This window comes from Neltuma alba, unplaced genomic scaffold (assembly GCF_004799145.2).
Source record: "Neltuma alba isolate B1F8T4 unplaced genomic scaffold, ASM479914v2 tig00007550_pilon, whole genome shotgun sequence".
NCBI classification, from domain to species: domain Eukaryota; kingdom Viridiplantae; phylum Streptophyta; class Magnoliopsida; order Fabales; family Fabaceae; genus Neltuma; species Neltuma alba.
In genome coordinates this window covers 16,099-80,361 of record NW_021634811.1, presented here as the reverse complement: position 1 = coordinate 80,361, position 64,263 = coordinate 16,099, and the positions used below count along the sequence as shown (strand labels likewise).

General features: G+C 32.7%; 3 protein-coding genes and 1 pseudogene across 3 annotated transcripts; all 4 read left to right on the top strand.

Annotated features, from left to right (window-relative positions):
- Nucleotides 1-5,505: 5,505 nt before the first annotated feature.
- Nucleotides 5,506-7,353, top strand: LOC114752793 (receptor-like protein 9DC3). The gene has a single exon (XM_028941495.1). The coding sequence runs from the start codon at nt 5,506-5,508 to the stop codon at nt 7,351-7,353; it is 1,848 nt and encodes a 615-aa protein (XP_028797328.1).
- A 9,010-nt stretch (nt 7,354-16,363) lies between these two features.
- On the top strand, nt 16,364-18,318 carry LOC114752792 (receptor-like protein 18). Its single transcript, XM_028941494.1, has 2 exons — nt 16,364-16,407; nt 17,676-18,318. The coding sequence occupies exons 1-2, from the start codon at nt 16,364-16,366 to the stop codon at nt 18,316-18,318; spliced, it is 687 nt and encodes a 228-aa protein (XP_028797327.1).
- A 22,251-nt stretch (nt 18,319-40,569) lies between these two features.
- Nucleotides 40,570-42,899, top strand: LOC114752791 (E3 ubiquitin-protein ligase At3g02290-like; annotated as a pseudogene).
- Nucleotides 42,900-53,384: 10,485 nt separating this feature from the next.
- Nucleotides 53,385-57,078, top strand: LOC114752795 (pyruvate decarboxylase 1). Its single transcript, XM_028941497.1, has 7 exons — nt 53,385-54,059; nt 54,152-54,315; nt 54,544-55,105; nt 55,881-55,969; nt 56,071-56,188; nt 56,377-56,565; nt 56,693-57,078. The coding sequence occupies exons 1-7, from the start codon at nt 53,577-53,579 to the stop codon at nt 56,861-56,863; spliced, it is 1,776 nt and encodes a 591-aa protein (XP_028797330.1). The 5' UTR covers nt 53,385-53,576; the 3' UTR covers nt 56,864-57,078.
- The last annotated feature ends 7,185 nt before the right edge of the window (nt 57,079-64,263 follow it).

The following is a 64,263-nucleotide window of genomic DNA, read 5'->3' as shown; positions in this document are numbered from 1 at the left end:
GGGAAGCGAAGTCTGGATTGGTCTCAATTTTTTCGGGCTGGCAATCAATTTGTTTGATTGCCTACTTGGGCTTTTGCGTTTAATGGGCCTCATTGGAGTCCGTTAGCCTTCATCTCTATATATACGGGGAGAATTATAATAAGATTCAAGTAAAGAAAATAATTATCAAAAATCTTAACCAATAAGTGAGTAGTTGTTGTTTTTTATATTAAAATTTGTTGCAAGCTGCTTTGTTGTTGATAAAATTTTTTAATAATTATATTCATCTCTTAAGACCTTATTAGCAAATTTTCATTTATTATACCGAAGTTCACAATAATCAATTATGCGATCATGAATTCCATTTTAAAATTAGACATGATAGATTGGCAAGGATAATCATGATTCTCCATTGCTTTAAAACCTCATTAATTCCTATTCCATCGTAAATACCTCTATAAGATGGTACTTTTGAACACTAATTTTTTTTTTTGGGTAACTTTTTTTCCAATGAATAATTCGAAAGGCTAAATTAGCCCATACAGAGCACATCCTTCCTCAGCGTGTCTGTGACACATGGAGGAGGAGTGGAAAAATAAAAGAAGCCACGTGAAACTGAAAGAGCCTCTTTAGCGATGAGTATCTGCGACAAGCATTTCCTTCTCTAGCACACCACAATACATGGATATCCCATTCTCGGTTCAATATGCTGATGATCTCCTGCATGGCCACAATCCTCATCGTCCTCCGCAAGCCCACAAGTATTGATTCTCTCTCCTAACTCAAGACATCACTCTCCACAAATAGCAATGATTTTGGGCTGACTTTGATGAACCTCTAGACAACGAATTTGGATCCCTTCAGTTCAACTTTCACAATCGAGAATCAATTAAAAATATTAGCCATTCAATTGTGAGTGACCCAACTGTTTTGAGATAATTTTCTTTATTATTTATTTTTAAATAAGTCACCATTATATGACAACCTAATAATTAATATCCTTTAATGGAGAATTAATTGAGATCGCCTCAAGTGAAGGGATCCAAATCTTAAGCAACTCTCTAAGATTTTCTTATAAAACAAATGATAAGATCACAAAATATTGAGGTACAGAGAGTAGAGACTAACCCTGGCGAGCATCAACATAATTCACCATATTTTTTTGGGGGAAAAAACACAACAAAAATCACAATAATTCCCTATCTCAATGGAAATGAGTTTTTTGCTTTTGCCAATAATACTGAATTAGTGAATTTCTTCATGACGTGTATCGTTCCTATTTTATTGAATGGCCCCTAGGGACATTTTCTTCTCAATCTGCAAAATGAATATTATTATTAACAGTTAACGAAGAGAGCAATAATCTTTCGATTTTATTCCCCGAAAGAGACAGAATGATCTTACCATGTAATGGGTGGAGTGACACAACAAAACGAGTCAACTTTTTGAATTTTTATAAGAGCATCATTAAAAAAAATAGATTATTTGAATTTAAATCTACAGTTACTAGGAAAACTATTTAAAGTTAGCTTTTTACAACAAGTCAAAAAGCTTCTCAAAACTTGATCTCTTATCAAACTCATAATATGGCCTGAATTGGGATCCCTTGTCACATAAGTAGATGTGTAGAATAAGCAATAATCATACAAAAAAAAAACAATAATTTTTTAATTTAGTGTTGCTGATGATAAGCATGCCATTGCCATCCTCTTTCAATGCCAGATCATTTATACCCATTTGAACCACCGGGGAAGTTCCTCTAATGCGTCTTGCAATACCCTGAGCTTTTAAACATGTTTTCTCCTTTTTCTTACCGGTATGAATGACATAATTTTATATATTTTTTATATCTTTTAAATTAAAATAATTAAAAATGCGCTTGTCATTTTCCCTAGTTCTTACCGTTTTAAAGATATTTATTAAATTATTATAAATACTCAAATTTGTAAATTCAAGTAGAGAAAAATATCTTGCAAATTAAATGCGTGGCATAGGTGCGGGTAAACTACGCGTATGGACTGTTGAAAACTATGAAAGACAACTACGTAGAATGGATATACATGATGGAGACTATTTATTATCTAATTAGGCTAATTAGATGATATAACCCACACAAAAAAAAAAAGAAGCACGGCAGTCAAAGTCTTTGAGTGAGTATTTATAAACATACTCGCCCCACAAAAGGGGTGTTCTAAACGCTCAGTAGTTCTTTCTTTTTAGTGTACATAGGTGTCTTTTATTAGAAAACATTTTGTTTGAGGTGTGGTTACTGGTTAGTTACTAGATATACCAAGAAACAAAAATCATGCTGAACCAGCCAATTTAAACAGAAAACCAGTTTTATTTGGGCAATTAATTGTCGGGAGTTGAACCGGTATTGAATGGTATGAATCAGTGATGAAACCGAATCAAATAATTATGTTGCTATGTCTTATTTTTTTTCTCATTCAATTTTTAATATCTTAGTCACTATAGATTTGAATGAATTTAGTATGATTTTGGTATCAATGATTATTAATTTTTTTTGCTATAAAAAAGTTTAGGTGAGTTGGATCTTGGGGGTCATTAGGGCCAGATATGCTTTCCAGGTTAAAAAACAGCACTTACAAAATACTTATAGATTGCTCACCAATAGAGTCTTTATATCAGAGCAGCGGGATTCAAACTCATGACTTTGTGGGTTTATGAGCCAACTCCTTACTAACTGGACAACTCTTGTTAGTTAATGCATCTTGTAATGCCCTAAGCTTTTAAGCATTTTTTTTCTTTTTCTTAACCACTACGAAATGACATAATTTTATATATTTTTATATTTTCCAATAAAAATATTTTAAAAATGCGCTTGTATTTTTTCCTAGTTCTTAACATTTTAAAGATATTTATTAAATTACATATAAATACTCAAATTTGTAATATTCAGTTATAGAAAAATATCTCGCCAATTAAATGAGTGGCATAGGTGTGGGTAAACTACGCGTATAGACTGTTGAAAACTTTGAAAGCAACTACGTAGAATGGATATACATGATAGTGACTATTTATCATCTAATTTAGGCTAATGAGGAAGCCGTTTTTTATAAACCACAAAAAAAAAAAAAAGGAGCATGGCAAGTCGTTTTTGTATAATAACTTTTGCATGTGAACAGTTCACTAGCCGCTTTTGTTGATTATTTTATAAATAAGACTGCCCCACAAAAGGGTCATTCTGACTCGGATGGACAGGAAAAGGTCTTTCTTTGGACCCCATCCTGTGGACCCCATCCAGTACCGGATTGATATCGTGGTGCTACAACAAGCTCTCTGTCTTCAATTTGTTCCCAAAAAAAAAAAAAGAAAGGGGAAAAGATGAGGGCCTAATTTGAAAGATAGTTCTTCATAATCCTCAAATAGAAGAGGGATATATATTGTCATTTTGATATTAAGATAAAATTATAAGATGTCCTTTATTAAAAAAATTAAAGAAAAAACTAATCCCTTGTCAGAGACCTGCCGGTGCCAGAGCCATCGGTGAAGTGGCTTCCGATGGGATTTTTTCTCATTGAGAGGGAATTTTTTAAGGAAAAAAAAGGAGGTGGGATTTGATCCCATCCCGTTGATGGTTTTGGCCAAAAATTATGACCATTATGTTAGCAATACTTTATTAACAAATTTGGAATAAAATTAACAAATCACAATTTTAACTTGAATAATAATTATTATGTCTTTTATTATGTATTTTTTTTAGTTCAACCTCAATCTTTATTTATATTTTACCTTACTTTTATAAATTTGCGTTAACTTCAAACAACACATTAAAATGATTTATATGCAAGGCAATGATCATAAGTGTTTGATCTCACGGAAAGATCATTATGCGCCATTCCAATTAGTTTTAATCTATGTGTGATATTTATTAAGCACTTTAGCATCTGCGGGCAAAAAAATTACTTAAGGGCAGGATTTTTAGCACAAAAATGAATCATATTATGATAATTCATCTAGTGCTACTATAAAGATGACACAAAAGAATTTAGAGCCCGTACATATATTTCGACTAAGAAACGCATAATAATTATTATCTAGGTTGAAATTGCAACTTGTTAATTTCCCTTTCAAAGTTGTTAATACATATTAAAATGTAATCAATACTTGTACATTGATGTGATTTGAAATACTCAAATTTGTAATATTAAGTTATAGGGAAAAAAAATATTCCGCATGTACATGGCATGCTTTAATAATTCTTGGCAAACTACGCGTATGGTAATATTGGAAACTCTGAAAACAACTACTTGACAGTGAAAGGATAAGGAGAAGAGAAAGTAAGTTCCTTTTTTTTTTTTTGGGATAATGACTTTGCAAGTCTACATATGTGAATAGACTCGTGAACTATACATCAATACTCTTTGCAAGTCTTTCCGTGGATAAACGAAGCTAAAGGACAAGGAAGGGATAAGGGGAAGAAAAATCAAACTCAAATTCTTGTGTATAATAAATGTGTGGGTCAATTAATGTTTGGTTCACATGCTTCTTGGGATTAGAAGGATATGGGAAAATTCGCGTTGATTGGCCCCTATGGTTTAGTAATTTATTTAAGTCGAATATATAATTTTTATGCCATAAAATTCAATGATAATTAAGTTTCAGTTTTAGCATTTTCCTCTTCAGTTGGCTTGCACAGATACAAATGTACTCATTCTCCCTTGAGCTATTTTTTGTAGATAATTATTACAATTTTTTAATCTGTATTAGAAAATCGAAACAACAAGATATTGAAAGTAACTAGGAGAAGAAACAATCAAACCAATAAAAGGCATTTTTTATAAATTTTTTGCAGGGACAGGAACAAATGTAAGATTTTTCCTTTAGTTTTTTCTTGTCATTTTCTGTTCGCTTATAAATAGAGCTATTCCTCTTCAGTTCTTGCAGCAAGCAAAGAGGAATTAGCACTCACAAATGAGGAGTCTATCACTGTGCTCCGTTCTTTGTCTGCAACTGTTTCTCTTTCTCTCTCTTTCTTATTATTCCTTTGCTTTCCCATCATGTCATCCTAAACAAAGCTCAGCTTTGCTAGACTTTAAAAACTCATTATTTTCTTTCACTTCTGATGATATTTGTGCTGGTTTTGATGTACCCCTATCAACATGGAGAAATGGTACGAATTGCTGCTTATGGAATGGCGTCACATGCAATCCATTGGGTCATGTCATTGGCCTTGATCTTTTTTGTGCTCCACTTCATGGTAAACTCCTTCCCAACAGTTCTCTCTTCCAGCTTACCTATCTTCAAGAGCTCGAGCTTGATTTCATTGACTTTCAGGGGTCTCAAATACCACCTAATATTTCCCAACTTGTAAGTTTAACACATCTATCCTTGACTTTTTGTAATTTTAGTGGTGAAGTTCCGTCTCAGATTTCTCATCTTCACAAATTGGTTTCACTTCTTATCAATGAGGATTTGAATAATCTCATTCTTAAAGAAAAGACTTGGGAGAGACTCAAAAGAAATGTCACTCATATTAATGATCTTGATTTGTATGGCGTGGACATGTCATCAATACCTTCGGGTCATCTATTTAAGAATCTTTCCTCATCTTTGGTCTTTCTTGAACTTACTGAAGCTGGATTACAAGGAAATTTGGATGAAAATATATTTTCATTTCCCCACCTTCAGATCATAGATTTGAGTTCTAACTCAGATCTCACAGGCTATCTTCCAAAGTCTAATTGGAGCAATTCCATTAGTACTTTGAATCTTGATCATACGAGTCTCACAGGAAAGTTGCCGCATTCCATTGGGCATATGAAATCATTAAATTCCTTGCTTCTCACATCTTGCCAATTCTTTGGAGAAATTCCACCATCCCTTTGGAACCTTACACAACTTGATCATTTGGGCCTCTCAAACAATAATTTTTCTGGTCAAATCTCATCATCACTTTCTAATCTTCAAGATCTCAGTTTCCTTCAATTGTCTTCAAATAATTTTAGTGGTCAATTTCCACATTCAATTTCAGATCTTAAACATCTCGTGATTCTAGATTTGTCAAATAATAAGTTGCACGGCCCAATTCCAAGGTCAATTTTTCAGCTTCAAAACCTTACATACTTAAACTTTTCGCACAATTGTCTTACAGAAAATGTGTTGTGGCACAACTTGTCATGGGAAAACATGCATGTTCTTGACTTAAGTTCCAACTCCCTTCAAGGAGAGCTCCTTCCTTCTATTTGCAATGCTAGCAAACTTTATATTCTTAACTTGTCCCACAATAACTTCACCGGCACCATTCCAAACTGTATTGTCAGCTCTAACCTTACTCTTTCTGTGCTGGATATACAAAATAATAGTTTCTCTGGCATTGTACCTAAATCATTTGAAGTGGGGAATAATTTAATAACCCTAAATCTGAATGGCAACTTTCTAGAAGGGTCATTGCCTCGATCTTTGATCAATTGCATGAGGCTAAGAGTCTTGGATCTTGGCAACAACAACATAGAAGATGTATTTCCCCATTGGTTGGACGCTCTTGAAAAATTGCAAGTACTTGTTGTTAGAGGGAATAAATTGCATGGTTTTATCCCCAGTTTTAAGGGCAGTAGCAGCCATGCCTTCCATATGTTAAGAGTACTTGACCTGTCCAGCAACAATTTGAAAGGTCCTTTACCTGCATCATTCTTCAAATCTTTCAAAGGCATGAGAAGATTAGATGGAAAAACTCGCTTGCAGTACTTGAATTATGAAAAACCTACCTTTTATGGTGGCTTTGATTATGAGGACTCCATTGAGGTGACCTTGAAAGGATTTGAAATTTATCTACAAAAGATATTGACAGTTTTTACAAGCATTGATTTGTCCAATAACATGTTTGAGGGAGAGATTCCTCAAGTTATTGGAGAGTTCAATGCATTGAAGGGGCTCAATTTCTCACATAATAGACTCACCGGTGCAATTCCTATCTCAATAGGAAATTTGAGGAATTTGGAATGGTTGGATTTGTCATCAAACAACTTTACGGGAAGAATTCCTACTGAGTTGACTAATCTCAATTTTCTTGAAGTCTTGAACCTTTCAAAGAATGAACTTGAAGGTTGCATTCCTAGGGGCCAACAATTTGAGACCTTCTCAAGTGATTCTTTTAATGGAAACAAAGACTTGCGTGGTTTTCAACTCATGCTTCCATGCAATGCCCACGAGGAAAGACAAGAACCACTTCAAAGTTCTGGAGATGGATTTGAATTTGGTTGGAAACCTGTGGTGTTGGGATATGTATGTGGAGCAGCATTTGGAGCAATATTGTTTCAGGTTATGATGTTCACAGGCAAACCGCAATGGGTTGTAAGTCTAGTGAATGATTCGCCAAAGAAGAGGAAGAGAAGGGTTAGAAACCGTACATAGTAGTGATGTCAGATTTCCTCTTTCTTTCTTGCTTTTGTTTGTTTGTTTTTTTTTACTGAAATATTTCCTTCTTGAGTTATTTTGGTTTTTGCTTAATATTTTAGCATATTTAATTTTGGGAGATCACATTAATCTTTTTTCTATTTTGTTTATCATAAGTTTAAAATCAGTAATTGTCTTTCTTAGTAAAAAAATTATGATAAAATATACCTATTTCTTTATTCATTTTGGCTGAGCACACGTAATAAACAAATAAATCTTAAAAAATTTCAAAATATATGAATTTTAGTTTCATCTACAACCAATGAATAATAATAAAGACCATGAGAGGGAGAGAAGAGGAAAAATCAAAATAATAAAGACGCACCAAAAAGCTTGTTGACAAAACAACAAGACAATAACAGGATTAGCAGAAGAAGAAAAAAATTCAAAACTGTTAAAAAGACTTTGAAGTGAATGTTTATTTGCGGATAACCTTTTGAGTTGGAAATGACGTTACGAGAAGGTTAGAAAATTTGATGGAATTGGCCTGTACGTGCTTAAATTATGATGTGTGCACGTGTGCGAGGAAAATACATAATTAATTTTTTTTAAGCCTCAGAACAATAGATTGTGATCCCTCAATGGAGTCTCAATTAAGAAATACTACCTCCCGTCCTAATTACAAAATTTAGTTGACTAATTTGAGGAGATTAAGAAAAAAATTAAGTTAGTTATTTTTAATAAATATGTGTTATCTTTCCTAAAATATCTTTACTAATTATGTGTATTGGCTAGAACTATTATTGTTAGAAGGAATATCTTGGAAAAACAAAGTATAAATATGAGAGATATGATCTTATATTTAGGACCAAAACAAAAGTCAAACAAGGTCTTATATTAAGAATCGGAGGTAGTATTAATTATTAGATGGTAATCTAATTATGTTGAGATGAATATCTTTATTTTTTAAGAAAATAAATATGATAGTGAGGTCTGGAGACTAACCTAGCGATCATCAAGATAATTGAATTCAGCATAACTTTTTTTTTCCCCATAAAAGAAAACAAAAACGAACTTCTCATGACTTCCTATCTCACAGTGGAAACGAGTTTATTTTGGCTTTGCTAATAATACTGAATTTCTTATTAATCTGCGAAACGAATACTAGCAATTTTTTTTTGGGTAGGTATAGGTATCTTTTTACTGGAAACAATCCTGCTCAAATACTATCAGACATTAAATATGAACACATCTTCTAATAAAAAATTAAATATTGATTTATTATATTATGATAAACTAATTCCTTCTGGAATACCTAACTCCTGATAATAGTATACTTTTTTTCTGTACAAGGTGGCATACATTTTGTATTGTTTCATGCCCAATATAAATGCGTCTTCGACAAGACCCAAAATAAGTATTCGCCTGACCCAATATTGTTGTTCATCTATTTCGGCCAGCAGACTACTAACAGTCAAGGAAGAATAAGCTTCCTTTTTTTTTCATATAGAATAATCTTATATGTGTGAAGTGACAAAAAAAAAGTTTTTTTTCTTTAAAATTTTGAATTACTCATTAAAAATGGATTTTTTAATTAAAAATTAAATTGAAAAGAAAACTATTTAAAATTTTCAGCTTCCTAATAAGTCAAAGCTTCTCAAATGTAATCTATTATCAACTTATATATATTCTCAATCTGGATCCTTTTACCCCCTATGTAGATATATATATTCTCAATCTGGATCCTTTTACCCCCTATGTAGATATGTTTATATCTTAAAAAAAATCAAATTCTTATAATGACAATCGTCAGCATGTTTCATCATATGACATACGCTTTAATTTCTCTAAAATATTAATTTTTTTCTGCATAATAGTCCTAACTAATTACAAAAATTTTAACTAAATTACCAAAGTTCTTTAGCTAATGAAATTATTGAGAATAACTTTGATATTTTGCAAGAAATAACTAATTTTGATTAATTTTATTAATCTATGTAAAGTTGTTATAAAGCGTTTATAATATTCACTAAAGAGAATAATAACTTAATATATATTTCTCCCACCGGACGGTTCTTCCGTGGCCCAAGCCTTTTCCTTGTATTTGACTTGAGCAGAATCCGAAGGCCCAATATAAGATTACAACTTCAAAAACCTTTGAAATAATAAATGAGAAACAAAAGACGAGGACAACGTGGGATTCTGTGATTGGTTTCCTATCGACCAGCTTCGCTCTTGGCACAGGATTAGGCTGCTAGCTTATTATTTTATGCGTACAGTGTCTCACCAATAATTCTAATGTTCATACGCATAATTATTTGATCAATATATTTTGTGCTCTCCGTCAATATCGTAGTTTATATTCTCCTTGACCTCTCCAAAGCAAGAAACCGCCATTAAACACAGAGAAGAAGGCGAAGGAAGAAGAAGAAGAAGTCCATCGTGTGCTGCTCTGAAAACTGTAAATGCAGGCCTCTGGGGTTTCTGCTACGGCTTCCCTTTGCCTTCTTGTCTTTGCTCCTCTCTCTTATAGGTGTTATCATCTAGATTGTTGGGTAAGCCTGTTTCGAAGAATCCTAATTAAGAATCGTTGGGATTAATATTTTAGAAAAATATCATTGGTAAGATGCAATTTTTTTTTCCTTTTTGTGTTTTGCGGGTTGATATTAACATGTGTATGCCCATGTTGTCTTTGTGTGACCATTATTGTTGAGTTTGCTTTGTCTCCAACTGTTTCTCTTTCTCTCTCCTTCTTATTATTCCTTTGCTTTCCCATCATGTCGTCCTGAACAAAAGCTCAGCTTTGCTAGACTTTAAAAACTCATTTTCCATTCAAAAATCCCATCCTTCTTCTTTCCTTTCTGATGAGATTTGTTATGAAATCATGTCATACCCCAAGAGATCAACTTGGAAAAATGGTACGAATTGCTGCTTATGGGATAGGGTCACATGCAATCCATTGGGTGACGTCATTGGCCTTGATCTTTTTTATGCTCGACTCCAGGGTAAACTCCTTCCCAACAGTTCTCTCTTCCAGCTTACCCATCTCCAAAGGCTTGATCTTGGTTTAAATGACTTTCAGGGGTCTCAAATACCATCTAATTTTTCCCAACTTGTTAGTTTAACAGACCTATCCTTGCTTTCTTGTAATTTTACTAATGAAGTTCCGTCTCAAATTTCTCATCTTCACAAATTGGTTTCACTTCTTATCAATGAGGATTTGAATAAGAAAAGACTTGGGAGAGACTCAAAAGAAATGTCACTCATATAAATGATCTTCATTTGTATGACGTGGATATGTCATCAATACCTTCGGGTCATCTATTTAAGAATCTTTCCTCATCTTTGGTATTTCTTGAACTTATTGAAGTTGGATTACAAGGAAATTTGGATGAAAATATATTTTCATTTCCCCACCTTCAAATCATAGATTTAAATTCTAACTCAGATCTCACAGGCTATCTTTTAAAGTCTAATTGGAGCAATTCTATTAGTACTTTGGATCTTCATAACACGAGTTTCATAGGAAAGTTGCCGCATTCTATTGGGCATATGAAATCATTAAATTTCTTGGTTCTCTCATCATGCCAATTCTTTGGAGAAATTCCACCCTCCTGATGGAACCTTACACAACTTTCTTTGTTGTGTAGAGGAAACTGGAAACAATCAACAATCTGGTTCGAGTCGTGCCGGTAGACACTGTCCTTAAGAGTTATTCCGCCACCGTAAGTAAATATGAATGCGACACTCCCCAGGATTAAACAAACCCTTCTTGTAAGAGTAGGGTAACAGAATAGCAGAAACCAACAATAACCCAGCAAACAGAAAAGAGGAGTAGGCAGTAGAAGAGCAAAGGATGGGAGAGAGCTCAATAACTCAAGCAGTGCACTGAACACTCTGCCTCAACCTCCTTTATATAGGTCACATATTTTTGAACATTGGGCACCATGATTACGGTAATAAAATTTCAGTTTCAGACATTACGGCCATAAACACTGTTTATTCCTTCGGTTATGAACGTTGGTACGTTTAAGAGATAAATTCCAGACGTTACCGGTCATTAATCCATGGAAAATGGTTTAAAGATTAATGGAGGATAAATCACAGTTTGAAAACTCCCAACGTTCAGTAACCTTCGGCTGTTACAAAAATAAATGGTCAAAACAAGGATTTTCTGATAAGCTCTCTTAATACCATTTCATAATTTAATTTTGCAAAAGTGATTTACAAAAAGTGCCCGGTACTGTTCTAATTCACGCGCAGGGGGGAATCGTCAGTTTTCAACTGTGTTTCCCTCCTGGTGGGCTACTGTTATGTGCGCGAGACCCTCCTCCTCTAGCCCATTCATTAGCCCAATAATGTGTGATAGTATTTATACACTTGAGCTTCATCTCTCTTGGGCAATATGGGACTTTACTTTTGACACACCCACTCATATACACAACAATCCCCCCCATGTGTCAAAAGGGAACACTAATGGCTGAGTTACACATGGATATAACCATTTCGAGTCTGGTGTCTTTCGGACTATGAACCAAACCTAGACCAATAATACTTAGCACACAGAGATGTCAGTGAAGCTTGCTTCTATGAACCAACAACTCTTGATGTGTACCAGAGATATTAAGAGTCAGATTATACCCCTATAATTTCCATTGTTAATGGCGGTTTTGCGCATTATAACGGCTGTGGCGTACCCAGTTCTTAACGAATGCTCTATAGATTTTGCCATGATCTCATAGGAACGGCCCCACTCCACATCCGTAGAGGTGATTTGATCAAGTGTACATGCAATGAGCACACCATCTCGTAGGATTATGAAATTATTAAGAGTTTTCACTCAACCTTTACTAAATGCATTCTAAGACTTTCTCACATCATAGGAAGGGACTATGGGTTTATAATAGTGCTAGCAGAACTAACATATGACTTGTTTTTACCATTGGAACCTTCTTCAGGGGGTCTCCAATCACAAAGGTTGGGTTTCCGTCGTTGTTAATTTCATGTTGGTTTGAGTCCCATTTCCCTCGATGTTTTGATAATCTGTTTCTTCCCCAGGGGTTTTGTGAAAGGATCTGCGAGATTCACTTCTGATCTCACAAAATCGATTGAGACTACTCCATCTTTGAGCAGTTGCCTTAGAATATTATGTCTCAATCGTATGTGTCTACTTTTATCATTAAAGGTTTTATTTTTCACTGTAGCTATTGCGGCTTGGTTATCGCAATGTAAAGACATTGATGGTGGTGGTTTTTCTCCTAATGGGATATTAGCTAAGAAGTTTTTCAACCACTCAGCCTCTATACCAGCCAATTCTATAGCAATTAACTCTGAATCCCTCGAGGATTTAGTTAGAATAGTTTGTTTAGCTGACCTCCATGATATTGCACCACCGCCAAGAGTGAATATATAACCACTAGTGGATTTGGTCTCCTCTGAATCTAAGATCCTGTTAGCATCACTGTATCCTTCTAATACAGTGGGAAATCCACTATAGAGAATACCATAACTTATGGTTCCTTTCAAGTATCTCAATACTCTTACCAAGGCCACCCAATGTTCACTGTTTGGGCAGTGAGTATACCTACTCAATCTACACACAGCATATGCTATGTCTGGCCTAGTAAAGTTCGCTAAATACAATAGACTCCCAATAATCTGTGCATATTTAGATTGAACAACTGGTTTCCCTTTATTTTTAAATAAATTCACACTAGAATTATAAGGAGTACTTAACGGATTATCATCACATCCAAATTTTCTAAGAATTTTTTTCCACATAGTGCTCTTGAGATAATAAAATGCCATTTTTATTTTTTATTATCTTAACACCCAAAATAACTTTTGCTTCACCCAAATCTTTCATATCAAAATTAGAAGCAAGGAAACGTTTAATTTCAAACACAACATCTAGTCAAGTACCAAAGATCAGCATGTCATCCACATACAAGCAGATAATCACACAGTCATTATTCACAAGTTTGGTATATACACACCTTTCTACCTCATTAGTAGTGAAACCACTATTAGTTAAGACTTGATCTAATTTTTCATGCCATTGTTTAGGCGCTTGTTTTAGGCCATATAAAGATTTCACAAGTTTACAGACTTTGTTTTCTTGCCCAGGAGCAATACAGCCTTCAGGTTGTGCCATGTAAATCTCTTCTTCTAAATCACCATTTAGAAAAACTGTTTTAACATCCATTTGATGAATAAAGAGTTTATGAATTGAAGCCAAAGCAATGAGAATTCTTATAGAAGAAATTCTGGTCACTGGAGAAAAAGTATCGAAGTAATCAATGTTTTCCTTTTGTGTAAAACCTTTGGCTACTAGCCTCGCTTTATATTTATCGATAGAACCATCAGGAAAATATTTTTTCTAAAAACCCATTTACAACCAATTGGTTTTGCTCCTGGAGGCAAGTCAACTAAAACCCAAGTTTTGTTTTGTTTTAAAGAATCAATCTCAGCCTGAATTGCTTCTTTCCAAAAAGGTGCGTTCGGAGAAGAGGTCGCTTCATAAAAAATTCTAGGTTCATCTTGTACTAAATAGTATAGAAATCATCTCCAAAAGAGGTTTCCTTTCTTTGCCTTTTACTTCTCTGTAAACTTTCTACTACATTTTCATTTGAGTTTTGCTCAGAAGAATTTTCAACAACTCTAGGGATACACCCAGCTTTCAAAGGAAAAATATGTTCAAAAAATTCTGCATCTTTAGTTTCAATAATAGTATTTTGACCCAAAATGTCACTATTTAAAACCATAAAATGATAAGCGGTACTTTGTTGAGCATACCCAATAAATAAACAATCAGCAGTTTTAAAACCTATCTTCCTCTTCTTAGGGTTAGGTAATAAAACTTTTGCAAGGCACCCCCACTCTAGGTGCAAAGCCTTTCCACAGTTCATAAAGAGTTTTATTTATTTTCTTATGGGGTATTCTATTTTGCAAGAAACAAGCAGACAGAATGGCTTCCCCCCAAAGATTATCTGGTGCCACAGAACTAACCAGTAAAGCATTCATCATTTCTTTTAATGTTCTATTTTTTCTTTCCGCGACGCTATTAGACTCTGATGAATACGGAGGAGTTACTTTGTGAATAATTCTTTCTTTTTCACAGAAGTCATTTAATTGTAAACATTCTCCTCTTCTATTAGATCTAACTCATTTAATTTTTCTATCTAATTGATTTTCTACTTCAGCTTTATATGAGAGGAATTTTTCAAAAACCTCATCTTTATTTCTTAACAGATATAGTTTTGTATACCTTAAAAAAATCATCGATAAAAGTTACATAATATCTTTTGTCACCTTGAGTCTCAATTTGTTTTAAATCACCTATATCAGTGTGTATTAAGGATAACAACTCGGTTTCTCTTTGAGTAGGAAAATGTGATTTTTTAGTTTGTTTTGTTTCCGCACACACTTCACATTTATTGAGAATATTATTTTTAATCCCTGATATTAGCCCTAAATGATAAAGCCTTTTTATATAAGATTTACTTATGTGTCCTAATCTAGCATGCCACATGTCAAAAGAATCAATATGAAATACAGGCAAGTAAGTAGAAGAAGCATTTTTATTCATTTCAGTAATGTTCAATACAAACAATCCTTGATTACAATAGCCCTTCCCAACAAGAACATTATTCTTTGTCATTACAATCTTGTCAGATTCGAATGACACCTTAACCCCGGCTTTCCCTAACAGAGCTATAGAAATCAGATTAGCTCTCACATCAGGCACGTACAAAACTTCATTCAGTACTAAGGTCTCTCCAGATGTGAGTTTCAGGACAACTTTTCCTTTTCCCAGAACTTTCGTGGTTCGGGAATCAGGCAGGTAAATATGGTCTTCTCCTTCTTTAAAGGAGGTGAACATATCCTTATTCGTACAGATATGCCTGGTAGCACCTGAGTCTACCACTCATTTCCTCACATCGGAGATTACAAGGGCTTGTGAGACAACAGCAATGATCTCATCATCATCTCCTTTCACCAAATTTACATTTGGCTTAGGAGGATTTCTACCTTTACGGTTGTTGGTTTTTCCAGGCCTTTTCTTGCACTGAGCTGCGTGGTGACCTAGCTTTCTGTACACAAAGCAATCTCCTTTCTTCTTGAATTTGGGGTTAGAATCATTGGGCTTGTAATCCAAGTTTTTATTTCTAGGTTTAGTGTTATACCTCTTGTCATGTGGCTTTGCTTCTACCAAATTTGCCTTAGTTGCCAACTCCTTTCCTCTAGCTGTCTGGATTGCCTTTCGGTTTGTGTCCTTGATGATGATGTGTGTGATAAGGTCTGACAGTGAAAGTTGCTTCTGCTTATGCTTCAGCTGTTGCTTATAGTCATTCCATGAGTTTGGCAACTTCTCGATCAGAACCCCAGCCACGAACTCATCTGGTAAGTTTATCTTCTCAGCTCGGAGCTCCTCCAGTAGCTTGTGATATTCGTTGATTTGAAGCTTTATATCCTTATCATCATCCATCTCCCATTTGTAAAAGTTTCCAACCACAAACTTTTGCTTCCCAGCATCCTCAGCAGTGTACTTCACGATCAGTGACTCCTATATTTTATGTGCCTCCTTATATACATAGTAGACATCAAACAAATCATTAGATAAAGTGTTAATGAGTGTATGTTGGCAAACCTTGTTTGCATTTGCCCAAGCATTCTTCTGGGCTTGGCTAGCATCAGCAGGGGGCTCAGCTTGGGTGAGAGCAGCAGCAACTCCATGCATGTCAAGGAGAGTGTACACACGTTCCTGCCACCGTCTGAAGTGCTTTCCATCAAACGCATTGATCTTGGAGACATTCGGAAATGGTTTGGGAAGTGGCACTGCAGTGAAAACAGGAGCATGAACCATGTTGACGGCAGGATCAATATTTCTAGCAGCAGCATCATTATAGGACTCCATTATAACTCTTAAAATTGTAGAGGAAACTGGAAACAATCAATAATCTGGTTCGAGTCGTGCCGGTAGACACGGTCCTTAAGAGTTATTCCGCCACTGTAAGTAAATATGAATATGGCACTCCCTAGGATTAAACGAACCCTTCCTGTAAGAGCAAGGTGACAGAACAGCAGAAACCAACAATAACCCAGCAAACAGAAAAGAGGAGAAGGCAGCAGAAGAGCAGAGGATGGGAGAGAGCTCGATAACTCAAGCGGTGCACCGAACACTCTGCCTCGACCTCCTTTATATAGGCCACAGATTTTTGAACGTTGGGCACCATGATTACGGTAATAAAATTTCACTTTTAGACATTATGGCCATAAATGCTGTTATTCCTTCGGTTATGAATGTTGGTACATTTAAGAGATAAATTCCAGACGTTACCAGTCATTAATCCATGGAAAACGGTTTAAGGATTAATGGAGGATAAATCACAGTTTGAAAACTCCCAACGTTCAGTAATCTTCGGCTGTTACAAAAATAAATGGTCAAAACAAGGATTTTCTGATAGGCTCTCTTAATACCATTTCATAATTTAATTTTGCAAAAGTGCCCGGTACTATTCTAATTCGCGCGCAGGGGGGAATCACCAGTTTTCAATTGCGTTTCCCTCCTGGTGGGCTGTTGTTGTGTGTGTGAGACCCTCCTTCTCCTCTAGCCCATTCACTACCCCAATAATGTGTGATAGTATTTATACACTTGAGCTCCCTCTCTCTTAGGCAATGTGGGACTTTACTTTTGATACACCCACTCATATACACAACATGTTGTACCTCTCAAACAATAATTTTTCTGGTCAAATCTCATCATCAATTTCCAATCTTCAAAATCTCCTCACTCTTGATTTGTCTTCAAATAATTTTATTGGTCAATTTCCATATTCAATTTCAAATCTTAGACATCTCAAAGATCTAGGTTTGTCAAACAATGGCTTCCATGAAAAAAATTCCTTCTTCACTTTTTACTCTACCATCTTTGAGTCATTTGATTATTTCTTCTAACCAATTCACTGGTCATATTGGTGAAATATCCGCTTATTCACTATGAGTGCTTGATGTGTCTAACAGTAACTTGCATGGCCCAATTCCAAGGTCAATTTTCTAGCTTCAAAACCTTACAATTTTGAGCTTCTCTCAAAACTATCTCACCGGAAATGTTTTGTGGCACCACTTGTCATGGAACTACATGCAGTTTCTTGACTTCAGTTCCAAGTCCCTTTAAGGAGAGCTCCTTCCTTCTGTTTGCAATTTTGATATTCTTAATTTGTCCCATAATAACTTCATAGGTGCCATTCCACACTGTATTGTCAGCTCTAATCTTACTCTTTTTGTGTTGGATTTACAAAATAATAGTTTCTCTGGCATTGTACCTGAATCATTTGAAGTGGGGAACAATTTGAGAACCCTAAATCTGAATGGCAATGTTCTAGAAGGGTCATTGCCTCAATCTTTGGTCAATTGCACAGGCTAAGAGTCTTGGATCTTGGCAACAACAACATAGAAGATAGATTTCCCCATTGGCTAGACGCTCTTGAAAAATTGCAAGTACTTGTTCTTAGAGGCAATAAATTGCAAGGTTTTATTCCCTGCAGAAGCCATGCCTTCCATATGTTAAGAGTACTTGACCTGTCCAGCAACAATTTGAAAGGTCCTTTACCTGTATCATTCTTCAAATCTTTCAAAGCTATGAGAAGATTAGATGGAAAAATTGGCTTACAATACTTGAATTATGCAAATTATAGCTATGATGGTGGGTTTTATGAGGACTCCATTGAGGTGACCTTTAAAGGATATGAAATTCATCGACAAAAGATATTGACTGTTTTCACAAGTATTGATTTATCCAATAAAATGTTTGAGGGAGAGATTCCTCAAACTATTGAAGAGTTTCATGCATTGAAGGGGCTCAATTTCTCACATAATGGGCTCACTGGTCTAATTCCTGTCTCAATAGGAAATTTGAGGAATTTGGAATGGTTGGATTTGTCATCAAATAACTTCACTGGAAGAATTCCTAGAGTTGACTAATATCAATTTTCTCGAAGCCTTGAAGCTTTCAAAGAATGAACTTGAAGGTTGCATTCCTTAGGGCCAACAATTTGAGACCTTCTCAAGTGATTCTTTTAAAGGAAACAAAGAGTTGTGTGGTTTTCAACTCATGATTCCATGCATAACCCATGACCAAAGACAAGAACCACTTCTAAGTTCTGGAGTTGGATTTGAATTTGGATGGAAACCTGTGGTGTTGGGATATGTATGTGGAGCAGCATTTGGAGCAATGTTGTTTCAGGTTGTCATGTTCAGGGCAAACCTCAATGGGTTGTAAGTCTGGTGCATGATCCACCAAAGAAGAGGAAGAGAAGGGTTAGAAACCGTGCATAGTAGTTATGTCAGATTTCCTGTTTCTTTTTTGCTTTTGTTTTTTTGCTTTTTCACTGAAATATTTCCTTCTTAAGTTATTGCACTTTTTGCTTGATATTTTGGCATATTTAATTTTGGGAGATCACATTAATCTTTTCTATTTGTTTATCTTATAATAAGTTTAAAATCAATAATTGTTTTTCTTAGTTAAAAAAATGATAAAATATACCTATTTCTTTATTCATGTTGGGCTAGAACACATCATAAACAAATCCTAAAAAGTTTCGAAATATATTAGTTTTAGTTTCATCCGTGAAAAAAAAAGGAAGACAAATTAAAACAAGATCATGAGATGGAGAGGAGAAGAAAAACCAAACTAATAAAGATGCATCAAAAAGCTTGTTAACAAAACAACAAGACAACAAAAGGATTAGCAGAAGAAGAAAAAAATTCAAACCAGCGAAAATGCATTACCACGTCTTTTATGTTAAAAAGACTTTGAAGTGAATGTTTATTTGCGAATAACTTTTTGAGTTCGAAATGACGTTATGAGAGGGTTAGAAACTTTAATGGGATTGGCCTGCGCTTAAACTATGATGTGTGTGCGTATGCGAAGAAAATACATAATTAATTTTTTTAAGCCTCAGAACAATAGACTGTGATCCCTCAATGGAGTCTCAACTAAGAAATATTAATTATTAGATCGTAATCTAACAATGTTGAGATAAATACCTTTATTTTTTTTTTTAAGAAAATAAATATGATAGTGATCAGGTGGGGAGACTAACCTAGGGTCCGTCTAATATAAAAAAAAAATGAACGGAGGATAGGGGAGGAAAAATTTTAATGAGCTTAATTTAAAAAAATTGAAAAAGTGGGGTTACAAAATTTTAATTAATTTTTATTACTCTTTTACATTACTTCTTCTCTCTATTAAAATTTCAAAACCTCACTTTTCAATTTTTTATATAGAGCTCATTAAAATTTTCCTTTCCCTCCCCTTCGTCCATTTCCCTCATACCAAACAATGCCCTAGTGATCATCAAGATAATTCAGAATTTTTCTTCCATAAAAGAAAACAAAAACGAAGTTCACATGACTTCCTATCTCACAATGGAAACGAGTTTATTTTGCTTTTGCCAATAATACTGAATTTCTTATTAATCTGCAAAATGAATACTAGCATAGTTTTTTTTTTTTAAGCATAGGTATTTTTTTGATTGAAAAGCAATCATGTTCAAAGCACTATTAGACACTAAATATGAACACCTCTTTTGATAAAAATCTAAATAGAAACTAATTCCTTCTGATATACCAACTCTGATAGCACAAGCAGAATAGTTTTTTTTTTTCGGGTACAAGGTTGTGTACATTTTGCCTTGTTTCATGTCCAATATAAATGCGCCGTAGATAAGACCCAAAACAAGTATCAGCCTGACCCAATGTTGTAGTTCATCTATTTCAGCCCAATAGACTACTAGCAGTCAAGGAAGGATAATCTTCCTTTTTTTCATATAGAATAATCTTATATTTGTGGAGTGACCAAACAAAAAGTTTTTTTCTGTAAAATTTTTTAAGTACTCATTAAAAAACTATTTAAAATTTTCAGCTTCCTAGTAAGTCAAAGTTTCTCAAATGTAATCTATTATCAACTTATATATAGTCTCAATCTGGATCCTCACCGTATGTAGATATGTTTATATGCTATAATGATATTAAAAAAAAAGATCAAATTTTATAATAACAACTTTTAACATGTTTCATCATATGACATATGCTTTAATTTCTCTAAAATATTAATTTTTTGTACATAATATTCATTTTAACTAAATTACCAAACTTCTTTAGCTAATGAATTCTATTGAGAATAATTTTAATATTTTGCAAGAAATAACTGATCTTAATTAATTTTATTAATCTATGTAAAGTTGTTATTAGGCATTGATAATATTCACTAAAGGGAATAATAACTTAGGAGGTGTTTGGATAAAAACCATACAATGGTTTTAAAATTAAGTTTACATTATAATTTCGTGGTATACAAAATAAATATATAGAAGAGTTTATCTTGATTTACGAAAAAATAGACACCATACCCCGTGCGCTGCATGGATTATACGATCTATGAAGATGCTGTACATTAGAAGTTCCAACGGTTTGTGCTCAGGTATCAAGCCGAAAGTATGTTATGGAAAACCTCATCATAGACAACATTTATGGTTCAATTGGTGGGTTTCTTTTCTGTGTCTAGTGCTAGTATCTTCAAGCCGTTAATGCTTTTCACCCTTGACTGTGCCACGTATAGTTGTCCATGTGAGAATACTGGTGTCGGCAGATAGAGCCCCACCCTTTCCATTGATTGCCCCTGGCTCTTGTTAATTGTCATTGCAAATGATACCATTACCGGGAATTGTCTTTTAGTCATTGAGAACGAAAGCCTAGATTACGACGAGTTAAGGTCCATTCTGTGAATGAGCACTTCTTCATCCTTGATTGTCCCATTTAATGCCACTGCTTTTATGAAGTGCCTCCCAAGCAATATAATTCGTAGTCTCGTTCCATTACACAATCCTACAGACTGATCAATGTTTCTTAGAAGCATTATCGGTACACCAATCTTTAATCTTAACACGTATAGTGGAATGCCTGAGCAAGTGATTGTGTTTAAAAATTCTGTTGTCTATATGTCATGCTGTGGAGCATCCTCTTTCTTTGTTTTATTTATGGAATCTGAGCTGTAATACTCAACCATTTCTCCCTGTACCTAGGACAAAACATAGTCATTCAAAAGTCTCAACAATTTCCACTTGGCCGCTAGAATTGCTCGGCTTGAAAGATATTTTGAGTAAAAAATATTGTCCATTAAATCTGGATATGTAGCATCAACAATTGCTTTGATGGGATCTGTGACTTCCTGAAGGATTAGTTTTTCAATATTTATATGAGCTTGAAACATTCTTAACAAAATTGGGTTGTATGGTATTATGTATCTGTTGTCTAATGGAATCCCTTTCTTGTTGATTGATCTTCCATCATTTTTTCTTCGATATGTTGGATACCCATCATCGTCCATTATTGTACTTTCTTTGAATCTCTTGGGAAAATGCTTAGAACACTTGCCATTTTTCATACACGGAGATCTAATTAACGAATTACCACAAGGACCATGTGTCATTAAATTGGCGACGAAGTTGTATAAGATTGGGTCCCCGTCCTTGTCTGGGTTTCTGTCGAAATTACTCTATCAATGTCCTCTAGGCTTTTTGGTTTGGCTGAAGGATGCAAAAATAGGATTATGTGAGCGTGTGGCAATCCTCTCTTATGAAATTCAATGGTGTATATTTTTGCATAACATGGAAGGGTACAATGTTATTTGTAAATGTACATGTTGGTGAATCTAAAATTTGGAGAAACCTTAAACATAGCTGTTTATTTGTTGAATATTTATGGACCTGCTTTGATCTTTCCAAATATGTTGCTGCTTCGCAGAACCTTTATTAGCGCCTCAAATTTTAGCTGGAAAATTCTGGCTAATATTTCTGGTCAGTCTGATGGGTTTAGTTTTTTCTTCTCACAATATCGCCTTATTTCTGGCCATGCTGGATTACATGTGAAAGTGAGGAATAGGTCTGGATAGCAAGCCCATGCACATAATGCCATAGCATCTCGATAGTTTTGGTACATGTACCTTGCACCTCTAGTAAATGATGATGGGAGTATTATTCTCCTCCCTATTGAGGATGGATCTGTTTCTCCCCTTAATACTGCATTAGCAAGACCCTTGTGCAAGTCTACTCTCAACTCATTTTGATGATTTCTGATGAATCGTAACCTCTCACTCTTCGTCATAGAATATCTGTCAATAATAAATTGCTGTAGTAATCTTTTGGAATATAGCAATGTTGAGATCTCTACTCATTAGTCTGAATGCAAGGTACTCTCTAATGGTTAGCTGTTTTTCTTTTTCTTGTACTTGCTAGGGAATATCCAGCATGTGCTATTGTAGGGTTGTACCCATTATCTTCATAGTGGAATATAATTGGGTACTGAAGTGGTAGATAAGCTCTGTGAAGTTCATCAATTCTCTACAACTGGCCTTCTCGCCTTTCGAAAATTATGTCTCTTTTATAATAAGATCTATCAAAATCACCTACTATTAATGCAGCAATCTCAGAGGATGAGGGCAAATTATACATTGGGTTGCTTGTATTACTTCTGATGAGACGTGTCCTTACATCTGCCTGGCTATTCTGCAGCCATTTGATAATGCTTAACTAATGTTTTGTGATTGTTGAGAGAATTCTTAATTTGCTCTGCTATATCAACATTTATATATGAACTTCTTGCATTTCTCCTGCATTACAACAAAGATGGAATTTTTATTATTTAGGGGAAATGAGTATATTATGATAGCTCTTGTAGTTGTCTAATGTCTAGTGAACCATTAAGGAAAAAGATACTTCCAATACAGCTACAATTCTATTTGCCATGTCGTTGGCAGTGTCATATATGTAGAGTTGAGAATAAATAGGTGGGCTCCCTTCTGCCGGAAGTAAACTTCCTATATGATGATAATTTTGACCAGAAAGTATAAATATGTAAGGCCCTTGCCATGCAAATTGGCAGAGCAATTTATTTTTCAGCCCATTGATGTAAAACAAAACATATTGTTATATGTTCTTATATGGGCCAGGAAATTTTTGGATGCTTGGTTTTCCTTGTCAAAAAATAATTTCCTGAATGGCTCTGGTGGTGTTTGAAGGTACAGAACAATAATTTTTCCCTGTGAGCGACAAATAGAAAATGTAACATGTAACATCCCGATTTTTGGGTCTAGAAGTACTAGAATGAACCTAAAATGGATAGACTACTAGATTCCTTATAGCAAGAGTCCTAGTGGTTTCCCTGGAAGGATAGAGGGATTCCCAGGGACTTAATCGCAAAAGAAAAAATTTTCAAAACTAAGGAAAGAGAAAGTTAGAGATTTGGATAAAGTTTCAAGGCTCAGGAATGAGAGGTTAAGATAAATATAGGTCAAAAGTTATATTGGAGGTCTCAATGAGGTAAATTATGGGGTAAAGTTGAATCAAGGGCAAAATCATAATTTTGTAAAGTTTCGGACTAGTAAGGACAAAAGGAAAATTATACCCAAAAATTCCAGAAAAATCCCAGAAAATGAGAAATGGCATGTTAAGGCCTGTATATGAAGAAAAATAACAAAAATACCCTTGGATTGACTTTAAATGAATTTTTAAGATTATGGCTTGTTTTGAGGTGTAAAGCTAGATTTAATTATTTGGGCTATCAAGAGGCCTTAGAAATGTAAGTAAAAATAGGGATTCGAGAGCTAAGAGACTATAGAAAATTATAAAATTAGTCTCGTCCCCAAAAAGGGCAGCGGAATGGTTTTAAAAATACTTAAAAGCCAGTTATGCAGAAAAAGAGCATTTTAAAGAATGATTTTTAAGTGGAGCTATAGGTTGAGTTATGATCTGAGAAAATTCACAGATTTTCTCTAGAATATGAGGAATTTTATGATATTTTTAGATAAATTTGTGGAGTTCAGGATTAAATAAAATGCCCCAGTCAAATGTTAAATAATTAATGTCTCTTAATTAGGAGACAAAGTTAGAAAATATCTCAGATATTTTGAGAAAGACAAGTTCAACTTGAATTCTCTTCTTCTTTCCCATATGCTTCAATTACGAGGGTGATGAGTCATCATATGAGTCACTAGAAGATATTTTATGGGCAGTAGAAAAATTACAATGCAATACAGGTAAGTGTTAGACAGTTTCTTATCTACCCAGTAGAGCAAAATTTCTACTATGTGACTCAATAAGGTTGACTAATTGGTCAATGGTGTTGACTATTTTTCCCTCTGCTCCTCTAAGGTGGTGCCATATATGTTTCTTTTATTGGCTAGAATTTTAAGAAGAAAATGTCCTGGTGGTAGAGGGTAAGTCAGGACCCAAAAAGTATTCGATATGGTGCAAGATTGGCTTGATAGGTGGAGAAATAATTAAGGAAATATTTTTGCACGAATTTTCCAATTATTTTCTCCCTATTTTAATGCCAAAAATGATGAAGGGACATGAAAGTGACAAGTGTACGGTTAGATGGGAAAAAAATATTATGTGTACGGCTAGATGCAAGACACATGTACGGTCAGACGCAAGACACTTGTGCGGTTAGATTAAAGACATGTGGCTTGATGATGTAAGCATGATGTCATCAAGATGACATAAGCCCTAATGACTCATCATCCAAGTGTCAACACATTAAGCCACATAGTCTAAGATTTGTACATGTGGCAAGAGGTAAAAATTGGAGGGCTAAGATTTAATCTTGTGCAAGAAGGGCATGTGTGGAATTATGGAAAGTATGAAGCCTATAAATACCCCACCTTGGAAGAGCATTTGGAAGCCATTTGTAGAGGGAAAACTCTACCAAAATTTAGAGAGAAAAACGTGGGGGTGAAGGCCAAGAAAAAGGAATAAGATTCAAGCTTCAAGATCAAGGTATGTGATGGTTGTAGCATCTGATTTGATGCCTATTTTGAATAAGTTACTCTTTGTATTTGATTTTGAAACTTGCGATGATTAAAGTACACTCTGTGAGCTTTAAATCCATGGGTAGAACACTTCATTTGGATATGTGTACGATTTATGGTGATTTTTCAAAGTTAGGGTTTGAAATCTGGAAACAGTGTTTAACTTTTGGAAGAGTGTCAAATTCCGTACAATTCTGGTACTGTTCAGAATACAATTGGTTCCTGAAACTATTTTTCTTCTAAATTTAACTTAAGGAGCTTTCAGTGAGACTTGGAAGCACTCATTTTTTATTTTTCTAGAATTAATTGTGAATTTTCAAAGTTGAGTAAAAATTCTGGAATTTCTGCGTGAACAGTACCCACGAAGCAAAATTTTCAGGTTTGATCTTCTTGAATCTAAGGCCATCTAAAGCGGTCTTAATTGACAAGAAATAGATCTTAAGGATGGGAAATGATGAGATTTATGTTAGAAAAGCTAGAAAGAAAACCCTAAAAGCAAGAGAAAGTGTTGAGGTTCAAGAGAGCTAGTCTTGAACTTTATGTAATCTAGTGGTCCTAATAGATTGTATGATCATTATGATTATGTTTAGGACCTTGAAACATCCAATATGATGTTTGGTGATGTTAACCGAATGCCCACATGGTTGGAAAGTTAAGGGAGTCAAAGGAAAAGTAAGAGGAAAGCTTGAGGTGCAAGGTAGTGAACTTACCTATTATCATTGCTTGATGTTGTATGCTTGTGTGTTGCTGTACATGATGTTTGAATGTTGTTGTGACATGTATTGGCTACTGTAAATGCTATTCATAATGAGTAGATTATGTCTCCATGGCCATGCATCAAGAAGGTAGCTTTAAGCATGTTAATATGTCACTAACTAACAAGAGAACAAGCAAGTTGCATGTAGTGCATTAGCATCTATCTAGCATGATTAATATGGTATTGTTTGCTACTAAGATTCCCCCGAATCTCACCCCTCTCTAACCAACCATTTAGGTCAATCAATGATGGGCAATAATGGCATGAGAAGCAAGGAAAAGAAAGTGGAGAATTGTTCATGTTAATGAATCATATTATTATTTAATGTGTAATTCTTCTATTATGTAATTTATGTTATGGATGCCTATGATGCCATGTATTTAATTATAATACTTATGGCATGAATGAAAGTGTATGAGCATAAACGGGAAAGAGTAAGCCCATATTATGTATGCCAAAGAAATAAAAAGAATTAAAGTAAAGAGATGTTAAGGGATAAAACGTAGGTCCTAAAGTAATGAGTTTGTAGCTCCAGTTTGACCTATCAAATGAGTGAGTTAGGTCATGAGATTTGGCAAGCAAAGAGATCTAATTTTTCTCTTTAAAATGAGGGGTAGTTTGCTTGATTCTGATAACTGAGCAGAAAGTTATGCCTTTCCAAAGTTAGGAAAAAAAACAGTAAAATCCAAAAATGACCAAATAAACAGTAACTCTTTCAAAGAAAATTGAGCTCAAATTTCAAGGCAATCAGTTCAGAAACTATTTTTCCTCAAAATTCTATCCAAAGAGCTTTTTGTAGAACTTGGAATCACTCAATTTCAATTTTTTTACAATTAGTTATGAATTTTTTAAGTTTGTCACATTTTAAGGTGATAATGAACAGTAATCCGTAAATGAAAATTTTCAAACTTGATTTTTTATCATTTGTAGCCTTCAAAAGTGATTCCAAATGCTTCCGTAAGGAAAGTTAATTGATTTAAACATAAGGTGTTACAGAAAACAATGGCATTACATGAGTAGAAGACCTTTTGACTCTCTCATTGTGCCATATTAATGCCTTACAATATTGGCATTCATATATCATATCTCTTTCATCAAGATAAAGAAAATTTGTCACATTTGGTTGTTGTATCATTTCCTCTTGTAGGACGTCGTCTTCTGGGGGAAGGTATCTTTCCTCATCATTGTCTAAATGGTTAGATGAAGAATGGTTAATTTAGTGTGGTTAAAGGAGTGCAAATATCTATAGAACTAGTAACCATGGCTATGGTCTTACCTGGGGTTGTTGAAATTTCACCATCTTCAAGAACAACTTCTTGCAAAATGGATTAGGTCTGATCATCCGCAGTATTGATGTTATTGGGGTGAGAAAGTGGATTGTCACTCACACACCTCATTCTCCCTATCAAGTTTCTTTTTGATGGTGTCAGAGAAACTGTGCTTTGACGATGATGATTATTTGAGTCCATTATTCCCCGAAAGCTATGAAGAGTAGACAGATGTTTAATATGTAGGGAAAATGTCAGCTTTCCAAATCCTGTGCAAAGAAAAGAGAAATGAAAATACTGGAATCCTTCAAGTATGCTCTTTGTATTTTTGAAGAACACGCAAAAGATTTTAATACACCTAGACTCAATGTCTAAGCCAAATTCCATCCCGAAGAGCATGGTAGACCCAGCAAGAGATACTTATGTTGAAACCTAAGACTAAAATAACAATAAAGAATTAGATACATATGAAAGAGCTGTAGATACATATGAAAGAGCTGTGCTTCTTGTTAACTCGTAGCCAATAGAACGAAGGAGTTGGTGCGTGAATCCAACAACAGAAATAAAGTGAGGAAACGATGGGAACAACAATCAGCATAAGAAACAAAGAAATGAGATTATCAATTCAAGTGAAAATACGGGGACCCTTTAGACCATATTTTCCTTATCATTCACACTTGCGTTGTATTTGAATACTATGGGTGGATGGATGTCCATGAAGTGAACTGCTGAAAGGTCACTGTAGTTAGCATAGATAACCTGAAACAGTGCTTGTATTTCTCAATCCCCAATTCACCAACAACTTTTCACGCTTCTGTATTTATTTTACCGCTGCCTGTGATCAATCTGTTAATTATGAAACTTAAAGTAAATTTAAAAAGCCGAATTAATTAGGTGAGATTTTTTGAACCCTTTTATTATCTAGAAAATCCCAAATGGTTCCTGATATTAGAAAATCATATCCTGTCCCTTTGGATCAAGTAATCCGTATTGATTTGGGGTCTCTTCATTTTTCAAGATATTGAAAAGAATGCATGTAATTATATAGTTCTCTTAATTATTCCGCAAAGTGATTCACATGGGGTCTCATCATTTTTTTATTCTCATCATTTTCTAATATAGACTTGTTTTTTTAAGATGACTTTTGGATTTGAAGAATTAATGTTATAAAAAATGGAACTTTATTTGTCTAATATGATAGAACTTTTATTATGGAATTTCTTCTCTTCCAATTACCTAAAAATTTGACAACAAAAATGTACACTGAATTCATATCCTCGTTCATCAGATAAGGACTTGGTTTTTCAATTATAATGGAGAAGAAGAAATCATTGTTGATTTATCCATTATTTCGTTAATTAAAACTGATTAATTATTGTGCTTTAATATTTCTTGAGAGGGTAGTTATTTGGGCAATAAATAACGGGTGTATGAAGAGTGCGCCTGTGATTCTGTAATAGTCTACCAAAGAGAAGAGGTTAAATATAATTTCTTCCATAAGATAAAATATTCGCTAGAAATTTTGATTTAATTTCTTCCATCCATAGTTCCCCTATATCATTGCGTGATAATCCATACAAATATCTGGTTTTGTTAACTTTCGTATTGTGTCCCGTTGTAGAATGGGATGGAGAAAATATTTATTGGAATATGAGCCTATAGATGGAAGACATGTGGGCCAATCACAAAGCACTCACAACGTTTATAGTATATATAGATAGATAGATAGATAGATAGATAGATGCTTTTAAAATGTATTTTTAAGAGTATCTAAACACCCCTAAATAGATATTTTTAGTACCAGACGGTTATTCCATGGCCCAAGCCTTTGCCTGTATTTGACTCCACCAAAATCCAGAGGCCCAATAGAAGATTACAACTTCAAAAACCTATGAAACAATTATAAGAAACAAAAATCATAAGTTTATAACTGCAAGAAAGTGGCGTGAGCACAGAGAAATGTTCCCTAATCTAGGGCTAAGCAAGATACCCGCAACCCAGTAAACCTGCCCAGACCGGCAAAAAATTTGCCCATCTAGACCTACCCAAAAAAAACCCATAACAGACGAGCTTAACTGGGTGGGTTCTTGTATTAAACAGGTGGGCTGCGGGTACACCCCAGGGCTGCCCATACCTGCCCATATATATATTGTTGATTTTTTTTACTTATAACTTCTTTATAAAACGTTATTTTTCACACAGGTTCAACGTCTAACTTGAGGTGCTGTGGTTAAGGGCTTGCTTTTAAAATATGAAATCTTCGGTTTGATTCTCATCATGGCCTCACCTGAAAGCCTGAAACTCATCTTCTTTTTACAATTTTTATATCATTTTTTTTAACAATAATTATATGAAAAATTTCATAACCCATTACGATTCACACAAAGTTGAAACACAGTTCTCCTCTTACTCTCGCACTAGATGCCAAACGCAAAAAACCCCCACCGTCTTTTCGCAACCCTGATCCATGTTGACAACAGCACCACCGTCTATGGCGACTGGCACTTTGCTCGCTACTGACCTCGTCCTCCCTCTGCGCCTCTGCCTTTAGTTCTTCTTCTTCAGTCGCAAGTGTCATAATCGAGTCTTTAGATTCGTTCTCTCTCTGCGGCTTGCGTCTCTGCCTTTTGTAATTTTGTTTCAGATTTCACTCTTCTTCATGTTTTGTGAGACTCTCGACTTCCTCCACCATTTTCCCATCTCCTTCTTTCTTTCTTTCTCTTTCTAATCTCTAAATTTTTATCTTGATTTATATATTGATAGGCTTGAATATAAATCAATTTGACTGCGTTGGTGAGGGGTTGAGTGATGAAGAAGATGAACAGGTTCTTCTAGATTTTCAGGTCCTAAACGGGTTCCTCATAACCTATTTAACCCATCCATTGGTTCCAACCCATTTACAACAGGCTTAAACGGATTCATTACGGGTACAGGTTGTCCTATACCCATGTAATCTTAAACAGGTGAGCTGTGGGTTAGGGCATGGGCTACCCAACCTGCTTGTTACTCTACCCTACCTTAATCCTTAGTCATGCTGGATTGATGAGTACAATGTGGGATTTTGTGATTGGTTTCTTATCGACCAGTTTTGTTCTTGGAGAAGGATTGGGCTGCTAGCTTAATATTTTATGGTACACGTGTCTCACCCATAATTCCTAACATATATGCACATAATTATTTAATTGTTATAAATAAAGAAGAGATAGAGAAGAATCATACAGAGGAAGAGAGGATTGATAAGAGAGACTCTTTCTCATTCCATTCAAGAGTACTCAATACATTATACATGGCCTCTATTTATAGGCATAGCTTTACATCTTTGATAGAATCTATAGATTACATGATAATATGAGATAATTGTGAGATATAGAGATAATAGGAGATATTAGAGATTATAGGAGATATAGGAGATAAAGAGAGATATATGGACATCCACAAAGATATTATTATATTCATAACACTCCCCCTTAGATGTCCAATATATATGAATGTGCCTCATTAAAAAACTTTAACTAGGAAAAACCCTGTGAGACAAAAACCTAGCGAAAGAAAAAGAGTACATCATTCATTGATATACTATGCAATGCTACCTCATTAAAAACCTTGCTACGAAAACCCAGTGGGACAAAACCATAGATAAGAAAAAAATAGTACAGCGTGTATCAACTCCCCCTTTTGGCAACATCAGTTGACATCTTCGAGCCTGCAAAATCTAATATAACAAACAACCTTTCCGAATATTGTAATGAGATAAAAATGTCCAATATGAATTTTGTAATCTTCTAAAAATTGAGATGAATAGTTCTTTTATGGTACACATAGATCATACTATGATCTCTTGACATGAGGATCAAACCAAAATACTTTATCTATATAGCCATTAAGATTAATCTTGGATACCTTCAAAAAAAATAATATTACCTCCATGGCACTCTTAAAGTAAAAAAGAATATTTTTAATTCCATTCCAACATCTTCATGTTGATAAAAAAAACCATACCATGCTAATTAGCAAACGATATATCAGATTCTGTATGGCTAGATATATAAATGCTTCAGTGATACTAAGATATGATACTTCTGGACCAAATGTTTATTCATTACGTTTTGGAGGTCTAAATCGATCTTTAGTCTCTATCTAAAGATCTTGCAACTAATGAAACATATAATAGATGTTGCTTATCCACACAATGGATATGACTTATCTATATGTATTCTTCTGAAAGCTTTCATTTCAAATTGTTTCTTCAAGTAATTCATAACAGTTGAAAACTCATCAGGAGTTCTGATACTATCATTATAAATAGTATTGATTTCACAACCAGAAAAGTTGGAATAAGTTTGCATCATTCCTTCAGTTGATATTAACCACATATGTCTCATATATAGACTTACTTCAATGATGTTCTTGAGAACATAATTGTATGCTTCTAGAAACTTAAATCCTTCAAGGATTTTCATACATTATGATCTCATTTGAAAAGGCCACAGTGGTCATTTTAGCAACTTGGGGCTTAACATTCTTGTTGAATGGGCAGGACTTTCAGCCCAACCCAAACTTGATCTCATTTGAAAAGGCCACAGTGGTCATTTTAGCAACCTGGGGCAAAATTTCCCCCATCTCTAAATGGGTTTGACTTAATATTCTTAGAGGATCCTTTAGCTACTAATCTAATTACGTCTAGCAGAAGGGGCTAGTCCCTTACAACGTGGAGAACCAAGATTCGAATCCCTGGTGGGAGATGTGCTCGCATTTAGTGCCCGAAAGTACTTCGAATAGGATTGCCTTCAATAGGAGGATACTTATGCTTTACAAAAAAAAAATCTCTGATTTAATTATAAAACCTTATTTATAGAGTACAAATGAGATCTTATAATTAAAATAAGAGACAGTAGTTTTGTATCTCTCTATCGAGCACCATCTGCTTTATAGCGGATCAATGCATGTAAGAAAAACTACTCTTCATGTATCGCTCTATGTGCTTTTTTCTCATTATTAAATTATTTGATTTTACTCTGTTAGTACTGTTAATCCTTGTAATTTTGTCCTGTTATAGCATTATTAGTCTACATACAAAAGTTAATTATGCTAATACAGTAAAATTAAATGATTTAATAAGAAGAGAAAAACACACGGGTATCAAATTGAAAATTGGAAAGAAAAAACTACAGGTATCTTAAGAATGGCTTCCTTTTATTTTATTACATTTTATTTTATTTTGTGCGCATCCAATGTCTTGGCCAACTCCTTGAAAAATTACAAACTAGACTAATCCAAATCAAATCATGGTAGGACCCATATGAATGGTGACTCTATCACCTATGTTGCTACATTTCCAAAAGATTAAAGTCGTGACTTTTTGTTAAAATTGGAACAACTCCTATCAATTGACCCAATAATTTTTTTTAAATTTTTTTATTTTTAGTGTACATAGTCGTCTTCTTATTAGAAGACATTTCGTTCGAGGTATGGTTACCCGTTAGTTACTAGATATACGTATTTTTATGAACAAGTATTCAAATCTCATTCAATCCTTTCTTAGACGTTGTGTGTATATATAGACACGTTAAATTCCGAAGGAGTTGCAAATATTCGTTTTTTCTAACACAAATTTTAGGCAAGGGTCCCGCTCAACCAAGATCAAGAGTAGGTGCTTGATCCAATTCCTCTTAAGGCATGCTGTGTTATGATGCTTAAGATTTATTACCGTGAAATTTTAATTTGGGATCCATAACCTTGCAGTAAATTAAAGATGCATAATACATGAATTGTTATGAAAAAGGACAAAGATTGAGATGAGGGAGATGGAGAAAATAAGAGGAAATTGGAGGAGAAATTAAGGGGGAGTTCTCATTCACTTCATTGTCTCAAATGTGTGTACATCATCTCCTATTTATAGGACCCCAATATTGAAGACTAACCTAAAGAGTTACAAGTACATAAAGAAAGGAATTAAGCAACATAATTGTACAATTGGAGGTTATAGGAAATCAATACTTGAAGCCCTTCAATTTGGGAGTTATAAAGTATAATGCCATTAACCATGAGAAGGAATCCCAAGGGGCTAAGGAGTTATGAACATCCACACAACATAATGTTTACAACACTCCCCCTTGGATGTTCATAAACAAATATTGTGCCTCATTAAAACCTTACTAGGAAAAACCCAGTGGGACAAAATCCTAGTGAAGGAAAAAGAGTACACAATATACATTAAAACTGCTTCGTTAAAAAACCTTAACACAAAAACCCCGTGGGACAAAATCTTGGCTAAGGAAAAGAGTACAACATAATCTTTGCTCCCCATAATGACAACATCACTTTTACTCCCCCTGTCAACAGCATCACTCTCTATCATTTTATCATAATAGAGTATACTAATTTCTCAAGTTGTCCAATGCTTTTTCAAGCATATCTTCTTTTTAGCTGAACTATGCATAGTACGTCATCATCAAATTATATTGAAAAATATTCCTCTAACATATCTTCTAGATATGTGGAATTATCAATATATTCTTTATTTGCACTGAGAAAATTGCAAAGAAAGTTTATTCTGAAAAATACTATAATATATCTTGTATCGACATAATTAATTTAATTTGAATAAAATGATATCATGTAATAGTTTCATAGAACTGCATATCCAATCTCAGTTTCGTTATTCACATGCATACCTGCAGAAACTTATCTTTACCATAATATTGACAATATATGTAAATATTATTATAGAATAAATATATGGGACTTCTAATATATTTAGTTGAATATATTTTGCAAACAAAATTATCATAACAAAATCAATCATTTTGCAATCATTGATGCATTCAATAACTTGATCTACGGGTCAAGTAAGATACGAAATTATTTATTTTCTAATACATTTTTCTAAGCCAGATATGTATACTCAGATTATCTTATTCAGCATAATATTTTAAGCATTGGATGATTTTCTTCTATAAATGCTTCTGGCATTTTAAATCCCTCAAGAATTCTCATGTAAACTTCATTATTTAGTGAGCCACATGTATAGGCTATAACGATATCTAACAGACGCATATTTCATTTTTCATATACTGCCAAACTAGTAATATATGCAAAAATTATTGCATCCATCACAAAATATTATGCCTAATCATAATCACTAGACCTTTGTGAAATTCTTTATTTTCACAAAAATATTCATATGTCACATAATAACTTTGTATTTGATGTGTTTGGACTGCAGGTCCATAATTTTCACGTATTAAAATAATAATTATGTTTCCATTGCATCTTTTCTCTTTTCCTTTTGCTTTTGGCCAAATTTCTATTTTCATATAAGATCCTCTTTAAAATCACGTGATATTATTATCAAAAATGTTGTCGACAACTTTATCTTTTTGGTTCCATTTTTCCTCTTGTGACATAACTTATTGAGATCTCTTCATTACTTTTCAGGTACCTGAACCTCTTCTGGGGCTTTTTTTTTTCAACTAGATATGTCTCAGTACTTTCTAGAGCACATGCCTCCTTAATATAACTTTTAAATTTCATGCTCCTTTTTGTTCAATATAATTATATTGGAACCGATTAATCTCTCATGCTTCAGGCATGTCTCACTTTTATTTATACTAATTGGAGTATTTTCAGCTGGAATATGAGATTTAGTAATACTCACTTAGGTCAATAATAGCATCTGGCACATATTTTGTAATATCTCATGGATGCATTCTTTGATGAACTTCTGGTTCATACTATGATATATCTGAGGATCTATACTTGATAATAATAATGCATTCTATATGTTATCTTTTCCAGCTACTCAATTTCTCCCCCTCATGTTGGGAAAATTTTGTCGAATGATAATCAATTAATCATGCAGTATGAGTCTCCTCAATTCATTTGCTTCTTTTAGAAACATCTCTTTTGTTTCTTTTAGATACAAATAAGAAGAAGGAGATTCTTACCCAACATTCATTCCAATTTTTTTATATCCATCTATATGTATATTGTGGTGGATCAATAGACATTAGCATTGCACATTTAAACTTTTAAGATGGAAAGTATTTGGCTCCTGACCAAAAGCCAATTTCATTGGGAGAATTTTATTGGCTTGATTTGCATAAATGTTGCAACATATCAAACTAAACAAGCCAACCTTGAGATGAAGATCTTCTTCTCAAAAGTATTGATCTAGCCATTCATGGAGGCTAATAATTCTGCCAGATCATTCTGTTAAGCAAACTTTTCAATTATTTTTCTAACAAATGCATGTTGATCACTGAAATTCTGGGATATAAATTCACAATCTTTTTCAATAGAAATTTTCTGGATCTCATAGTCTGGAACTTGTGCACTCAACATTATGATTACTCAAATAATTTTGCAAACTTCAGGTTGCAAATTAATAATAATACATGTAACCATCTTATAGATGCATCTATCAAATTTATTAAATACTTGTATGGTTTACATGCTATTGGTATGGGCCCATATATCTGAATTTGATATATTTCCAGAAATGTAGAGATCCATTTTACATCATAACTAGTGATATCAATGTAATCAATTTTTTATTGAGAATAAGCAGCATATGAATTCTTGGATCATATAATATGTTGGCTATTCATGAAGAATCTTCTGGTTCTTCAATGAATGTCGATACAGAATCATCAATAATTTGTTACATCATATATATTATTTATGATAATCAGACAAGCCACCCTAACTATACATTAATTAGGCGAGTAAACTTCTGGTTTACTGTAACAAGTTTCAAGTAAAACTCTATCCAACATCAACTCACACTTGTATTTCAACAGTCTCCCCCTCAAGTGTGAGTCATAAAAACATGTTTTCCTTATTCATGTATTTCAAAAACAGTGACTAGCATATAATAGGCTAATAACCTTTATCACTTGAAAGTCCAAGTACTTCCTAGTTCATATATAATTATGGATTTTAATTCGATTAGGCTATTACTTTTCAGACTCTTTCGAAACCGAAGTTCTAATGTAGATCAATGGGTCATATTTTTTACCATTAATTCTTTATCTGCCCATAAAGAAAAATATTTATTAGTTCTTCAGGAACTATATTAATATTTTTACACATAATTCTTCAGGAACTAAGTAATTTGAGAAGAATAAGGAGACAAATTCATCTTAATAATATCGTAATACATAATAATAAATAGTTATAAGTATCATAAGTTTAACTTGTAATATATATATAATTTACACATACTGCAAAGATGATTTTGTCCAACCAATCAAAATTAATACCAACTATTTATAATAAATTTTCTCATAAAGTTAAATAAATTTCCATTTTTTCAATTCAAATGTGACATAAATATATGATTTTTTCTCTCAAATGTCACAGTAAAAACTAATTTAATTGTAAATATACAATTTTCTTTTATACTTTTTCAAAATGTATGAACTTAAATAATTAAATAATGTTTGAATTAATCCAATAATCATAATTTTTTAAACTATAATTATCATTTGCACATGCTTAATTTATTCTCATAAGCAAACTCATATAATTAAAAAGAACACAAATATAGAATATCTTTTAAAATAAACTTTCTGAGAATAAAGGGTAAAATTGAACTTATTGTCAAAACTTCTTAACATTAATATATATTATTTATTTAATTTGTAATACTCAAAATATATCTTCTGAAAAATTACTTACACATTGTATGAATACTTAACTATTCTTTCTCAACTAATTTCTTGTTTAGTTAAACTCAAAACAATTTCAAATTCTCACAATAAAATTTATTGTCAATAAATCACAATAAATCATTCAAACTAAGATCATACAAATAGCATATAAATAAACAAAATATGAACAATATATCATCTCTTTAATTTGCGCACAAATATCACAATAAAGTACCAATATCATAATATGACCTTTTTTTTTGGCTATTCTATTGATATGAAAATAAATTATATTCACAATTCATATTCATAAATATGCAAGTAAATTGGCACAATAAATTAACATTTCAAAGTGACCAATAACTACTTTTAATGTTTATCAATATCTTAATATCAAATACTTATAATAATATATTTCTACCAATCAATCACAAGAAATTTAAAATAATATTATATAACCTTCTGGATATAGCCTTCTAGGCTAATGATTATATTTTTCAACTTGGACTAATTTGAACATATTTCTCTGTAAGACATTATCTTGGGCATTATAACTACATTTTCATACTTTTCATAATATCTCTTGATCTTTTAATTTCATAACCAATTTTAACATTTACTTTCAATAGATTGGTACATATATTTGTCTATATGACTTCTGGTCATATTATGATATTTACTCATAATTGTTTTTTACTATAGAGGTATCAATATCTCCTCAATTATGGTTTAATAGCTAAAACCAAATATTATTGCCCTTTAATTATTAATTCCAACGGTACAATGTGGGCATGCTCTTTATCACTCTTATAGACATGTTCCTTACTTTCAACAGCACATAATCAATTTATTCAAATATTAGTCTTCAGGACTATAGTAAAAATCTTTCAAATAAAGCTCTTTTATGCCATTTGATGTTTGAACTATTAGCCTTCAAGGCTTTGATACTTGTCACAATGTAGCCTTCAGGGCTTCAATACTTGTCACCATGTAACTTTCAAGGCTTTGATATTTGTCATTATCAAATCATCAAAGTGCCATAGATTTTTCTTGTCATTCCATTTAAAAGCATCCATAGTGTTCTTTCACAAAAAAACAATTGCAAAAGTGATATGACTTCTGGTCATCTAATCACATATGGCTTCTAGCCATTTAATAAAATGAAATTAAATAATATCGTAATGAAATAAATTAAATAAATTAAAATTCATAATCAAATATAAATAACATTATATAATCACATATATATATAATACTGCGACATAACATAAACCAAACAGATTTATGTAAACAAACAATAGAACAAGAAGTATGGAAAAATAAATAAAATAAACAACACAATATCACAATGGGGAGATAATAGAATTAAAATGTATAAAAAGAATAAATTAATAAATAACATAAAAGAACAACATAATATAGAGCAAATATATAGAAAATTAAAATTAGACGTGATAATAAGATAAAAAGAATAATTGGGTAAGGATAAGTTAGTAGAAAGTATTATCATATACTGTAAGAATATATTAATTTACAAAGAGCTCATACCTCAAATCTTCAGAGCAAACTCGTGCTGATAACGTGTTATGAAAAAGGACAAAGATTGAGATGAGGGAGATGGAGAAAATAAGAGGAAATTGGAGGAGAAATTAAGGGGGAGTTCTCATTCACTTCATTGTCTCAAATGTGTGTACATCATCTCCTATTTATAGGACCCCAATATTGAAGACTAACCTAAAGAGTTACAAGTACATAAAGAAAGGAATTAAGCAACATAATTGTACAATTGGAGGTTATAGGAAATCAATACTTGAAGCCCTTCAATTTGGGAGTTATAAAGTATAATGCCATTAACCATGAGAAGGAATCCCAAGGGGCTAAGGAGTTATGAACATCCACACAACATAATGTTTACAACATGAATGAAGATATATAACTATTCTTTTCTACATTTTTTTGCCAACATATTATTTTCTACCATATATACATGAATGAAGATACTTCTCCGATTCTATTTATATGTCAATATGCTTTACGTATACGGAGAAAAATCTTAAATCTTATTAACTCTATCTTAAAATTTAATAACTCTACAATTTTATTCTTATTTAATATATATTATACCTTATGAAAATAAAGTCAATTGACATAATAATAAATTAAAAATAAAATTGTACATTTATATAAAAAATTTCTCTCTCCACTTTATAAATAAAACCAAACACACCCTTTTCATCTGAAGTCCTAACTCCAGTTGTTCGAACTCCAAACTCCAGCATAGTCATAGTCGACGGGCATGGATAGCTTAACGGTTCAAGTTTCGTTTGATTTTTTTGCCAATATTTTTCATTATTTCTATTATTATAAAAAAAATTCTGGGTAATCTCTGGCTGGTTTTTCCTCCTCCCCTTTCTTCCTTGTCTTCCTCCTCCTTCTTCGTTCAGTTTTTCAAAAACCGCTCCAGTTGCCATTTTAATGACGGTTTCCAGCTCAAAAGCCGGTTCTTGCTGGTTCTAACCGACTCAACTCTTAAAACAGTTTTCAACAAGAAAACAAACCGTTTGGGACTCCGGTCACCGGTTCCTCTGGTTCGGTTCACGTTCAAAATCATTCCTCTGAATAAATAATAACCACTCAACTACATAGGTGCTAAAAGCTATAATATAAATATTTTGTATTACACATTTCTTAAACATTTAATAAGAGAAAAAATAAAAAAATATTACCACTATCCCGTCTCATGTTCCTTTTTGTCCCGATCGTATTTTTTGTCATGTCTCGTCTTAGTATGGTGGAAACTGGGATAAGACTTATTTTTGAACACCCCATGTTATTGCTATCTTTTTGGAGTTTTAATTCTTGTCTCTCTTCCTTGCTCTTAAAGCTCTCTTATTACCAATGCCTAATGCCTATTAAGCATTCAAAAAGGCATTTTTAATCACAATCCAGATCAATACATTCATATTTAATCCTCTTTAGCTTTACATTAACTTCTAGCTTTTGAGTTTGGTTTCCAATCTTTCTAAATTTAATTCCATATGCTATTTTCTCATAATTTTGTGTGTAGAAGAAAATCAAATTTTTTAATGTAAATAGGCTTAATATTATTGATAAAAATTCAAAAAAAATGCTTTATATTCTTTTATTTCGATTCTACAATAGTTTTCAAAACAAATGGCATCAACCAAGCTTTAAGGCTCTGTTTGGATGACCAAGCAAACCATGGTTTGGAAGCTGAAACCATGGTTTGCACATGAAGTCATCCAAACAGGCAGGCTCCCCATCCAAAACGTGGTCCAGGCTGAAACCATGGTTTCCACCGGTGAAACCATGGTTTCACCAGAAGCCAAAAATTTTCGCTTCCTGGCTCTAATAATTGAAGGCAACGGCTGACCCAAAAATACCCTGCGCTGGCCACACTTTGGATTGGGGTTCTTCTCGCTCTGCTCGCGCCTTCATTAGAGGAAGCTCGCCTCTTTCTCTGCTCGCCGGTTCGCTCTTCTCGTGTAGCTGCTCCGAATTTCACCGTCGATCTTCACTTCGCCGCTGCTGCTCGCCTCTTCGCTCTTGACTTCGGCGTCGCTACTCTGCATTTCGCCGTCGATCTTCACTCAGCTCGTCTCTGAGCTTCATCAGCTTACCTCTTCCCCCTTCTTTCGCCGTCCCTGCTCCATTAACCAGAGCCAAACCAGAGCCCCGCAATAGCAGAAGAGACGGTGAGAGGGATTCGATTTCACTGAATTTATTACTGTTCTGGCCCAATAATCCATTAACCGACACGCGTCTAATTTCTTTTAGATTCCAATGATGTGAATTCAATTCAGTTCAATTGATTTCGAAGTCTCTCTGTGTAACTCTGCTGTGTTGCATCCACGGAAGATCAAATTGAATCTTTTTCTCCTCTCTCCACCTCTAACCTCTCCCTCCCAACTGAGGTACTTTTTTCAAATATCTCAGTGTTACAGTTGGATTTCTTGCTTGCGATGATGATTTTGAATGTGATAACTCGAATGGGTGTTTTGATTTTTCGTTGGGTTGGGTCTATCTTCTTTGATGGAAATCGAATGTGATTTTTCTTTAATTTTTTCCCTTAATTTTCCATGAATGGGATGATCACGCTTCGCCTGCTTATTTTCTGTCTACATATTGTGTGAATCAGCGGTTGTTATGAGCCATCAGAAGGACAATAAATTATTTTTACTGTTAGTTGATGCATCGTCACTGTTCATCAGTGAAGTAAGGAATCAGTTTTTCCAAAATTTGAAGGAAACTGTGTAATTGATTTGTTGGTTGTGGTAAAAGACTCCACAACTTCTGGGTAATCTTAGAGCATTTATTCTCTATTTCTTCTTCTTGTTCTTTTTAATATCTTATTGTTTTCTTTCAATTTATAATTTTTTAGATGTATCCTCGACTAACATCACACCCCCAATCTTCTAGCGAAGTATATGTTGCGTTATCCCTCGATCAAAACCTGCATTGCTCGATACCAGTCTTTGGTCCTTTAAAAGTAAATATTAGCTCTGAATGACAGCCGTTATAGCTTTTCCCGTCTGTTTCACTGAGCATTTGTACGCAATTGTGGCTTCTTTTGCAGGTGAGAGAGATAAAACAGGCTGCTAATCCATATTACGAGGGCATCTGAAATGGAAGAGGGAGGGTCCTGGTTTGCAGACGCGGTGGAGCTTCTGGAAATTTAGAATCCCCTCTCCTTATTTATCAAATCTTGTTGCTGTTGGAGGCCATCTCTTTTTCTCATCTCCTGCATGTAGCACCAACTATTTTTGTTGATTAGTTGAGGAGTGGGAAAATTTTAAGGAAGACGCAGAAGCTGGCACAATGGGTTCTGTTTGTGGTTGTTTAAGTGTTGAGAATCTTGAAGATTATGTAAATCCAAATAGTTCTGTATATAGAAATTGCATGTGCTTCAGTTGCTTCATGCATAACTTTTTGAATGTGGTATGTCTTTTAATCCTAGCCTCTTTCTCCCTTCTCTGTCTCATGTTTCAGAATTTGAATCTGATGCCTTCCCTAATGACTTGATCATGCACCATTTTTTCCTGTATCTCTATGGAGTAGAATGCCTGTCTGTCATATTTTCTCTAGGATCATGCCTCTGGTTGTTGTAAGCATTGGTGCACATGTACATCTTTTTGTTCATTTGTCTGTAACAAGGAAAGGCCATTGCACTTGCAGGTAGATTGCTCGCATCTGTCACTCCTCAAGTCATAAAAATATGCGTACACATCATGGCTTTCTATTTGCCACATATAAGCATGTATGCTAATGAAGAAGATTTGTTGTTGAAGTGCGCCTTTAATTAAAGTTGCCTGTAAGCCTATTGTAGGAGGGATACATTTGCTATATGAGGTTCTAATGCTTTTCAGGTTGTCCTATTAAAGTCACAAATCAAGTCTGTGAGAGACAGAGATAATATGTTTATTGCTTTTTGATTAATTTTCTCTGTTTTTTTGAGAGCGTTTTAGTGGCAAATCTGCAATATCATTGGTCACTGACATTAATTATCGTTCACTTTCTTTTTTAAAAAGATATCTTAATCCTAACTGGTAGATCTATCTTTCATGGTGAGGTATTTTTCATTGATGAGAGCTACATATCTACAATATAAATATAACATTTTTCCATACTTCCGATTTCAATATAATACAATATTTCGTAGGCGTGAAGTGCATTCCATTTCTTCATCCGTCCAGGGGGCAGCATCTATGACTTCTACGGCATCCCTGGATAGTTCATTATCAGGGATGTACCGTGCTCCTCCCCGGCCTTTGCCATATGACGCAGACTCTAGGTATTTTCTATCACAACGTGATGGACTAGTTTAAAGACGTGAGAAGGGTTCAAGTCATTCAAATGAGGAATCACAACCTCTAAGAAGTGATCTAGATGTGGATTCAGACTCATTGAGTATGGGAGACAAATGGAATGAATGTGCCTGTGAAAATGGATCAAAGGAATACCTTTCTAAGTCCTCACTAAGGTTCGTGACAGCATAAGAGATGAATTTGTTAATTCAATACAAGGATAGTAGTCATGTCTTATTTATTTCCTTTTATCATAGATTGTAATATGTAGTTAAAAACAAAACTTATTACAAATGCTTTGTATCGATACATCATCTTAATGATTATGACACTTCTTTATTTATATTTCTCTTATTAATATTATACCTTATATTCTCAAGCTAATTATTACTTACTTGAATAATTAATAAATTATTTTAAGACGTGTTTATTCTATTTTATCAAACAATATCATCTCATTTTATGTTTATAATCTTCATGAAAAATACATGACTTTCTGTTTGCAACAAAATAATTCATCTTCTCTAAAAATATTTTTCACTCTTATATTTTATGAATATATATGTGTGGTGACAATTAATTAATTAATTGTATTAAACATCAGAGGTTATTATACATGTAGCATGTTATTACAAAAAGTAGTTGTGAAAAATGTTATGGGATTTCACGTTTACAATCTTTAAACAAAATTAATATTTTTCTGTTATAAAAAAAATCATTTTTCTATAAACATATTTAATATTATGTTTTATAAATATATGTACACATATTAATTATGTATTAATTATATTATCTTATATATTATTAATTATGTTAGTAAAAAATTTTCATTAACAATTTTATTTCTTCAAATCTAAATAAATCATAAAATCTATCCCTTATATAATTATCATATTAACTTATACCCTTTTTGGTAATTTCCACATGTAAAAAGTACTTCTGGTAATAACTATCCAAACACTCTCACTTCTCAGAATCACTTTTTCTCAGAATCTATTCTCCACAGAATTTATTCTCCACAGAATCTATTCTCCAGAATCACTTTTCCAAACCACGGTTTGGTTTCATCCAAACACACCCTTAACACAAAACAGAACCTACTTATAATAAAATATGTTTTGTGAACATGCTTTGAAAAAGCAAAAACTTGTTTTGAAAAACGTATTTAGTAAACATGATTGAAGAACCTACTTATAATAAAATATGTTTTGTGAACATGCTTTGAAAAAGCAAAAACTTGTTTTGAAAAACGTATTTAGTAAACATGATTGAAGATTAAGGGTGTGTTTGGATTAAACCAAACCGTGGTTTGGAAAAGTGATTCTGGAGAATAGATTTTGAAAAGAATAGATTTTATGAAAAAGTGATTTTGAGAAGTGAGAGTGTTTGGATAGTTGTTATCAGAAGCACTTTTTATATATACAAATTACTAAAAAAAAGACATAAGTTAATATGATAATTACAGAAAAAATAGATTTTATATATATTTAATTTGAAGGAATAAAATTGTTAATAATATTTTTTATTAAAATAATTAATAATACATAAGATAATATAATTAATAAATAATTAAAATGTATATATATCTATAAAATATAAGATTAAATATGTTTATAAAAAACATAATAAGATACATATCCTATAGGCTCTCACACTCTTCCTTTTTTCTCCAAAAGCAAAATTTTTTTGTTTTTTTTCAAAACCATGGTTTTGGTTTTTGGGTAGATGTTTGGGTGAGTTATTCCCCAAACCATGGTTTGGGTCCCCAAACCATGGTTTGGGGTGTCACCCAAACACAGCTTAAGTTTTTTAGTTATATATCATCATTCATAGCAGAAGAATATGAGGGTTATATTTCGAAGGGGAAAAAAAAAATAAAACCCAAAAACCCTACAAAGCACGGTCTAAGACCTCATGCCTGAGCACCAAAGATCTACCAATTATTGGCAAAACAAGGCAAATAAAAAAGATAAGTCCTAACAATATAAGGCAAAAAGAGGGAAAAAAATAAAAGCAACCCAAAAAATAGTGATAATATACAGGACGAGGAAAAAACTTAATTAAGAATGCTTAAAACAAAAAATGGCAATGAATCCTTCTTTGAAAACTAATACAATAAATGACAAAACTTAGGTCAAGTTTCCAATATACTTTCTCCAGTCTTATATATAAACTTCACTTTTAAATAAGAGTCTGGTTCAAAATATAAGTTTCATTTTTTAGTATGTCTGAGCATTTATTATTTTTTTTCTATTTTACTCTTAGCTGACTATATTTAATACTCCCTCTCCCTCATTAGTATTACCTCTATATATTTTTTTTATCATTTTTTCATTTATTACCTCTCTCATTTACTCTCTTAAAAAATAAAGGCAAATTTGAAAAACAAAATACATTTCTGATATTTTTATTATTTTTTTAATCTAATTTTAACTGCGAGTTCGTTAAACGTGATTCGGTTATTTGAAACTTATATATAGGACCAGAGGAAGTACATTACTACTCTATTCCCATTTATAAGCCACTTGTAAGAAAAATTTAATTTGTTTTTAAATATAAATTACTTATAGGGTAATTAATAAGCATTTTTCAGTTTTACCCTATTGACTGAAAAAGGTTTGAGAAAATGCAAAATACATCCTTCAGTTAACAAGGGCAAAAGGTGAAACAAATTATCAATTTAATGTTTTTTTTGAGTTGTGGGTTTGTCATTCAAGTGACTTGTAAATAGGAATAAAGCAGTCTCTCAAGTTCTCTAATCACACATAACCATGTGTTCTTTTTTTGAAATATTAACATTTAATATTATTTAATTATATACCCACTTGAAAAAAAAATAAAACACATAGTCATATATGATTAGAGAACTTGACATAATGAATATGAGCAACTTGACTTAAGTATTTCTTAAAATAAAATATGTACTATCAAATAACCATAAAAAATATAACAAGCATTACAAAAAGAAATTAAAACTCGCAGCTCCCGCGTTCCTTTCTCCTTTTCACTATCATTTTCTTTTGACCAACCCAAACATAACTTCACACAAAAAGCTCGTTGATTAATCAACCTAATCATAGGATTACCAAGTTGAAATCTTTTGAATATATATTTGAGCGTATTTCTGAAAAAACCATTAAATAAATAATAATAATAATAAATACAAACCACAGGTTGAAATGCGGTCCTTTGATAAGAAAAATAAATAAACATGTTCTCGATGGAGGCGATGAATAGAAATCAAAAAAAGATTTGACAATGTTTCGAGACGAGGGACATTCAAGTCATTTGTCATTAATATATGTGTGTATAATCCTCCCTCTAATGTTTTTTGTTACCTTTAAATTATAAAACCTCGATATATTTTATCTTTTCAATTTATAATTTTTTTAAACTATCACTATTAATTATACATATTAAAGGATGTTTTGCTTAAAGAATAATTTCTAATGTAACTAACTAAAAAGAATATTTTAGAAAAACTAATTACACACATATTTATAAATAACTAATTCAACTATTTTTTATTTTTTAAAAATTAGTTATCTAACTCATATATTAAGAATTGGAGAAAATCAAAAAGATAGAAAAGAAGAGAATAGGAGAACAACATATACTTCTTTAAATAATTACTTTTGTTGCTGATGATCAATTACTTCTTTCTTGTTTTCTTCTGTCTTTCTTTTTCGCCCATTGGGCATTGCATAATTTAGCATGATCAGTGGTTTATGTTTCGGCGTTGTAAAAGTACAATCCTTTCTGATAACTTTATATATGGTCCTTTTTTTTCCTTTATGTTGAGAAAAATTGAGTTTTGACTACACGTTTATTGGTTTTCTGGAGTCGAATCATGCGTGAACCTAACGAGAAGACGTGGCGAAAACGGACGTTAAAATTAAATATAAAAAATAAAGTGCAATGAAAAGGAAGTGTTGAACATAAAGTAGTAAAAAGAAAATGGAAATATAATACAATAAAAAGGGAAATTAGAAGCATTCTTTTTAATATTGTTGATTTATTTGAAAACACCGAATTCAATTTACCTCAGCGGTTGTGGTTTTAGATGACTTATAATAAGGAGGTAAGTTCTTCCCACTTTAGATTGTCTTTTCATATTTTAGACATATTATGGTTTGTATGCAGCCAGATTTGCCATGCAGAGAAAAGATATCCTCAGCAGCCTTGCCCTACCAATAGGTGCCCACAGAGAAGGAATGTTCAACCCCTCCCGTGGTCTGATCCTTGCTGTCTACCTTGTAGTTTTTGGCTTCTTAATTTTTATATTATCAAATCCGCTCGACGGTCAGCTTCCCGTGCAAGCTTGTATAAATTTTGACATTTGGGAAGTATTTGAATGGAAATCAAATTATAGTTTTAAAAGTATTTTTACAGTATATAAAATACATATGTGAAAGAGTTTGTCTCGTTTTATGAAACAGCATTTTTTAGAAACCACCCCCATAAGGCTTGGGCCTTTGCAACTTCAACTGTTTATGATTTGCACTTACTTTCTTGTTCAATCAAATTGTTGTCCTACACCCTATGTCATTTCTTTTGATTTGTAACTTAGCTAAATTCTCGCTGATTCGAATTTTATTAAGCTAGAGCATTGTCCCCTGAACTCTTTCCTACCTCTTGCTAGATGTAAGGGACATGTTCTCTAAGTTTGTATTCTTTACAGTTTGATCTTATCAAAAAAAAAAAAACCGGTAATCAGTGTGTATAAACAACATTGTTATACTGAAAAGTTGACATTTTGCTCTTGAAGTTTATTACTTAAATATCAGATGAAAAAATTCATTCCTAAAAAGATTTTGTCAATTTTTGTGTAGCTCTTTCAATGTGATCTCGAAATTCTTTCAATTTCTCCAGGTTTCTTTTAATTTTATCTTAAAATATCTGATCAATCTACTCTAAACGTACAGCGACGTGTAATTAACTAGAAGAAATTAAAGAAAATGAGTGATCTAAGAAATATATTTGAAAATAATTAAAATAGGTTTAGTGGCGGTACGTCAGTTTTACCACTAATTTAACTAAATGTTAAAATGAAAAAATAATATTGAAGCAATTATTAAATACTTGTTCCTATCGAGCCAGTTCTGCTTTCAATCTTCTCATCAATAAGATGTTAAATTTCTATGAAATATCTTTAATATTTATAAATTAAAACCCCCCTTGAATTATAACTTTTAGGCACTAAAAAGAAGTATGAAGAATCAATAATTTAATACAAATAAATATAAAAATAAATTTTTTAAATGATAAAAAAAACATAATTTATAGACCCCTCGTCACATTTATTGATACACAAGTAGGGTAGCCGTTGTTCCAAATCTCTCCCTCTCTGTTTTCATGTTTCATGTACTTGACGAATTTATCTAAAGTGTATTTCTATGGCTTGATCTCTAAAAATTTATATGTATATATTTTTAGACATATAATAATATGTGATAATGTTTATTCCATGTTGACATAATTCTAATTTTTTTACTTCTTTTGACTCAGTATCATCATCTTTTCTGGCCAAAAAAGAAATATAATCATCTTCGTATTTAATAATTTTTAAGAAATTAAAAGAAGTTCACATAGGTGACTTGATCAGTTTTATCAATTAGGCATCTCATTGATCTGTTTACAACAAAATAAAGAACAGAATATAATACACACACACACGCAAGCACACAACTACACATTGCAACTTGAATAACATATATAATTCAAAAACCTCGAATATTCTCTTGCATTCTTTCAAAAAAGTTCGCTTTCCCTTCTATAAAATATTACGAAGCTTCTCTTAGAGCTAGCATTTGTCCTTTATTCTTATTATTTTTCAAAAGTGCCGCTCAGTTTTTGGGATTTGATTAATCTTAGGTTAGATGATATGGATATAAAGCTTTTCTCATTGTAATTTATTTCATACGCACAATAATTCTCGAATTTTAGACTTTAGTTTGCTTGCATGAAATAAGCGCTTAAACATCTGAGCTAGCTATTGTTGGTCCAGTCACATTTATACTATCAAACCATACATAGAATTGTGAGTTATACATAATTTTGAAAAAAAGGGGGGTGAAAATGCATTCAATATCTTGATCTTATTTCTTAAATGTATCTAACATCCTTTAATATTATTTTTATGATGCATCCAACACTCTAATATTATTATTTTTTAGTTATATCTAACATTCTAATCTTTCAGTGCTAGAAGGAATAAAAATAAAATTAAAATGCTACATGCACTGTAAAAAAAGGTCAGGATATTGAATGCACCTTCATCCTAAGAAATGAGCTGCATGTATCGTATAAACCATCTGAATTATCATTTTTATAATACACCTTAGGAATTGCATTATATATAACTTATAAATATAACAATAAAAGACTAATTTTGGTCAGAATACATAATGATATATTACCTTTGGTGATTAATCACTTTGGGAAGATTAAGAAATCTGCTGAATTTCTTAATTATAGTATATATTACATGAGCTATCTAAAATATTTATATAAATCATTAGATTATATATCAATCAATTTATAAGTAAGACAAATTAGTTTGAGAAAAAATAATAAGTGTAAATAGTTTAAAATAATTTAGTATTTTTCTCAATTTTCCTAAATTAGTCAATTGGGTTTTATGTTAAGGACCAAAAATATTATATTTAAATGAATACTAAATAAATACAAACATGTAATTTGGTTTTTTATATTGATGATGTTGATTATATGCCTCAGCCCATAAAGTTAAGTGTTTTTTCTATTAGAATATAGTTAAAATAGAGATGACGGTCACCTCATTACTTCTTATTTTTTATTAGCTATGATGCAGTGGCAGTGATTTCATCAACTTGTTCGCAAGGACTGAGTGAAAACTGTAACGACTGTGAAAATTGAAGGAAAAATGACTGAAAAATACTTGTTGAATTTTAAAATGATAGTGATTTTGATAAATTTTGACTTCTCAAAATTAAACTATTGCAAGAGTAGTCAAAACCAATATAAAAATAATGAGCATGACTTATTTGTGTTTTTTAAAATTTAAGCTGTATTTTTCTGTCATTTCTCCAAATTGAATTGTAACAAAATAACTTTTCATGCGCTCTAGTATTTTTTAATTTAATATGTTGAAGTCACAAAAGTGATTGATCCAATTCAATCCTATATATTTTTTAATACAATTATTTATCTGGTATCAAGTATTACTATTTAACATTTAAAATTTATCAAATTCAAATAAGCATAATTTTTCAAAAGTAATTTTTTCTTTTAACAAGTTTCTAACCATGGCATGGACCTCACATATGGGAAATTGACTCATTTCCATTTCACCTATGTAACTTATGTTCCCATAGGTACGACATCCACTATAATGTAACAAATTATAATTACTGATAAGATAAACATTTCAAAATATTAATATTAACAAAAGAAACATGCTATCTAGACAAAGTACATTCATTTTTGGGAATAAATTTTGCCAGTCCTTATAGTTTTACCAAATTTTGAATCAAGTTCTTGTAATATTTTTTGTTTTTATGGAATCCTTACTATATGCTCAGTTTGATGTAAGTCCTTCCATCACGCTCTGCTAATTTATGCTGATTGGCATCCTCTTCCTCAGCTTCTCTCTTCCCTCCTCCACTCTTTCTGTTTCTCTCTCCCTATCATCATCATTTATGTGAGCAGCATTCTCTCTCCCCTTCTCCCCCCTCTCTCCCCATCGTCATCTTTTCACATGCCTGCCTTTTCCAGTCACACCCCACTCTCCTTCTTCCTCACTCCCCTTCCACTCTCTCTCCCCCTTTCTTTTTCTATCTACTACTACTTTTGATGGCGATGAAGAGTACGTAGGACGAAGGTATAAGGGGTTGTGTGATAACGACGATAACTTGTGCTTACCATCTCCTTTGCTTTGTCTGAAATTTTCGTCCCTCAACTAATTAATTACAAACACCGTCACTTTGTAACTGCGTCATCAAAAAATATTTTAATTAATAATTAGAAATGCGTTTGAAGGAATGGGATTCAGGTCAAAGTAGTGTGGCAATTATTTGAAACACGTTGGTCGAATGGCTCTTTTATGGAAATGGAGCAGTGATTTCATGAAAAGTAGTAGAGAGAGAAAGGAAGGAAACACAACGAGAATAAAAGGGGGCGAGGAAGAAGGAGAGTGATGGAGAGAGAGAAAACACTGCTCGCATAAGGCAAACTAGAAGGGGGAGGGAGGAGAGAAGCTGAGGAAGAAGATGCCATATCAGCATAAATTAACAGAGTTAGTGACGGAAGGACTTCAATCAAAACTGAGCATATGACAAGGGTCCAATAAAAAGAAAAAATATTACAAAGACCTAATTCAAAATTTGATTAAATTATAAGGATTGGCAAATTCATTTTCTCTTTATTTTTTAATGTGTGAGAATAAATTGCAATTGATTTATAATGAGCACCGAGTAACATACACAAGACCTACAATTCACCCCAAATTTGAGAAGAGCTTCATTACTTATTGCACATTACAATATTATAATAATACTTCTTCGGTCCTTAATATATGATATAATTATTAAGTTAATTATGATCCTAAATATAAGATTTATTTATCATATTTATTAATTTTTTTAAAATTATCTTTATGGATACTGCTTTAATCATAATTAAGTAAGTGAATGAGGGATGACATTCAAAAAGATGATTATTATATTTTAGAAAAAAAATATATCATATTTTTTATAATTAACTAACTTATTTAATATAATTAAATTAGTTAAATAAATTTTATATAGACAATTGAAAGAGTATTACATCAGCATTCATTTCTCCTGATTAAAATAACGGACGTCTGTCGAAAAAGGATGTGCACGTTGGACTGCAACGGGAACACGCGTGAATATAATTATATATATATATGATGGCATAGTGACCCTCACATCAGCCAATGAACAAAACGTGTGGTTGAATAGGGGGTTCAAAAGTCAAAACCATCCTCTCTCGAAAGTATTAAACATGCATCCAGCACTAGTAAATAATTTTTTTAAATATATATAATATTTTAAAATATTTTATGGTACATCTAGTATTTTAAAATATTTTTTTAAGCATGTTTAATACTGTGAAGTATTTTTTAGTACATTCAACACTTTATTTTTTTAGATGTATTTAACACCCAAAAATATTATTTGATGGATCTACCATGAAGATGAAAAAACATTTGAAGATACTGGATATCCTTAAAAAATATTTTAAAGTATTAGATGCATTTGAAAAAATATTTTAGAATATTAAATAAACTTAACCTAAACATTAAATATTAACCCAAACATTAAATATATTCCCTTAAGAATCCTCGGAGCATTGGTCTGCCATTCATTAATTAATATGGAATGTTATGACTTGCCCTTCAAACACTCCTTCTCATGCGTCTACCCAAGAAAATAATTAAATAACCCTCCAAAGGAGATTTTGCATATTTTCAAATTTATTGTACCGAACCCACAGCCAATACCACGAACCCTTTCCAAGTTAAAAGTAAAACCACCCTTCGAACAACAGTCCACAGAACTAAGCGAAAAAGATTTTTAAAAAAGTCATGAAAATTGCAAAATTCTAAATCAAATATTTATAAAAAAAATATTTTGTTATTTATAGATCAATTATTGTCAAAACCTATTAAAGTGTAGTGACGAATTTTTATTTGAAATTTTACAATTTTCACTGTCTTATTTATCATTTTTCCTAAAACTAATAAAATAAAAATATTGATGAAAGTTTTAAAATTACTGTGTTAAAAGAAATAATGGCTGAAGTTGAAGGCTTAATGCAATTATGATTAAAATAATATAATTTAAGCAAAACATATAAAAATATTCATATAAAATCCTAAAACGGGTGATATTTAAATAAAAGAGACATTAATCCACAAGTAAATAGACCTTAATGTTTATAACCTACATATAATCTTATAACAAAAAATAAATATAATTAATCTTAACAAAAAAATACATATAATCTAACTAAATAAAGTTATTAAGGCATAAATATGATATATTGCTATTTTTTTAAGGCTCAAGACCATATCATTTCAAGCTTAACAAGAGGGGGAAAAATCCTATCTAATTGACATGTCCGAAATTTTTGATTGGATTAATTATATAATTGATTTATTGACTAATCCAAGGAAGCTAACGCCAAAATATGTTAAAATTTTATCCAGTTTTGGGGCAATCGAAACTATAGGCACTAATAGTTTAACTTAGGTGAAAAAAAAAGGGAAAATAGCAAAACAAAAGTGAAAATTACAAAATTGCAAATTAGGATTCATCACAACAAGACTAATATAGATTTTGACAAAAATGAGTGACAAATAACAAAAAATTTTTAACAAAATATCTGATTTGTAATTTCACAACTTTCATGGTCTTTGTTTTTTGAAGATTTTTTTCCCCAAAAAAAAAGCCTGGTATCTCTTTCAGTGTTTTCTTTGCAGATCAGAAAATTCAAAATTCACTCAAAAATTGTACCCAAAAAAAATAAATCCACTCAAAAGATAGTTAACTCTAAATTTATTTTTAATATAATAATCCCACTTGGCAAAGCTATAGTTTCTCTCTTTCCGGAGGCGCTAGCTGGGATTTGTCCATTCCATCCCCCTGTTTCTTTGCCCCTTCTGTATTCAACTTCGATTCCTGCCCATGGTTTCTAACATCAGCTTTGAGCTTTTCCTTGCTATGTGCTCAAGTCACAACCTTTATATATATCATCAACTTCTCTCAAACTCCTTCAATCAACCCAGAAACAGTGATCCTCTACTCTAAACATCAATCCGTCAACCCCCATATTCACAATCACTCTGATTTCTCTTTTCTTCCCATGGAAGCTTCCACTCACCTTGGCTCCGTGCCTTCATCCAACTCTGCTCCGGTTCCTGCTTCGGTCCGCCCTTCGGCCTGCAGTGGCACGCTCGGCAGGCACCTGGCTCGGCGGCTGGTTGAGATCGGCGTCAGTGACGTCTTTTCTGTTCCGGGCGACTTCAATTTGACCCTTCTAGACCACTTGATCGCCGAGCCTGAGCTCAACTTGATCGGCTGTTGTAACGAGCTCAACGCCGGCTACGCAGCAGATGGCTATGCGCGCTTCAAGGGCGTTGGCGCGTGTGTTGTCACTTTCACCGTCGGTGGCCTCAGCGTCCTGAACGCCATCGCCGGAGCTTACAGTGAGAATTTGCCGGTGATCTGCATAGTCGGTAGCCCAAATTCAAATGATTACGGAACGAATCGGGTTCTTCATCACACAATCGGGTTGCCCGATTTTAGCCAGGAGCTTCGTTGCTTTCAGACAATCACCTGCTTTCAGGTAAGGCATTGCTCATGCTTCCTTCAAGTTCACTTGTGGTCAATTTTGAAGATTGACCTTGATATTGTAATATGCTTATGATGACATTTCAGGCTGTGGTGAATAACTTGGATGATGCACATGAGCTCATTGATACAGCGATTTCTACCGCTTTAAAAGAAAGCAAGCCTGTTTATATCAGTATAAGTTGTAATCTACCTGGAATTCCTCATCCAACTTTCGCGAGAGACCCTGTTCCGTTCTACATTGCCCCAAAGTATGACTTCAGTTTCATTCGTCACCTTTCGTATTTCAATATTCCTCTATCTGAGTAAAACTAGTTAGCTACTTATTTCAAAAGCCAGAATTATATGAACGTAGCAAGCAGTAACTGAGGTGTAGAGTTCAAAACAGTGTAGGCTAATGTTAAGGAAGTAGTTTATGGATAATATGGATTCTTGATCTTAAATTCTTTGCTCATATTAGAACGTTGAACATTATGCAGAGTGAGCAATCAGTTAGGACTAGAAGCAGCAGTGGAAGCAACAGCTAAATTTTTGAACAGTGCTGTGAAGCCAGTGATTGTAGGAGGGCCAAAGCTTCGTGTAGCGAAGGCGCAAAAAGCGTTTATGGAGTTTGCAGAAGCCAGTGGGTATCCAGTAGCGGTGATGCCATCGGGGAAGGGTCTTGTGCCAGAGCATCATCCTCACTTCATTGGAACATATTGGGGAGCTGTCAGTACTAGCTTTTGTGGTGAGATTGTGGAATCTGCTGATGCATACGTTTTTGTTGGTCCCATCTTCAATGACTACAGCTCTGTGGGATATTCTTTGCTGATAAAGAAGGAGAAAGCAGTTGTAGTGCAGCCGAATCGGATAACCATTGGCAACGGTCCTTCTCTTGGATGGGTTTTCATGGCTGATTTCTTATCTGCGTTGTCCAAGAAGCTCAAGAAAAACAGCACTGCCTTGGAGAATTATAGGCGTATTTATGTGCCTCCTGGCGTACCTTTGAAGAAGCAGAACGATGAACCTCTTAGAGTTAATGTTCTATTCAAGCACATTCAGGTATGATGCTAAAATCAACACCTGTTTTCACTGCTTTATTACAGCATGATCTGTGCAATTAGTATAACTAACAAGGTATCCTTTTAACCCAGTCATTGGATGTTAACTTTGGTATGCTAGCTATAAATTTTGTCCCTCAGCTTAACTTTGTTTTTCCCATCATGTTCCTTTCTGACACGGTAGAAGAGTTAGACTGAATCCTCTGCAATATAGAACAGAGCGCAGGTGAATAAACATTAGCGAAAATTGAAAGCTTTTCTTTCTCGAACTTCTAACGATGCATCTTGCTTCATCTTATGCTTGTTAATCTATCGTTTTACAACTGCATGCCGTGTGTTGACAATAAGAGTGTGATTACTGATTGGAGTTCTACCCTTGTGTCCTAATTGTGTAACTAGGTTAAAATAGTCTTGCTTCTTGTACAACTGTTCAAGGTATCTGTGATTTTTGTGAACGTGCACCCCTCAGATTTTAGCCTAGTGAGCTACACATGTGGAGCTGTATTAAATAACCTAAAAGTTTCATACTCTGTCAAATCTGAGCCCTTCTTTGATATATTAGGAAATTAAAACCGTATCAGAACCCTCATGAGCTATCTGACTCTGCCCATTGATTGTTTGTGATTGAATCTGTTACTTGGGAACTAGAGTTTAAACATACAATTACAAGCTAATTAAGTCATCATATAAGTTAAAACTTCATTTGTATGGTTTCATTACATTCTTTCATCTTTGTGAGGTCTTTCATTTAAATTCGGTAATTATTTGGTCAACAGAACATGCTAAGTGGAGACACTGCTGTCATAGCTGAAACTGGAGACTCTTGGTTCAACTGTCAGAAGCTTCGTCTCCCTGACAATTGTGGGTAAGGCATACAATCTCTACTTCAAGGAATTTATTCATTACTATTTGTTTTCTCTGTATGATATCTAAATTAACGTTATCATTGTGAAATCCATCTTTCAGTTATGAATTCCAGATGCAGTACGGATCTATCGGTTGGTCAGTTGGTGCTACACTTGGATATGCACAGGCTGCGAAGTCCAAGCGTGTAATTGCTTGCATTGGGGATGGTAGTTTTCAGGTTAGTCACATGAGTTCAGAAGTAGAATGAAAGAAAAAAGAACTTATCCTGACGAGATAACCTACTTTATATCCTTTTTTCCTGTCATTATTAGTCTCAGTAATATAAATTAACAAGTTTTGATGTAACAGATTTGATACCAAAACATAACAAAGCATATTGACACTATCCTCTTTCCCCTTATTCAGGTGACAGCACAGGATATTTCAACGATGATCCGCTGCAGACAAAAAAGCATCATATTCCTCATTAACAATGGAGGTTATACCATTGAAGTTGAGATTCATGATGGCCCATATAATGTGATCAAGAACTGGGACTACACTGGCTTTGTGAATGCCATCCATAATTCAGAAGGCAAATGCTGGACGGCAAAGGTTCGCATAAATTATCTTGCATTTCCCTGTACTTGTGGATAGTATATCTGCAACCTCTTTACGTATAACAGTGTCATTCCTTGTAATGAAACATTCTGTTCATTGATCTTTCATTTTATGAATGTAGGTGCGCACAGAAGAGGACCTGATCGAAGCAATTTCTGCAGCTACTGGGCCTCAGAAAGATTCACTGTGTTTCATAGAAGTGTTTGCACACAAAGATGACACCAGCAAAGAGTTGCTGGAATGGGGTTCTCGTGTGGCTGCTGCAAACAGTCGTCCTCCGAATCCTCAATAGGAAGTTCAGCTTAGAACACTCCTGATGCTGTAACATTGTCATTTTGATGGACTTATTCAGCAAAAAAAAAAAAAAAGGATGTACAATAATTGGGAAATAAAAGTGTTCTTGGTGTTTCACAAGGACTTTTGTCTTATCAACCTTGAACCGTATCCTAAATCTAGCATGTGTGGGTGCTCAATTGGAGCTCCTCCGAAGGTTGAAACTTGCTCAAAGATATACTCTCTTCATTTGAGGGTTGAAACTTGCTCAAAGATATACTCTCTTCATTTGAGTCTTCTATCTTCATTCTTCAGCACAGAGAAACCACGAATCATTTCTTCCTGCACTGCGATAACTCACCCACAACTCTGATTGGTTCAAGAGTGAGAGCCCGTTGGCCTTTTTTAATTGAGGAGGATTTTTTCCATTTTTGCATGCTTATAATTGATAAGACTTGAGGGCAAAGTAGCTTCTGTTCTTGTTCTTAATTTTACACATGATAATTACAAGGCCTTCACTCTCCATATTAGCTCCTTGTTTAAGTGTGGGTTTCTTTCTAGGATCCGTGTCAGACTAATGCAACGAAATACTTGTCTGTTGCATCCATATGCCTGGTGCTTTATGTCCCATGATTTCATGTACTTGAATATCACTTTTTTTGTTTTTGGCCTGAGTACTTGAATATCACTTGCTGACTATTTTCCTTCCTTCTCAACAGTTTGGGGTTGGTAACTTCTTCTTCTCTCTCTGTTTTTTTTTTTTTGAAAAAATAGAAAATCAGTTCATGACCGGTTTTCCACTGGTTTTCCTAGCTTTGATAACTTCTGTTTTGATTCTGTTAATACTCTAGGACATAGGGGCACAAGCCTGTAGAATAGATCCTGTTCAAGCAAGGTCGTTCTGTTCTTATTCTCTCTTTGACCATTTTTGGCCTTATTCCAGATTGGACCAGGCATCGATTCCTGGTCAAAATTTTGAATTTTTATTTTGGAAAAGAACTCATTTTCCATCTCAAAAAATTATCATGTTATTTTCTTACCAAGTCTTGACTTTTTTTTTTTCCACTTGTTTTTATGCTATTCTTCTTTTTATTATTACCATCATCAATCTCATTCTCCCTTCGAAGTCCTAACACCTCATCATCTTTTTTTGGGTACCTCATGCAACTTACGTCTCATTCTGCTACTAAATAAAGCATGACTTGTTTGTTTACATTTATTTTATTCATTTTAATTTTTCTTTGAAAAATACAAAACTATGTGCATATGCAACAAAAACCAAAATTTTTGTCATTTTTTAATAAATTGCTATAGCTAAATAACATATACTTTCTCCGGTTCTAAATATAAGACTTATTTTATAATGTAATTTTCATTACAAAATGGGTTTTATATTTAGGATAAGAGGAATAATATTTAACCTTGTCTCACCAATGAAAAAGTGGTATTTGATGAATATGAGATTGGTTGTGATTATATTTATTTTAGCTTCAGAAATCAATTTTTTTCCCCCCAAAATAGAATCATAAAAAATGACGTATTCCGCTGGAGAATGAGAATATTGGGTCAGTCCAATAGAGAAGCAAGAAGCCCAATTCACTTGGCACAGGTACCCATTGTGCCATTGCCATTTCGGCAGCTCAGTTCATCCTCCGATGAGCAATTTCCATTTAAGCAAGGAAGCAAGAAGACCAGTTCATTTAAAAAGATTTTTAACATATCATGGAGCTCTGAATTATGCACTCCCTCCACTTCAATTATAAAGCGGATTTTGTAAAATCTTATGCTGCCATATATATTGAACTTTCCAGAGTTCTTAGAATAACTAATAACTTTATTTTTCTAAAATGCCTCTGGGACTAGGAGTGGGTGTGTGTAAAGATTACTTCTATCTAACAAAATAGTTGATGATTGCCAGTGTTTAAAAAAGTAGGGTAAAGTTGGAAAAATATGAAATCTTAACTACTTAATTTTTTTTGCTTGATTCAAGTGTTTTAGTTGTTTAAAACCAGGGTAGCATAAAAAGGGACAAAAGCTTCAAAAATCATATATCATATTTAGGGACAAAAGAAATCAGATCTTTCCGCAAACGCCTATCTGTTTTGGCCCTTCCACGTGTACACGTGAAATGAACTAATTTGGATTAAATCGACCAACATTGCTTTTGAGAGAAAATTTTCAAAACAAATTTACACCGTAATCCACATTTAAAACATATTATAATAAGAGATTGCTAATTAATACATATGTACAAAAAAAAATTTAAAATCATTAAATTTGTCATGAAATTCAAGTGATTTCTAATATTACGCTTATTGACTATGTTAAACTCTAATATCCTATCGTATTAATTTCTATTTTTCCGTCTACCCTTATTAAATGTGGGCATATATGAGAAAAATACTCAATATTCATTGAAACTATCAAAATATTTTTAAAAAATGACCAAAAAATTCTTCTAGAAAGTATCTTATGATAAGAACCAAATGGAGTATATATTCAATACCAAACATTAAAGCACCTCATAGCATCAAAATTATCATGAGGCCTTAATGAAAGAATAAAATCATTAAAAAAATTCCAATAATAAATAAGCTAACTAATATAAATCTCCTCGTCATTTTTTACACAAAAAGTTGTTATGAAACTTTTAAATAATTATATTTTTCGAATTATATAATGACCTCGTATATCGTTATCATAATGCGGGAAGTCGTGAAGCACGTTGAGCAATAAAGAAAGCGATAAATCAAAGAAAATTAAATTGAATTCTGTTCAAAGAATTGTCCAATATATATAGTGATATACAACCAATAGATTGAGGACACGAGTGGGAAGGATCTAGAAATGAAGGGTCTCTTTCACTGAGGGGGGAAAAAATGCGAGCGGTCTCTATCTGTGCCTTTCACGGGCATTAAGGGGTGTCCTAAGAGCCATTTTTAAAAAATAATTTCGGACAAATCGAGATAATTTTTTTTTTACAAATTTATTTTGTATATTGTTGGAAACTTGGAATTATGTATATGCAAAAGTATTTATATGCCTATCTGTCCACCTGAAAGATTATTCACCTCTAAGGCTCTAAGTGGAAAATGAATAATCAATTTAATCAATTAAAATTAAAAAAAAAGTGAAATCTCTGTTGTGAGGTAGTTTTGCCTATAAGCTTAACCGAGTTGGACCCACAAGATTGACCATATTATGACATTGAGTGCTATCAGGTTGCCCGATTAACCAGCAAATAGTCACATACCTCACTGGGAGAATTTGACCTAAGCGCCACAAAGCGAAGTTAATAAACTTTAAGTCCCCAGAAATATGAAAATACAAATTAGAATATGTGAACTGAAATAAAAAAAAATAACAAGTATGTTTACAAAAATATCCCTAGGTAAAAGGAGGAGTAAATTATCAAATGTGGAGTTCTTAACATAGTATTATTTGTTGTGAATTCTCATATGTGTTGTTGTTAATTTTTTCTTGAATTTTCACATGTAAAGTTGTTATTTTTCTATTATTTGATGTGAATTTCCATATGTGGAGTTTTTAATTTTTTATTATTTGCTTTAAATTTTCATATTTTCCATTGCTATTTTTCAATTATTTTTTTTGTGAATTGCCGTATGAGCAGTTGTTGATTTTCTACTATTTGTTGTGCATTCTCATATGAGGAGTTATTAATTTTCTATTATTTATTGTAAATTTTCAAATGTTGATTTGTTAATATAGTATTATTTGTTTTTAATTCTCATATGTTGAGTTGTTAATATTCTATTATTTGTTGTAAAATCCAATACGTGAAGTTGTTAATTTTCTATTTATTTGATGTGAATTTTTAAATTTTCATATTTCAATTGTCATCTTCTAATTATTTGTTGTAAATTTTTATATGTAGAGTTGTTGATTTTCTATTATTTGTTATAAATTTTTATATTTGGAGTTGTAATCTTCCAATTATTTGTTATAAATTGCGTTGTGTATAAAATAAACTCCTAATTGACTCCTTCCTTCTCATTTGAATTCTGATGGGGGACATGATAATTTTACTTTCAAACTTAATTTTATTTTAGAGTAAGAAGATTAAAAACAAATTTCAGAATATTTTAAAATTCGTAAAAAATTAAGTCCACGTTATGAGACGGAAACAACCACATTTGGTCTTGCGCATGGGGCATATCAAACAAACCAATATCTTTAAAGGTCCCACGTGCCAGACAAGAATTGAAAAGGGTGGTTGAAACATCATGACAACCTGAAGAGCAATAATTTTTCTTCCCAGAACTGGACAGCACTTGCTTTATCGGTGTTCAATTATTTAGAAGCTGATTGCCTTAAGCTAGAATTATTTTAACAGATACAAGTTGGCCCATTTAATGATCATTAGGGGTTGTTTGGTAATTCCAAAAACTGTTTATAAGAAGTACTTTTTCGTAAAATGAAATAAATTTTTTCATATATTTACTTCGTAAACCGTAAAAACAACTTTGAAACTATAGTTTGGTTTCCATTCAAACTTCTTCATATATGTGAATCTTTAATACTTCTCTGGTCCTATTTATAAGATAGAGAAGAAGATATTTGTACTTATAGAAAAGTGAGAAAATTTTTTTATATATATGTACAGTTTTACCCTTTTTTATTATTGTGTTGGCTTTATTTACATGAGATATAATATATATTAAATAAAAATAAAATTGAAAAGTTGAATTCCCAATAAAATTTAATAAAATTTAAAATTTTTTTGGATCAATGTGAAACAAGCTGAAAGTTACTTATAAGTCAATCTTTAATATCTATCACGTGGCTCGATTTCGTGTCTGCTCTTGGAGTTTTTGAGTTCTTTTTCTCGTCTTCTCCTGAATTTTTCTTCATATTCTCTGCTGCATTTGTTAATTCCGTGGGACATTGAGAAACCAAATTAGTTTATTTTATATTTTATCCCCTCAAGTTGATCATCATGTCAAACAAATTAGGTGAAAACGTGAAACTTATGCTTGATCAGATTTATTTCTCGTTTGTGTGACCCATGAGCAAAGCGAAGAGATTACAGCATTGATATGAAATATTTAGTGTTACCACAAATATTTGTTTTAAAATAACTATGTTTTACTATCAATACAAATTAAAAATAAAAGATAAAAAGAAAAACAGAAAGCGCTTAAAAAGAATTAAAGATGAGAACAATAAAAAACTGTCCAGTGTCCACCCTTGAATTCTCGTGATGCGCTTAAAAAGAAAACAATAAAAAACTAAAGAACTAAATATGGAAAAAAGAAAAAAAGTCTAAAAAAAATAGCTCTTGAATTTTAACTTTTTAAATTGGTATTGTTTACGTCACTTTAATAACAATTGACTATACTTAAAAAGCAACAACAACACATCTTTGTAATAATTTCTAATTTGAGATTTTGAAATTCAAGAATTTTTTTTAGGAATTTTCTCAAAAAATAATTAAAGATGAGAACAAAGAACCAAAGAAAATCACTACCTAACACTCATTCATTTGAATGTAATTAAAAAAAAAAAAAAAAAAGGGAAACTGTCATTTTGATTTAAGAGTAAAGTACTCTAATATCTTTTGTATTTTGTCTTAATTACATGGACCTCTCTTCTATTTTAAAAGTATAAATTTAAGTTCAACCGTTAACTTTGTTAAGAATATTCTAAAAAATAATTTTTTAATTAAAATTTATGTTGAAATACTTTCCATTTACTAATTTACCTTTCATAATAATAAATTTCCAAATTTTGGCTAAAACTATCTTGAAGAATTTAAAATTTTCTCCTTTATGTTAATTTTATTTTTTTATTTTTTCAAATTGTTGTTTGTTTAATTTTATCATATTGGGCCAAAAAATTAAGTAATTTAGTTAATGTAAAAATAAAAGAATATTGATAGAAATTTGATTAGTTCTTTAAATAAACATATAATCCATCAAATTAAATAAGTTATAAATGCTTGCAACAATTTTTTTTAAAAAATTTAAATTACTTATATAATTTTTCAAACTCACATAATTTATATTATATGATAAAAATGAGCATTCAAAATATTTTCTAGCCATTTAAAAGAAACTTTAAGTTTCAATATCTCATGAAGAGTTAAAATTATATAATTCTATAATATAATGAAAATAAAAAATGTTATAACATAATAAAAATTTTGAAAGTATATGTATTATAATTATTTATTGTGGTATCGAAAATTATTTTCTTTATAGATATAAATTTTTAAATAATAGTTATGTTAAAGAGGAATATTTGGTCAAAATAAAAGTTTTAAAGTCAAACTTAACAATCAACTACCTGTTGCATGGATGGAAATGAAATTTTAAAAATATATGAGAGGTTTGTATAACGTATATTTTCAGTTAAGGAAGATTTATATATGTTTTCAAAATAGAGAAAAGATTTTTGTAATTTAGATAAAACAGAGGGTTCATCAATTTATTTTAGTCAGAACTTGGAAACTGTTTTTTAAAAGCACTTTTCATAATTCAAGATAAAATTTCTCTAATATACTTACTTTATATATCATAAAATTATTTTTAAAATCATGGTCTGATTTCCACTCAAATATTCCCTTAATAAATAATTAATATTGTTATAAAATTATAAATTGTACTGAATTATAATTATTTTGAGTGTAAATAAAATTTAGACTCGGCCGTTTATATTTCTGTAAACAATTTATGGTTGACTGCGCTACTTTAATTTTAAATTACTACATCTATAATCTATTACAGGTAGTTTAAAATTTGACATGTTTAGGAGAGACAGTGAGAGAGATACAACAACAAAGTCTTATTACATTAGGAGAGGTTGGCTACATAAAAAGTATGACACACGGTACTCTACAATGACAAAATATTTAGGTAAATTGTTAATCAAAATATCTGGATTCATAATTTTATTAAGTGTTCTCTTCAATTTTTCTTTTCTATTTTTTTCCCCCAGAGGACTTGATCATTCAGCGGCTTTCTTTGAATGTGCCCGAGAGAGAGAGAGAGAAAATGTGAAAAATCACAAGGACAACATTAACTAACCCTTTAATATAATCAAGCTAAGTCTTGGCATAGATTTTTTTTTAAAGGAAAAAAAGCAATATATTTATAATATATATAGGAGAGTACTTAGGTCAAGTTAATTACATCAAATAAGTCTAAGTATCCAATTAGCTTCTGCCATCAGTATTATTTAGACACATCATCACTTAACCTCTTGTAACCCACCGTTAACGCTGATTGTCTGAGGAGACGACAAAACTGCACTCGGAGGCCACTTACATGTGGCCACGACGAGAGCGGGAATGCACTCAAAATGGCGTCAGCCGTCAATCTACAGTGAGGGATAGGACCAAAGTTGTCAAACTCGCGAATTTAAATAAACTCGTGATTATGATGTAAATTCAAATCGTGA

Excerpts from the sequence above, each read along its gene's own strand:
- LOC114752793 (XM_028941495.1), top strand. The coding sequence starts at position 5,506 with ATGTCATCAATACCTTCGGGTCATCTATTTAAGAATCTTTCCTCATCT.
- LOC114752792 (XM_028941494.1), top strand. The coding sequence starts at position 16,364 with ATGGCACTCCCTAGGATTAAACGAACCCTTCCTGTAAGAGCAAG. Across the intron at positions 16,408-17,675 it reads ACCCTTCCTGTAAGAGCAAG|TGGGGAACAATTTGAGAACC; the intron begins GTGACAGAACAG and ends AATCATTTGAAG.
- LOC114752795 (XM_028941497.1), top strand. The coding sequence starts at position 53,577 with ATGGAAGCTTCCACTCACCTTGGCTCCGTGCCTTCATCCAACTCTGCT. Across the intron at positions 55,106-55,880 it reads TTCTATTCAAGCACATTCAG|AACATGCTAAGTGGAGACAC; the intron begins GTATGATGCTAA and ends TTTGGTCAACAG. Across the intron at positions 56,566-56,692 it reads GCAAATGCTGGACGGCAAAG|GTGCGCACAGAAGAGGACCT; the intron begins GTTCGCATAAAT and ends TTATGAATGTAG.